The sequence below is a fragment of the Urocitellus parryii genome, unplaced genomic scaffold (genome assembly GCF_045843805.1).
Source record: "Urocitellus parryii isolate mUroPar1 unplaced genomic scaffold, mUroPar1.hap1 Scaffold_88, whole genome shotgun sequence".
Classification (NCBI taxonomy): domain Eukaryota; kingdom Metazoa; phylum Chordata; class Mammalia; order Rodentia; family Sciuridae; genus Urocitellus; species Urocitellus parryii.
The window spans coordinates 1073452-1145310 of record NW_027554213.1 but is presented as its reverse complement, the minus strand read 5'-3'; the positions used below and the strand labels follow the sequence as shown (position 1 = coordinate 1145310).

Below are 71859 nucleotides of genomic sequence, written 5' to 3'. Positions count from 1 at the left end.
CCTAAGGAACGTGGCCAAGTGTAGAGAGAAAGATTAATGACTCTGAGGTAGAATACTTGTGAGACTTTCCTTAATTTAAAAATTTCCCTCTTACAGATTTTGGAGTCAAGTTATAAAAAATATCAGTGTTAGGCCTCTGCAGAAGGCTGATTTAGATACTAAAATAAAATACTGTTCGAAGTATGGCAGCTTAGTGTGCATTTGCAAACCCTCCATAAAATGTCATTATGTTGTAGTAGGATTTAAAATATTGAATCATGCAGTGACCTTTCCTTAGAAGGAAGAGGTTTAACCCTGAAGCAATATTATTGAGAGTTGCCTATATCAATTTAGAGCTCTTTATACTCTAGCAAATGTAGAATTATTTTTCTCAGATTATGTGGTTCCCAAATTAATAACATCAGGGTAATTTAAAATTGCACATTCTGCCTCCATATTATATTGGTTAAGCCTGGATTTCTGCTTCAGTGTCTTCCTTTCCCACAGAGCCATTCAAGGCTCAGTACCCCCAATACAATTCTATGGCTAGGCTTTGAGCTCAGTGAAGCTAGGTACAGAGGACTCAGAACAAATGGACAAGCAAATTAATATTTAAAATACAGTAAGCTCATCTAACTGCAGGCTCCCTGTTGACTTACAAGTTGATCAGCAAGTCCCAGAAATTAGAGGCTAACTGAGCTCATGCAGAAAGGCTGTGCTTCTTTGCTTTTCTAAGCCTGTGCACAGAGCTGAGATTCAGATGTGGCTGGAGTGAAAACAAATTCAAATTTCCAAAAGGAGAAAGAGAATTAAAAACAGAGACAAGAAAAGCTCCTCAAACAATGACATTGGTGGTGACAGTGACTCTCCCTTAGCAGCCTGGAGTGTTTAATATATTAAAATGGTTCATCTTCTTGCAGTGGACTTTTAATAACTCTACAGGTGAGAATCTGTGCTTCATATTTATTCATGTTGTCACTCCCCCTCAATCTATCTACACATCCTGATGTGCTTGTCTGGTAAACTTTATGGCCTGAGTGCACACAGCCCCAAGAGCCTTGTTATTACCTTCATAAATAACCTGGTGCTCCTGCTCCCGCTAATCCCTCATGCCTTCCTGTGCCCTGCCACAGCTAATAAGTGCTTTGCCATGATCACTGATTCATATGCATGGGCACCTGTTCCCTTCATTCAACTTGCCCTGCTAAAGTAACACGACAGAGACAAATGTGATTTTGACTGGATCTTGTCAAGGAATAAGGAAACCGATCTGGAAAATTCCCCTTAGGGGCCAATTTATACAGACAACCAATTTTAACAACTGGGATTAATCTCTTCTTTCTTCCTTCCTTAGCAATAATACTTGGAAATAAATATAAATCATATTGAGTATTATGTTAACACATTATTGCTTTAAAATGGTCTAATATTCATGCAAATATCTACAATGAGTGAGTTGTGAGAAACTGCCAATATTATATATTTCCAAAAGTTTAAAAATACACATTTATCCCCAATACTAACTTTTATAGTCTAAGTTTGATTATGCAATATTAACCTTTTATATTAGGATAATAGATATTTTAATTCTGCAATTATTTTAATGCTAAGATTTCAAATGTAATTACATCATTGGTGTCATTGTGCGCACCAACATATGTACAAGTTGCATGCCTGTCCCAGAACTTAGACCTGAAGGACTGAAAAACTCTGTTGTCCTAGGTACAGGCATTGAGTGAGCCCATTAGAAACCCTTCAGTCCAAATCTTAACACTGAAAGCATGCTATTTTTAAAGGAAATGCCGTAGTGTAATATATTAGCATTTCTTCATAAAATCATTACATGGAACATGCACAAAGTGGGATGTCAGAATCAAACTTAATAACTTAGTGACTGTAGCAGTTTTAGGTTGGGACTGTATTTCAAAATTCATGAAAAACCTCTAGCAATGCTACTTCAGTACCATGGTCCCATTATCCTGAATTTGGGGCTGTTTGTGCCCATGCAATACAGAGATACCTAGGTTCCACCCTGCCACTGGCATTGTGAAAGTTTGCCCACATTCCAATGTTGAACTATTATTTGTAACTGTTGCAATATAAAATAAATTAATCAAAATGCAGGATGTATAATCTAGATATGACAACATTCCTGGTTATAACTTTTAAAATTATGTACTAAATATTTATTATTTCTCCCAACAAATTACAGCCATCTTTGCAGAAGGCATAGAAAGTAATAATTTTCTAAACTAAGTATTTTTTCTATTAGTTTCCTTTTTTGATGGAGTTTTTAGTAGCATATGGCATTTCTGGCTTTAATGAGGATTCAGCATATTTAAAATCAAATTTTATTTTTAACTATTTTACAAAACTCTCTTTACAGATCACATAGTGTTTGAAGTTTCAAGCATATCCAAATATCTATCATATATAATTTAGGCTGTTAGTTGTGTTTATTATACATGAACTCTGTCTCCAGACTTTGCATTAACTGTACCCCCTGCCTCAAATACTTTTTTTTGGTTTCTGAGACTTTCTTATCTCCTCTCCTCAAGAAACTGGGTTAAATATCCTTTATGAGAATTACACTGCTCTGTAACTATATTTCATGCTTGCTTTCTCACTATATCTAGTCTCTTTGAGGACAAGACATTAGTATGTTCATGATTATTATCTTTGCTACTTGGCGTGAAGCTTGGCACATCATAGGTATTAAATAAGTATTTGTGGAAGAAATGGATAAATTACCAGAAAAAAATGTTACTTAGTTTCATATTTCTTCCAAATTTAAAAGCCATTATAAATCCCATATGTAAAAATATCCACTTGTTATCTTGATGAACGCTATACTTCTTTATATAAGTGAAAAGTTTCTATTATTTGGTTATATTTTGAATTTGGGACTAGAAAAATTGGTTCTTTAGTGAGAGATCTCTAGTTTCCCTTGAAGAAAAAAATTGTAGATCATCTATTCAGACAACATGTAATTAGCATCCCATGTTATTCATTAATATAAATTTCTGAAATAGCTGGACTTACTTTTTTTAAAGATTCAGAGTTCTGTGTACACTAGTTGTAGAGCTTTGAATGTGAGTGGGAAGTATGGTCCTGTGCTCCCTGCCCATGTAACTAAACATACAATGAAAAGATTACATTAGTTAAATGTTTCTTCTGTTGTATTGCTATTTACCACCTACCAGAAACTCTGGTTATTTTGGAACCCAATAAGTAGAAGTTCAATAAATTCCTGGGAGAAGCAATACTAGAGTGCAGATCCTTAATCAGCATGTGCCCTGTGAGTGAGTGGTTAAACACATTCACAAACAATTTAATAGATGGAAGTTACTATCTACATGTCATATGCTTTCTGAAAATTAGTAAAAATTTCCTAATGGGGGTTAGTTTACATAATGTGTCAATCTTTCAGTTAAAGTATATGTCTAAGATTAATCCACATACATTCAATAAATTTTTCAAATTTAATCTAGCAAAAGGAATTGAGAAAGATAGTGTTTGTGTGGCCTCTAAGAAGATCTTGATTCTAGAAGACATAAAGTAAAACCTCTAAAGGTCAATAATCATGAGGCTTAGTTCAGAGAATTATATTTTAGGATTTTACAGAAGTTCCTCTTCTACCAGACCCCAGCCCCAAACTGAGAGAACAACCTCTTTTGTTCTCTCCACAGTTCCTTCTTTTAATGCCTCTAGCAAAAACATTTTATACTAACACAAAAATATTTTCCTCCTTTAGCAAGGAGCTAAACCAAGGAACCATGTCATCCACTACTGCCACTAGATTGACAGAGTGTCAGATGGTGAGTGCAGTCTTTACCTGGCAACTGAGCTCCCGGTGGCCTTTGCACACTGGTCCTCCGTGCTGCTCCAATATCCTGAGATCATGTGGTCCACCATCTCTTGGTTGTGTTCAGGTAGCCACTGTCCTTAGGTTCTCCAGTCCCTGCTCCAAGCCACACCTCTTTTCATGGCCCATCTTCCCAGGAATGCTGCTACCACCTTTGCAAACCAATGAAGAACTCAGGATCCAGGATGGTACCAACTTGCCCCTAGGTGCACACTCCCAGCTCCCAGAGTTCTCTGACAACAGGCACTTGTGGCCCCATGTCATATGCTGCCTCTGGGCAGTGACTGCAGCATCTGCCCAAATGGAAGCACTCAGGGCTGGGAAGAGCCACTTCCTATGCCCCTGATTTCCCTGCATGCTCTGGCCATTTCTGTTCACACCTTTACCCCACACTCTGCCCTCTGCCTTTTTTTTCCATTTCTCTATTCTGTGTCCTTTATTTCATATTCCCATTTTCTTGGGCTGCCAACTCCCAAGATGCAAACATAGTTGCAACAAGGTGCCAGGCTGAGTGACGGGGTGCAACAAGGGAAGGGTAATATACACACACCACAAAAGCACACAATCATAGCCTTACTCATTCCCATAAACTTATGCATCACACAAATATAGACTCACAAAAACAGTTCATGCACACAGATAAGCAAACACACAATACCTAGGTATACAGTTGGACATCTCCAAACAGATGCACATTCATTCTCATATATGCATACTCCAGGCACATGTCCTCATGCACACACAACCATATTTGTTTACCCACACTCACAGTCCAGACATGCAAAGTCTCTTTTTAGTCTCCACAAGTATAAACATTCCCAACCTCTACAGGGACCTGGAAGGTGGCTACCTATGAATCCAGAGGCAGGCTAAGCTCCAGTCTGGCCCAAGGGAGAGTGAAAAGGCAGTGGGACAACAGAAACCTGTTATCTTCCTGTCATAGAAAGCAGGGTGTGAGGAGAACCTACATGCCAAAGAAGCAGTCCACACACTCTGACCTGGAACCCTCAGTAAGGGGCCTCCTGGCTCCTAGAGTTGTCCCCCAGGAGTAAGAATGTTGGGGTATGGAAGGAAGTCTTTATGGTCACAACTGAACCTCTCCCCTTTGTTGAAGGCTGGGCTACCTTAGGCATCCCCTTTCCATATCAACAACCCCCCACACTAGACCTATCCACAGGATCTTATCTTTCCTTTAAGATCTCCTCACTGATACCTGTACCTCCACAAAATGGGGTTTCACTCAGACACCTCAAGGTAATGTCCCCCTCTGAAGGATCCTCATGCTGCATCCGCCCCTGCAGAAAGCTTAAAGACACCAAAGGTACCCTTACCTCCAGTCCAAGACCCCCAAACTAACAGGCCACACTTCCTGCATTGCAGATGAAGATGCCCATCCTAGGTGAGCCCACCTCTAATGTGGCAACTCCTGTCGCCAAAGAGTACCTCTCCAGAAGCCGCTATCCTCAAACCCAAGGCGCTTGCACCCTCCCCGTGGGGCTCCCAGCACCTACCTCCTTTGGCTTGGGTCCCATAGATGGCGACTCTCAACTCTGGTGGCAGCAGATCCTGTATCCCAGCTGCAACATCATTGGCTCCTACACTCCAGCAGCTCCGGGGCTCTATCGGCAGTGTTGGTGGCTCCTGAGTTCTGGAGGCCATCACCCCTGTAGCCTTAGATTTCGCGCTCTCGTGGCAGTGTCACTGGCTCCTGTACTCCAGCGGCTCCCACTCTCCCTGGGCGGCAGCTGCGTTGGCTCCTGCACTCCAGAGGCTCCCGTGAACCCGATGATTTCATGCTCTGGTGTGGCGTCAGCGGCGGAAGCAGTGGCTCCTCCTCCCATGATTTGGGGGCGGCTTTGGCTCCTGTGCTTTAGCTAAGTCAAGGGCTCCTGCACTCCAGCCACTCCGGTGGTCCGGCAGGGCCAGGGGCTCCCATGCTCTGGCGGCAGCATTGGCTCCCGCACTGCAGCGGTTCCTACACCTCTAGCTGGCTTCAAAGCTCTAGCTGAAGCAGCGGCTTTGTCTCCTGCGCTTTGGAGGCGCCATTAGTTCTTGCGCTCCGCAGCTTCCTGGCAGAGGCGAGGCGGTGGCAGCTCCACCTCCTCCTCTCAAGTTCTGGAGGTCTCCTGGTCTGGTGGACTTGCTAATGGACAAGTGCAAGTGCTCTGCCCTCACACAGGGGGCTGGTGGCAGGAGCAATTCCTAAATTTGGACCAATAGCGTCTCTACTTTTTCCAAATCCTTAGTAGCATAAATATGAACCAAAGGGGTTGACCCAAGAGGTATATAAACACCTAGCTGAGCGCCCTCCCTTGGAGAGTTATGTGGGCTGCTGAGAGTAGGTTGCATTGTCTGAATTCAGAAGCCCGGAACCCTGTGATAAGTGTCTGTGGTTGGCTGCAACATCGGTGTGCAGAGTCTCCCATCAAGCTACTTGGCCCAGAGGCCTGCCACTTACTAGAAACCCACCCACCAAGACAAGCAGAAAACTCAACTTTCACTACTGGGAGCTCTTAGCGAAGTATGGGTGCTTATCCATATAAATCAATATAAATGAGGATATAGTTTATTTTCGTATAATTTCACATGTTAATTTTTCAAAATAAAAAAAATGGTTTAAAAATTAGACATATTTAACTAATTCAAACAAATTTAAATTAAAAAAATAGACACAGGCAATATATGGGGACACATATCTATAATCCCAGTTATTAGGAGGCTGAGGAAGGAGTATTGCAAGTTCAAGTTCAAGGTCAGGGAATTTTAGGTAGACCCTACTTCAAAAAAAATTTTTTAGAACTTTATTTTGTTATTTATTTTTATGTGGTACTGAGCTAGTGGCTCACATGTGCAAAGCAAGAGCTTTATCTATCTAGCTGAGTCACAACCCCAGGCTGGATATGAAGCTCAGTGGTAGAAGGCTTGCCCAGCATGTGTGAGACCCTGGATTCAATTCCCAGCCCTGGGAAAGTGAGAGGTGTGCAGGCACATGCACACACACGTATGCACAGGAATAGAAATGCAAGAAATAAATGTATGGTATGATCATAGATGTGGAAGAGTTTACGGTTTTATAAATTTGTAACCTTTAATAAGAGTAAAACTAGAAGAAAGTTATGGTCAGCATTAAAAATTGTATGGAATGACAAAACTTTTGAATCAATTCAGAAACATTGGCATTCTTGCCAACATAAAATACCAGTTATATGGCTTTCCACATAGGGTCACACTACCCTGCTTATCTTGACATTGATATATCTCATTTTCTGTGGCTCTCCACCAATAGCCCAGCAACATTGAGAGTTCTAATATGAATATAACACAAGTTCTTATATATTTCATTTGCTTTGTGTTATATGCCAGTATAGAAACCAATTCCCAGCTCTATGTACATTACACAATATATGAGTTGTGCCCTCAGAGAATAACAGAGTCCATGCAGAAACTAGTACCAATGCACCTAATGTCACCAATAGGAACCATGTTTTGTGGCTTTTCACATAGGTCCAAGCAATCCTGTAAATCCTGACATTGTATAATTTCAGTTTCATGTGAATTCCATGTAAACCACAAATATTTTCCCTTATCCTGTAGGAACACTCCATTCTCATCATATAATCACCCTGCTTCAACGACTTGATCAATGCATCCTGACTGGAATGCCTACTATATTCTTCATCCTCCTCAATGCCACAGTTTCCGACAGCTCTTGATTACAGGTATGCTGACTTTAATCCCTGTCACCTATCCTTATTCATCCTCTCCAGAGGCCTTTATGGTTGCTTTTCCCTTTCAGTGGAATGACTTTCCTGACCCTCTTTTCCAAAACTTCTTCCTCATCTATGAAATCTTAATTTGATTGTGATATTTCTGATAAGTTTTTTGACTCTCTTGACATAATTTATACTTATTCTGTAATTGACACTGAGTCTTATTATAAGTATAACTTGACCATTATTTGTGTCTTTTACAATTAACATCTGTTTCCTACATTAGAATAAAACTTCACTAAGGGACTCTTTGTCTAGGCTTTAACTGTGGGTGTCAGACATTAACATCAATTTTAATATGTGGCATCATATCCAAAGCATCTGGCAGTGTCGGCCATGTACTAATAATTCTTCATAGTCATCTGGCCAATTAAATTAATTATTATATGATTTAGGATAATAAAATATGAAGTGTGATATAGTAATTTGGGGTTATTTAAATACTATATTTATGAAGAAACTTATAACATTTAATGTCATAATTAGAATACTATATGATGTTTGAAGTACAGTCAGTCCTGAATACCTGTGTGATATGTAGAAGTAGATTCAATCAATTATGAGTTTTAAGACATCTGGAAATAAATGGAATCTTAACTATACATGTACACACATTTATTCTTGACACTAGTTCCTAAACAATATTGAAAAAATATATTTTGTTGAGATATTATGTGTGAAAATGACTGAAAGTATACAGGAAGATATGCAATAAATAATACAAACATATAACACTACTGTATATAATAGATTTGAAACCCAGCAGATTTTAGTGTGTGTGTGTGTTTGGGGTGGGGCTTAGAATCACTCTCCCATGAATACAGAGGGACAACTGTAAACTACAAGACAAGGAAAGGTGGCTGTTTTTCCATCATAAATACCATTGTTTGCATTAATTGAAAATAGAATAAACAGAATTGTATATCATTTACTTATTTAGGATGCTTATGCTAAAAGAGGGCTTTTTCAACCATGATCCTCAAATATTAATTAAGGTCACGATTTGACCCAGCAACAACTTAATTGAAAAAATGTACCATAAATGTATTCATATCTATAATCTGTTCAATACCCTGATTTTCATAATTTATGTCTTTTTCTACCTCTTTACATTTTTGCTTAAAAGCTTATTTTCTAAAATCCCTATTAGTAAACTTTATTTATATTAATATCCAAAATTTCAACAAAAATGTCTTCTCTTTGTCAATTTTCTCTTTGAATCTAGTTCCAAAATTTTAGAAGTCCACTCTCCTGCCTCTCCTCCCCCTCCTACTCCTCTTCATTTTTTAGAAATTATTGTGCTGTACTCTCTTGGTGAAGATAAATACTTAGTAAAAGATGAGGCTTTAAAAATGTTTTGAACAACTAATAATAATAATAATAATAATAAAATGTAAAAAAATAAAAATAAAATGAAAACATGACTAAAGATTTTTTAAATCATTTCAAGAACACTGAATAGTGGTAGTAGCTCTGAATACATATTTTATGCATTTTCACATATTTTAGGCTTTCACAAATATTCATGAGTTAGGATCACAATCAGAAATCAGATATTGAAGACTAGTACTGTCTTTGAAAGGAATTTGTGCAGAAACATGAATGAAGAAGAAGCTTGTCTTTGCTGGATAACAAAAAAAGCCATACTCTAGCTTTATTCCCATCTCTTGTTATTTAATATAAAGTGATTGTTTAAAAACTTCTAGGTAATATGCTTGAATGATTAGATTTAGATGTAATTCTAATTAGATTGAATTCCTTATGAAAAATAAAGAAAACTGCCATGATTCTAGAGATTGAGTTAAAGGAAAGCACAATTGGAAATTAATTAAATACTTTTTCTAACTTTTATCATTCAGTAAGGGCATTCAAAGGGATAGCTTTCAAACACTATTACAGCTCTGGATCCAATAGTCAACACATCCCTGTTATTGTTTCTCAAAAACCTCGAATTACTCATAATAAATTCATTAGTATAATATGGAGAAAACTATCAGGAACTCCAGGAGGCTTCACATCACATGCTTTTGCTTCTGTGGTGAACTCAGATGGTGTCAGCACTCAGAGCACTGTAACCCTGGCTGCATCTTCAAGAAAACCTGATGCCTTAGCCAGGCTGGAGGGAGAGTGTGAAGCTGCTTTGTCACCATTGAGGACAAGCACTCTAACCTCTAAGTCCTGCTTAACTACAGTGATGAATGTTTTTCTTTCTTTTACCAGGCACTCACAAGAATTACAGTTAAGTGTTAAGTAACTTTTATTATTCCAATTTTGTTTTGCTTTTTAAAAGCATCTTGAAATCCTGATAGAGTTGCCATAATTTTGATCCTATAAATTTGTGATTGTGTTGAATTATTTAACTTGAATCATAATTTCTAAATTCAAGCCTTTAATAAAAAAGAAAGATAACCGATAACACAATATTTAATCAATGATTTAATTATCATATTGGAAATTAAAATTACACACCGTTTAAAATACTACAAAACATAAAATTAAAAAAATGACCAAATAACACTTTATATTACTAGGAAAATATTTCACTTTCAAGGTCAACATTTAAAGTTGCCACATTTTTTTCCATTAAAATATTTTTAAAAATTTAATTAATAAGAAATGCATGATATATTTACTGTAATATATAGTATTTCTGCTCTATATATTGTAAATACATGTAATAAAAAGAAAAATAAGTGCAAAGAAAAATTTACGGGTTTAGAAAATCTAAATGGAAAGTCAAAATATTTTTCTTTAAATGGGCATATTGAAAAATACTGGTTTGCCATTGACAAAATTAGATGCTAAAATTGACATTTATCTTTAAGTAAAAGGAAATAGTGGGGATTTGATTGCTCATTGCATTTTATTAAGCAGAAAGAATTTAAGCTCTATTTCACTTTACTATATATCAAGCACTTTGTAAGAGATTATAATTAGAAATTCATTGTATCAATTAATCTTCAAATAACCTTATATTACTATTACTGCATCAATTTACATCTGAGGAAATTGTCAAATTTGCAAAATAATTTTCAAGAGTCTCATGTTAAGATATACAAATAAAAATTGAAGCAATGTTGCAATTTTAAATTAAATTCAACTACTGATTGTCAGAAGTACATTTTACCCTAATCATTGCAAAGGTGTGAGACATTTCTATAGAATTGTGACATCATTTTAATATTTCTATCATGATGCATTACACACATGAGATATCTCATCATCCATCATTATGTTCATTTAATTTGAATTATATTTTGTTTTACCCACAAATAGCTCTCTGCTCTCTCATGTCAGGGTTAGACTGTTTGGGAGACACGGAGATGGAGTGACAGAAAATAGCACCTGGAGCTTCCCCCAGCAAAGGTGGAAGAAAAGCTTTTCACATGAGACCTTCAGGCCCAGGCCCTGAAAGTAAGGAGAAAAAGCTTCACTTAGAGGTAGCCTTGGGAGGGTTTAGGCAGGAGGGGTGGAAAATACCATCTTAGTGGAAAATAAGATAGTAGGCAGGGTGTGGTCTTGAGCCAGGAAGTAGAGGGGGTGATCTAATAAGGCAGGCCTGCCATGAGGAATAAAAGGGAATGGACAGGGAGAAGGTCAGACTTTGTACAATGAATCTGTCTTTGGGGATTAGTGGAGTGGGCAGGCCAAGATTGTGGGGTTGGATGTCCAATACAAAGGATATGATATCACATAGACAGAATTAGGGGGTCCTGGATGCCCAGTGGAGTGCAGCTGTGTACAGGAGTGATGTGGAGCTGCTAGCAGGAAGTAGCCCAGGGAGTTGAAGACCCTCTTCTTGGCTGTATAGGTCCCACATATGGCAGGGAGTTGGTCAGCATTCACTGAGGTATTGACTGAAGAGCCAGAGAGCACCCCTGGGAATGAGGTAGGCTATATGAATGAGACTAAATCAGCTGTTAACACCCCTGTATCCCAGATCAGCCCAGGTCCATGTATCAGAATGCTGAATGGGACTCACTGTGTGCCAGGCCCAACTGGGCTGACCTGGGAACTCTGGTTTCCATCCACTCAGCAGTTCCCCAAGGCTGCTTAGGAAGGTCTACCAATAGCGCCTGCCTCCTGGCCCCACTACCTGTGTATGGCTACCCTAAGGAGGGTCATCAGGGGCCATGGGAAGCCTCCATCAGAACAAGGCATCAGACTGCCATCAAACAAGGCAGGTCAGTGCCACCATCATTTCAGTCTCTATCCTCCCACACCAGGGCAAGGATATGGACTCCACCCAGAGATAGGGAAGACTATTAGACTTAGCTGGTAAGGCTGGAAGCTATGTGGAAAGGGTAGGCAAGAAGTGGCCCTGAAACAACCTCTGCAGAGATGGCCATCCTTAGAGCTGAGAACTTGCTGGGGTATGCATATGAGAGCGGAGACACATCTCTAGAGTCCAGCTGCCTGCCTGTGGCCAGTATAAGAGGCCAATGCAGGTTTGAATAAATAAATTATAGTGCATTTTCTGGAAGGGATTCCACACACACTAGTAAAGCATGATGAATAAGAATAGTTTCAAATGTGCAAATTTTTAAAATATAGTCACAAAAGAAGAAACTTCAGCACAAAACACACAGTGTAGTGGGACCCAGCCAGACCCACATACTCCAGAGATGGTGTAGAGAGACGCAGAGGTGTGGGACTGTGTGCCCACCCTGCTGGCTGGGCTTCCAGTGCTGGCTCTGTGACTGCCTGTCCTTTAAAGCACTTAACCCAAGGTGAGGATCACTTTCCTTCATTTGTCTGGTTCAGAGTTGGTCTGAAGGCCAGAAATGAATGGAAAAATGAGTAGATGGTGGTGAGTAAATGCAAACATCTAGAATTTGGTCACAAAGAGGATGCTAGTGACCTTTATCAGGGTGTAGGTGCAGCTAGCTACAGGGCAAGGACACTAAAAGGTGCAGAGACTGGCCCCTGAGAGAATTCTCATGGGGCTGGAGAGGAGATACAATGCACAGTTCTTAGGACTTATACCATGGGTGGCTACAAAAGGTTGGGCAGACTTGCTTGAGGGTCAGAGGTCAGGGCCCACCAGGCTAGGTACCTAGAAGCATGAACTTCACTGACCAGGCACAACCAAATAGCTAGGGCCCTCAGTAACCCTATGACAGGGTTGGAGTAGGTATCAATTGCTCATATACTCCCTCCACTACACACACACACACACACACACACACACACACACACACACTCATATTATTTCTCTCTCTCTCTCTCTCAGTGTCTTCCTCCTCCTGACCCTTCTTCCAGATGCACAGACTGAGAACCCCTGAGGAGAAATTCTAGACCACAGGCCCAGGACTGCACAAGGGCTCATTCTGCCTCTCTACTATCCTGGCTTTGCCCGCTGGACCCCTCTTGGTGCTGTAGTGGCTGCCATAGGCATCCATGCCACAAAACCAGAGTTTCAAGCCAGGGCAGGAGCAAGGGGTGGGGGAGATTCTCAGGATTGGGAAGCAGAGGGAGGGTGAGTCCAGGGCCTGAACAGTTTGGGAAGGCTTGGTTCCACAAGCCCTGACCCTCACAGACAGTTTATCACTTGCATCAAACAAGGGCAATAAACTGTGCCCCTCTCTTCTGGGTGGACTCCTGGAATCCCCTCATCCTCTTTGCCCAACTCATCTTCTACCCACACATATTCACAACCCCCATTCCTGATAACAAGTCTGTCCACAGAATTCAGGGCACACCAATGCCATTGGCTTCCCAAACTCTTAAATTCAGAGCCCACTTCAATTCCTTATCCAAGGGTAGGTGTGGGTACAAAAGAGAAATAGGAGCAAGATAAAGAGAAAACTGCTACACAAAAGGTCTGCCAAGAACTTCAGACAGTTGCCAACAATGAGCTCCTAACTCCCAGGGAACCAGTGTGTACAAGGAAATAGGTGCTCATAATTTCTAAGACATTGCTTGAGGGAAATGAGACAGAGCATCTTGTACCACAGTTAGAGGTGGAAAAATGTTTTATCAAGGCTTCAGCACTGAGGGGACTTGGGTTCTGATGTACACATAGGTGACCAATTTGTGGCCCAAGAACATAGTGATTCTTTAAAGTGTGTGGCACAGAAGGTCACCTGCCATCTTCCTTTGGTGACAGGGAAGTCATTATTTATTGGGAGTATTTCATTCAATTGTGGATATTAGCAGTAAAACTAGGTCCTGTATTGAGACTTTCTCTGTGAGGCAGTGACTAGCAGGGTTAGAGATCCAGCCACTCTGTAACCATGAATGAATGGTGAGTCTGTGGCCCAGCCCCACCCTACCGGCTCAGGCAGTCCCTGAGCTCCAGTATCTCTAATCTACCATGGAAGTTAGCAGGGTTGGGGCTCAGGGCCTATGGTCATGCCTGTGTCACCATGGGCAGGGGCTGTGGAGGGGTCTCAATGAGTGCCTCGCTCCTGTGGGAGTTTTCTGTGGCTGCTGAAATAGATGACTGCACTACAGTGGCTCAAAAAAACATGCATTTATTCTGTCACAGGCCTGGAGGTCAGAAGTCCAGAATGCATCCTGGGGATCTAGAACCAAGGTGTTGGGAGGCCAGGCTCCTTTTAGGGACTCAGGAAGAGACCATTGCCTGACCTTTTCCAGCTCCCAGAGGATACCACATCCCTGGACTCCTGATCCATTCCTCTAATTTCAAAGCCAGCTGTGCAGCATCTACAAATCTATTTTTCTGGCTTTCTCTGCCCCACCCCCTCTCTCCTCTTCTCTTTCCCTCTCCCTCTCCCATCTTCTCTTCTTTCTCTTTCCCTACTCTCTCTCTCCCTCATCTCCTTCCATTCTCACATTCCTTCTCTTATACTGACCTCCCACCTCCCTCTTTCCCCTACCTTGGACCATCCAGATAATTTGGGATAATCCTCCATCTCAGGCCCTTAACATCATCCCCTGGGCAAAGTCCCTGTGATTACAAACCATAATACACTCACAGGCTCCAGGATTAGGAAGTACTATTCTTAGGGGCCCTCATTCAGTTGAGCTCAGCTTTGATCCTAATTCCCTAGGGATTAGGGCAGACTTCTCCTCAATTCCTCTCCCTTTCTATTTCTGTCCATCCCCAATCTGGTTATTTCTGGGGCTAGCCCAGGCTTATCCCTGCCCACATCCCTGGTCTTCCACAGTCCCTACTTGGTCTAGGATCACAGGTAAGGAACTATAATTTTAGTCATATCTCTGAGACATTTTGTTCCCAATTCTCCCTGGGTCTACTTCTTGTCACCAAACTGCCCTTGGAGGAAGATCTTATGAGGATCTTCAGTCTATGATGGAGACACCATGGCCCAGAGTCTCTGGGTGATTTGTCTATCAGAATTAGATCACTGGGCTGTCATCTCCCTACTCATACCAGTATCAGCACATCTCCAAGGACTACTGGACTCTGTGCCCTCCCTTCCCCCCTCAAGCCCAGAATCTCTGGTCACGTCCTCTCTCTACACTTCCCATGGCTCTGATGGCCTTCAAGTGGCTTCATCCAAGGATCCTCTCACTTTCCTCCTCTGTTGATCTTGGCCCTGAACACTCCATGCCACTCTCACCATCTTGAAACTCTTCACCCTTCTGGGCCCCTCTCTTTGGTCCTCTATGCTGGTGCTGCCCTGTCACAACTATTGGGAACTGGCTCCTTGTGTACTCTGGGCCTGTTGCTTCTTTGCCTGCTCAATCTCTTAGCCTTGCTGGGGATTTATGGCTGCTGGAAACTGGTAATTTGGCTCTCCTTGTGGCAGCCCTGTGCCAGGATGGGCTTACCATTCTGAATCCCCACTGGAGGCAGGCACCCAGTGACAAGGGCTGTGTCTCCAGCAGCCTGTCCTCAGAGGTTCAGTTGGGTTCTGGACTGGACCTTACTGAGCCCTCCATGTTTGCTGTTTCACTGTAAAGTTGCTCCCAGTTCTGCTGCAGGTATGATCTCACCAGCCATGACCTGTCAACATAGTGACCTTGGCTGAGGGTTACTTTCAGGGAAACTCTGAGCTGGTATCTGACATGTTTTATATCATGTGATCCAGACCACTTGGAGGCAGATGTCATATGTCATGCAGTCAGGGAACAGACTCTGGCCACAGAGATATTTGCTCAGGACTGCAGCAGGCAGGAGAGCTGGGTTTCAAACCCAGGTTTGTGGTTTCAGAGCTTCCAAGGCTCTGCCTGGACCACTATGTGCACTTGAGCACCAGTGCTGCTCTGAGGGGGAAGGTTAGTGTCAGGTTAGGCCTTAGCCCACAGGATGTTCAAAGACTCGCTATCTCCAGGTCACAAGGAAAGGGAACCCATGCCTGTTCCCATTCCCTTCCACTGAGGCAGGTTGCTGTTTGTGCTTTGTGAAGCTGTTGTGGAAGCCAATCTGTTTCCCTGTGACAGCCACGTGTGATTCCTAACTGCCCCTGCTGTGGCCTCTCTACCTTGGCACCCCACTGAGGGCCTCCTACCCTGCCAACCGGCTCTAGGTGTCTCCCCAGTTTCTTCCAGTGCTGTGGCATGGTTTCTTTTTCTCCTTCATCCTGGACAGTGCTAGAACACTGACCCTGCCTTGGTTTATTGTAGCTGCACCTTGTGGGGCCTCCCATGCCCAGTTGTAGGTTGAGAAGGCAGATCACAGAGGCTGAAGTGAGCAGGGCATCTGGGCCTACTATTCCCTGATGTGAGGGCAGGAAGGGATATTGAGAGCAGTTCCCTTTGGTAGTCAGGCCTCCCCCCAGAAGGAACCACTTTATTGTTTATTGCTGGGATCAATCTTTATCTGGAGCCCAGCTCAGCTGCCCAGCATCCTGACCTAGGGTCTCTCCATGGCTTCCATTCTGTGCCCCTTTCCCCCTCCAGGCTCCTGCATGTACCCTGGGCTCCACTGCCTTGGGTGTGAGTCTCTTAGGAATTGAGGAGGAATATCAAGGCCAAGAGGCCAGGCTCAGTGCCCACTCCCTCCCCTTTTGGGGAAGGCTTGGGTGCACAGCCTGTAGTGTATGGAGGGTGTGGTAAGCTGCCAGACCCTCCCAAGACTCCCATCTTCTTGTGCTCTGTCCTTCTGTTGTTGCTTTGGCCTTGTAACACTGGTTGAAGCTCTGCCAGGCCCAGGCCTCAGTGCTGCATGTTGGGAAGGGTAGGTTAAGTGGCAGGGCTCTTTATAGAGGGCACCTTCTTGGCCTTCTGAAACTGGTCTTTATGGCCTCCCCGACTTTGAGGGAGGGCCAGTGCTCCTGGTCCTGCCCTATCCACTGAAGAGGCAAAGGGGGCTAGATCTCTGGAAAGCAAACAGAGTTTGGAGGGGTCTGCAGGCTTTGGGGTGTGCTGCTTTCTGGCTGTTCACCCCTTATCTTGATGGGCTTATGAGCTAAGATCTGAGCACTGGGATTGGCTGGGGTAGGTTTTCCAGCAGGTGGACTTCAACAAACGACCCAGCCGCATGAGCTCCAGGCCCATCAGCTTCTCTGTAGTCCTGAAACTATCGAATGTCAACTTGCAGGAAAAAGCATACCTGGTGAGTTGCCCTCTAAGTCTCTGTAGATGGGCCTAGGGCTGTGCTGCATTGAGGTCACAGCAGGACCTCAGAGAGCATTGAGGTGGATGGGAGGGTCCTGCCATCCTATGATGTTTGGGTGTGGACCTTCCTGGTTCCCTGGGTTGGAGACCAGTGGATTCATAGTTCCAGCCCCCATGAGCCTGAGTGTGGCTGGGAGGTGTGGACACTTCCTTGTGGCCCCCACCCTGGACCTGGAGCAGACTCATCAGCCTGAGTTGGAGGACTCTGAGCATCTGGGCCCCATCCCCTGATGAGCTTGGTCCTTCCCTGCTGCCTCAGGATGGCCTAGTGGAGCAGCTGTATGACCTCATGCTGGAGTACCTGCAGGGCCAGGCCCACAGTATTGCCTTCCCTGAATTGGCACTGCCTGCTGTCTTACAGGTGTGTACCCAATGGTTGGCTCCCTCCCCAAATCCCCGGGGCCTGCTTTATGATGGACTTCGATTATCTTTTAATGGACTCAGTGACCTTTGTACACAGGGACTGAAAGGAGGTGTCTTTGTCCCAGCTTCACAGGGCTAGTAGCAGAGCCTGATCCTTTATGGTCTCCACACAGGCACCGCCTTGTAGCTGGACCCCTTGGACCACAATGTGTGGTACTGGTCTTGGGGGTGTAGGAGATTATCAGTCACTCAGCAGGTTGGGACAGGTCTGGATGGCTCACCAAGGATCCTAGCATCATGTTGGTCCATTGAAAGGCTGTCTAAGCCTTCCAGGGACCAGATCAGCCGCCTGCAGAAGTCTTTACACTGGGGTGGGCTGGTCCCTGACTGATTTCCTATGTGGTCCTGGGGCTGGGGTGGGGGTTTCTCTCTGCTTCTCCCGTGAGAGTATGGCTCTCTGTCTGCTGTTCCCTGTCTCTGGCCTGTACCAGGGAGGGTCACTGCTGCTGCTCACAACTGAGCTGCATCTGAGGCCCATCCATACAGGTTGTGTGTGTGTGTGTGTGTGTGTGTGTGTGTGTGTGTGTGTGTGTGCGTGCGTGCAAGGCTGCAGTCATATAGTAGTGCACACATGCATAGTCACTTGCTGTTCTTTGGCACTTTGCAGTGGCCTGGGTCCCAGATAGGAGTGCCTGGCAGTCAGGAAGCTTCTGCTGCTGGATTCAAAGGTCTCAGGGATAGGGGACTAGAGTAGGGGTAAACAGGTATTTTCAATAAGTGTTCTTGGATTTATGGTTGCATGGTTTCTCAGTCTGGTTACTGGCCTTTGGCCACAGTACAAAAGCAGCCACAGAAAGCTCATTGCATGTGAGGGAATGAGTGCAGCTGTTGCCAGAAGAGGTTTATTTACAGAGATGGGCAGGCTGGAGAGCAGCCTGATTTCATCTGTGGCCCACTGCCCACTTGTGTGCACTTGGGCTCTGGACCTCCCTGGAGTTGCCATGAGGTTTTGATGGGCCCTGGACTTCCTGTCTGCCTGCTGGGTTGATTGCCCCCCACTTCTGCAGTTCAAGTCCTTCCTCCGGGAGTGCAAGGTGGCCAACTACTGCCAGCAGATGCGCCACTTGTTGGAAAAGGTGCAGGAGAATGCAGAGCACATCCACAGTCACCGCCAGAGGGTCTCTTTTGGTGTCTCTGACCAGCTTGCAGTGGTCAGTAGGGAACTGGTATCTGAAGTGGGGGTGGTGCTGCTTGAGGGCACTTGTCAGGGAATGGCTGGGTTTGAGGTTTTCCCATAGTGGGACATGACTCTGAACTGCCCCACCCCTAGGATGCTTGGGAGAAGCAGGCCCGAGAAGAGGGGACCCCACTCACCAGGTACTATAGCCACTGGCGGAAGCTGAGGGACCGCGAGATACAGCTGGAGATCAGTGGCAAAGAGCGGGTACATCTGGGGTGCCAAGGGAGCGGGTGGGTCAGCTAGATTCAGATCTTGCACATTGGCATGACTTTTAGGACCAGGCAGAGATTTGATGGGGTCTTGGTGGTGGTGTGGGTGGGGCATCGGAGGACTATGGCTGTTTGAGGAGGTGGTGATCCTATGGGGTGGTGTCAGGAGTTGTCACAGCCAGGCATCTCCCAAGGGTAGGGGTCTTGGAGGGAATGGAGTGGCTACACATACTTGTCACACAGGCCAGCCTGTGGACCCCAGGAAGGCAGGTAGAAGAGGCAAGAAGGGCTTTAGCTTTTGACCCTGGGCATGGCTGTGGCTATGAGTTGGGGTGACTTGAGAGACTACTACTTGGAGTAGCATGCCACCAAGGTGCTGGCTGTCCTGGGAGGGATGATACGGATGTGGGAGCAGAAAGGTTGTCAAGTAGCAAGTGGCCAAGCAGGGTGCTCCTGAGGGATGCTGGAGGCTTCTGAGGGAAATAGTGTTGGCCTCTCTGAACCCCCTGCCCATGCCTACCTACTCCTCTGGTTCTGATTATTCCAGCTAGAAAATCTGAACTTCCCAGAGATCAAACGGCAGAAGATAGAGGACAGGTAGGATGAGGACAGGAAGGAATTTAAAGACCTCTTTGACCTGGACAGTACTGAGGATGAGGAGACCACAGACTTTTGGGAGAGAGGTGGGGGCTGCCCCTGCTGAAGCATGTGCTCCTGGAGATGGGGAGGGTGTGGATGGATGTGGGACCTCACAGCCAGAGGGGTCCCCACCTCAGTGTTTTCTGTGCTGATTGCTAAGCATGCCTACTTCTAACTATTCTGTTTGGTCTTCCACCTGCAAGTGGAGAGAAGGGTGGTCCTCTAGCTTGTGGCTTACCCTCCTGTGAACCTCTGCTGGTGGTCGCTGGGTGGGGGGGCTCATCATGGACTCTTCTGGGTTCACAGAAACACATGGGTCCCTGAGAACTCGGCAGGGTCTCAGGGCGGAAGAAGATGATAAGGACCACCAGGATGAGGAGGATAGCAGACTCAGAAGGTGAGTGGTTCTTGGGGCAAGGGATCTGGTCCTTAATCCCATCTGGCAACAGAGCCATGGGAGGGCAGCCCCAAGCCTGGCCCACTCCTCCCTGGGGTGCCCAGCCAGCTGCTCTGTTCTCATGGGCTCTAGCAGCCAGCTTATAGTGCAGCAATAAATTAATTAATGCTGTGATTAATTAGTGATGATTAACCTCCAAGACTGGCTTCCTCCCGATAAGCAGAATTTATGTAGCCTTTTCTCTCCCTGCAGATGAAGGCACAGTCACAGAGGCGGAGCTGGACCCTGGTGAGCTGTGGCAGCTGGCCCAGGGGCCCCAGGATGAGCTAGAGGATCTGCAGCTCTCGGAGGAGGACTAAGGGTCTCCTGCAGTACCCCAAAGGCCCTGAGGCCAGTGTCTGTGCAGCAGGAGGGCAGTAGACAGTGGACAGGGCTTTATTGTCACAGCACGACAGACCAGATGAACCAAGAGCTGTGCTGACCTGGGCAGCAAGAGCCAGCCCTATGCAGGAGGCTGGTTCTGCTGCCAGGTCACAGCAGCCTGCTCCACAGAGGTGGCTCCCTGGTTCCTCTACTCCTTTGTCTTTGGTTTGTCTGTGGACCTCTGCATTCACCCCCAGAAAGTTTTTGAAAACTCATTCAGTCCTTTTAAGTCACATTTTTTCCTTTTAAAAATTCTTGGTGTTTCTGCATCCAAAACTGAAAGGGAGAAAGCTGTGGGGGAGGTACCACTGCATCCTGTGCTGGGACTGTGGGCAGCCTGCTGGCCAACTCAACACAGAGACTGGGTGGCATCTGGGGCCCCTGGGAGTATTGCTGCTGTTCCATTCTCTGGCTTGGGTGAGGCTTGGCTAGTGGGTGGGTGGCTCCCCCCATAGGGGGAGTTGGCTGTTGGTGGGGACAGGGGCTGCTCTCTGGAGGTAAGCTCCTATTCAGGAGCCTGCAGGGTTGGCGGCTACAGAGGCAGAGCCACAGGGAAGCTGGCCATGTAGAAAACTCGGCCCAGGCGCTTGGCCACCTATAAAGAAAAGCCTGGATGGGTGCCTGCCAAGGACATTGGGTGATTTCAAAGAGCCTTTATGCCCTCTGCCCACTGTCCATGCTTACCTGGGCCCGGATCTTGAGGGCGGGCCCCAGCTTCAGCCCCATAGTCGTCAGCAGGTGCTCCTCTGTCAGCAGGGGCAAGGTCTCCCCATCAATTTCTTGTTCTCTGAATACCTAGAACAGGGATAGGGTCAGGCCTATCAGTCCCACACAGCAAAGGCCCAGAGAGCAGCCAGGGAGAGTAAGCAGGCTGTGTAGCTTTCAGGGAGTGGTCAAATGAAGGAATCCCCTTTTGCTTTGGGCAGGGGCTAGCATGAGGCAGGAGCAGGTGGGGCTGAGGGGTGTAGGGAAGGGAGAGGAGGGCAAGTGACAGGCCCGCTGCACACCCAGGTCAGCTCTGCCTCACCAGAGCATACTCCCCACAGCCAGACAAGCCCCCAATGAAGCTGCAGACATCATCCACAGTCCACTTGCTGACGTCCTCAGGGGATGTGGCCACCTCCCCATCAGCAAAGAGTCACCCCATGGTGCCTAGGTGTGAGTGGGTGTCACTAGGGCTTTGTTCCTCCCATCCCATACCCCACCGGTCTGCTGACCTTTGCTTGCCTTAGTTGCTTAGAGACATGCAATCCATGACTTAAGATTTTTCGACTGTGGAGGCCTTGCACCCCCTCCCCGTACAAGACCTCCAAGGGTGGCTGGCCTGGGTCTCCACACCCACCTGTGTGGAAGTATGGGCTGACCGAGTAGGGGAAGCCCAGGGACAGAGGACGGGGCAGGGTGGAACCTGAAAGAAGCCCCTTTCCCTCAGTGCTGGTCCCTCCTAGGGCTTGACCTGGGGTGGAGCCCCGGCCCCCTGTGGGTGCTATCTCCAGGTCCTCTCCATCTGAGTCCTTGGGGGCTCTTCTGAGACATCTTGAGCCCAGAGCCCAGATGCTGTTGTCTCCTTGGATTCGCTGGGCCGAACTGAGGCAGAACTAGGGCCCCCCCTTCCGCGGTGCTCTGCCAGCAGGCTCCCGGGGTGAGGTTGGAGGCTCCGGACCAGAGACACCCTGTGAAGGCGAAGCGGCGCGGAGCTATGTTTCAGTACCAGCATGGCCCCACGCCTCTGCAGCTCCTCTGTTCTGTCTGGGGCACGCAGGGCCGCTTCAGGTGCCAGCAGCTGTGGCCGGTGTGTGTTCTCCAGCTCTTTCTGGCGAAGCAGCTCCGCGGACATCTCTAGCCTAGGCCAGGAGTAGTAGGATCAGCTTGAGGGCTAGTGCCACCCACCTCCCCTCCCGGCTTTGGCCGCACCTACCGGGCCAAGTTCTGTTTACGCAGGAGCTCCTGCTGCAGGGGGAGCATCTCCGCCTGGGCGGGGGGCAGGAAGCTGTACCCTGGGGAAAAGGGACAGACCAGGGCCAAGTGGTCAAATGGTGCTGGCCTGATGAATTGGCCCTCTGCACCACCTTGGTCCATCCTCGACATTAATGGGCGACCTTACAGGACCAGTTTCAATGAGCGTGCCCATAGGACATAAAAGACGTGCACACCTGCCTATTCCTTACCTGGAGTCTGACACAGAGCCTATGAAACCCCCAAGAAAGGGGGCCTGAAATGGGAGCCCAGGGCGATGTGGGGGGCATTCTGGGGCGACAACAAAGGGGGCGGCTGCGACAGCTCCCTGTGAAAGGCAGGACTGAGGGGCGTGCGTGGCTTGCCCGGCCCCCTCCACGCCCCAGATTCCCCTAACCGCGTCCAAGCGCATCCTGGTCGCCGCTAATTGCTGGCCCTGCGGGCGGTCGATGTGCCGCTCCTTATGGCTCTAGGTCGAGCGCTGCCCCCGCTCTAGCCCCCTGGCGGCGCCAATTAATCTCGGAGGAGGCGCTAACCCGGAGGGCCGTGGTGACTGCAGCGGTAATTACCGCGCGGCCCTCCTCCCCACCCCCTCCCCGTAGCTGGCCCAGCGCTGCCGGGGGCACAAAGCGTAATTAGCAGCAATCCTGAGGCAGCGGCAGCTGCAGACGCCGAGCTCCGCGGTGGAGGGCAGGGGGTGCGCCAGACTGGAGACGGCCCGCTGCGGGGGGGGGGGGGCATCCCTGAGCGCCTCCCTGCTCTCTACAGGTCGCCCCCTGTCCCCGCCCGCCTGGGAGGCCGTCTCCCCAGACGGCTAGTGTGTCTGAATTGGCGAAGCGGGCTTCGCTCCTCCCCCAGTTCTAGTCCTCTGGCCGACCCCTCCCGACTTACTTTGGGCTGGGTTTCCAGACTTCCAGCCGCTCTGCCTTCTGCTTCCCCAACCTCATCCCCCCCTCACTGTCCCAGGGGCACCTGGATTTTGCTGGATCCCAGTTGCTCAACAAAGAAACAAGAGTGACCCTTCACATTCCTGCCCAGGGTTCTTGGCACCCAGGTACATACTGCCCCGGAAATGTTTTCCTGGGCCTCTACCCAGCTCAGCCAGCTGCAGGAACTTTTTGCCCAACAGACCCTAAACCCAAAGCAGGCAATACCCACATGACTGTGCAGCTGCAATCAGGGAGGAGTAAGTGGGTGGAAGGTGCAGGCTATGGGGCCTGCAGAAGTCAGATACCAAGCCCCAGTACCTCTCTGAGAAGGACCGGGCAACAGCTGGAGCTGGAGCTGGAGCAGTGTTCTCCCGGTGCTGAGCCAGACCCTGCTTCTGGTGCTGACCTGCTGTGGATGAGGGCAGGTGAACTTCCAGGCCACTGGGACTCCTCGAAGCTGCAGCTGCTACCTCCTGCCGGACCCTCAGGAGATCTGGGGGTGGGGGGGTAGGGGATGGGCAACAGCAGCGACCCTGAGGCCCAGCCTTCCCTGGACTTCTCCCCTCATCCTAGTGAGCACAGGACACTGGCCCAGGGGAGCCCAGGAGAAAGGGAACCAGGGGCCCACTTCCACACCATCCCTGCTGTGTGTCAGGCCTGATGTCAGTCACTGGGGCCAGAGGAGCAGCCCCAGGGCAGGGGAGACAGGTTTGCAGGAGGACCTGAAAAGAATGTGAGGTGGGAGGAAAGCCCAGTGTTGGTACGCAAGGCTGTGGAACCTGAGGCTGGAGCCTTGAGGGGAGGGACTGTGCACAGATCCATGAGAGCATAGACCAGTTCCTGGAGGTCACTGTGACAAGTCTAGGAGTGGGTCTCCAGACTCCACCAGGTGACCGTCTCCTAGATGGGAGGCAGGAAACTGAACCTGTACACGTGGCCACACCTCCACACCAGCATACACCAACATCCGTTCACATCGGTCATCCAGCAGTGGTTGCATACAGTCAGCATCCAGCAAGACCACACCAGGCCCATGCATACGCATCCTTGCAGGCACACCAGCCACAATCTCTGGACGCGGCGATGTGCAGTGGTTTGATGCACTGTGTTCCTGCCCAGGGCCGGGCCTTCGAGTCCCCACCACCCCCCTTTGCATACCTTTGCCGCTGAGCCGCCGCCTCTGTTTATAAATTAATTACCCGAAAAGCGGAGGTGGGTCTGCCCTGGGCTGGGTGCCAGCCCGCAGAGCCTAGCCTGCTCAGCTGCCCGCGTCGATCCCAGCGGGGCCTGCACCCCCTCCCTCCAGCCCGGGGTCACAGCTATTTGCAGCCGGCTCCTAGGCTGGACGGTGCGCACCGTGATTGACAGCAGCTCCCTGGCGGCCGCAACCACGCTCCCTCCCCCACATAGGCCTGCAGAGCGGGCCCCAGGCAGAGCAGGCAAAGCAATTAAAAGGGAAGATTTTTAAATTATTAACATTTGGTGAATTATTCAGACTCTTGGTGCCTTGTGCAAGGAGAGGAAATCCTGCCCCTTCACAGTACCCCATCCACCTCCTACCATAAAAGCCAAGTTCACCTAGCAGGAGACTAGCCTGTGAGGCTAGAGTGCAGCTGGACAGGTATCTGACTGCTCCCTGGGCTATGACCACAAGGGACAGAGCAGACCCAGTGAGTGGAGAGGGGCAAGAGCCTCATCCCAGCCTCTAGCTGGGCCTCTCTTGGCATCCAGGAGGCCATGGTGGCCAAACACAGCTGCCTCTTAGTCGTCCTGTCTTTCTGGAAGGCTTGCCCCCCATGCAGGACAAAGATCTGGCACTATTTGAATGTGACCACAGGTCAGCGTCCACTGACTTAAATTTGTGCACCAACTGCTGTGGGAGTCTGGAGAATGGGCACAGACCACAGGGTCTCCTGGATAGGGGGCAGATAGGCTTACTCAAGCCCCTACCCCTTCCTCTCACCTGGGATCACCCCTGAGTAAGCTGTGTGCATGCCTGGAGGGGATCCTGAGAATGTGATGAAAAGTGGGGACTTGGAACAAGACCTGGGGCAGCCAGGCCTCATCGCCTACCCACAAAGGGCTGGGGGTCACTGACAGATCCAATCCTGGTCTTGATGTCAGCAGCCAACACCCTCTTCTGGGGTGGAGAGGCAACTGAGAGTGTACACAGGTATGGGGGCAGGTGGGGAGGTCACATACCATGGCTGGGGAGGCCCAGGTGGTAGAGACGCTGTGGTTCCTCGAAGCTGCCAGCCTCACTGAGAGCGGAAACCAGCCGGTGGTAGTGGTCCTCAGGCGCCATGCTGGGTTGCAGCTCTGGCAGCAGCAGAGTCTCTGCGTTGGGGTAGCACATAGGGAGGGGATTTTCCTTGAAATACTACCCAGGCGGAGAGGCAAGTAGGGAAGGCACACCTCACCCTAAGCCTAAGACCTTCCACCCCTGCTACGAAACCCAAGTCCCCCCTCTGTGCACACCTGCCCCTTTTGGAAGGTCTAACAACACTTCCAAGCACTCAGTTACTGCTTCCTCCTCCAGTGACCTGTCCCTCCTCCCTGGGTTGGGCTCCCACCTTGAGGGTACTCAGACTCACACTCGATTCGCTTCGGGCCTTCTTCTCTGAAGAGCAGTCACTGGTGACGTGCGGGGAGCAGCCCAGTCTCTTGCCTAGCAAGCCACCTGCAGAGGGTGGAGTGAGCCACACCCAGTCTCAGGGACTGGAGGAGGAGGCAGGAAAGACCAGGTGGGGAAGACCCACCCCTGCCCCAGCTCAGTCTAGTGAGCCCCAGTCCCCTCCACTCAGGAGCATCCTGGGTGCTGGTGGGCAAGGCCTTGCCAGCCCTGGGTCCCAGGCTTCCACCTGGTGAGCCCAGCTGGCTGGAGGATATCATGACAGGTATGGAGCAAGGCAAGGAAACAGGGCAGCCCTGACCCTGGGACCCAGGCTGCATTTGAATAGAAGTGATGGGTGTGACACGTGACTGTGACTGTGTCCCCAAGGGCCTCTGGCTGCCCCTAACCAGCCAGTCCATTCCCATGTGTGCTCATGAGCCCACCTCAGCTTCTCCTGGAGAACAGAACTACCTTCCCTTTCTGAGAAGGGCTGGGGTGGGCTGTGCAGGTGCTGGGGAAGAGAGTCAGTCAGGAAGGCACATGTCACTCCCCACACCAGGGGTGTGCTCAGGGGAGCCCTCCTCTCTGCACCAAAAGCCCAAACCCTCCTCTTTCCTGCACTCAGCCTTGGCAAGCACATACCTGCCCAGCCAGGCTCTGCGCTCCAAGGGTCACCCCTGGACAGCTGACCTGCCCTACACAGACCCTAGGTGCCTGGCTCCTGGTCTGCCTATTCCTATACTATCCCCTCTAGAAATCACATCTCCACATCAAAAGCTGCACACAGGGCTGGGGATGTAGCTCAGTTGGTAGAGTGCTTGCCTCACATGTAAGAAGCCCTGGGTTCCATCCCCAGTACCATAAAAATGAAATGAAAATAAAAGCCACACACATCTATAGGTCCCTCTCCAAACCTGTCCCTGCACCCCCAAGCTCTGCTTCCTCCTGAGGACCCTGACATCAGGGGGCCCTGCTGATAGCAGGTCATCATCCTGGCCTCCAGGTCAGACCCTATTGCCTCTGAAGACCCAGGGTGGCAGGGATGAGGATTGCTCCTTGTGTAACTCAAGCCTTTTATGACACCTTGGTACTTGGGGGTCCCCAACCTGTGCCCCCAGGAAGCCCTGCTGTCAGCTCAGGAGCCTAATTCCTTTTCCTTATTCCTTTAATCTGTCATTTTTATCAGGCTAGGGAAGTGCGGTGGCAGCCAGAGCACTGATCAATCTCCACATTACAGCTGACAGAATGATGCTAATAACTTATTGATCTCAGCCACCTCACTGCCACTGGTTTAGCTGGCTGGCCCCAGGCCCTGCCCCAAAGACAGGGGGCAGTCCCCACTGCCTGCATGAGGGGTCAGGTTAGACAGACCCTGTAGGACAGATGGAGGGCACTCAGGTGCACATGGGCATCACGAGCTGCGTGTCAGAGTCCAGCAAGCAGGAGGGCACCCCGAGCGCACCAGGCAGGGAGTGGGTCTTGCAGCCTCTCTCCACACCTGCTGCCCATCTTCTGCTCCCTGTACATGCTCAGGGGTCAGCAAGGGTAACCTCTGCAGTCTGTTCCCTGTTTCAACAGTGGCAACTCCCGCCTCCTTGCTCGGCTTCTCTGCTCCTGGGGAGCTTGAGAGTCACAGCTTGGGGGAGGTGATACTGGGGTTGGAGTGCCCCGCAGTGAGACCCAGCCTTGTAGCTGCCTTGAGGAGACTGCATAAGCTCAGAGTCACACCTGATGTAGGCAGTGACAGGAGGCAGACACACGTACCAGGGGTGGACCTTAAAGTCACAAGACCTGCTCTGAGCTCCTCAGTCCTCTGGGATCCTTCCTGTCCATAGCCCAGGAAGCTGTGGCTCGAAGGACACCCCCTTGGGCCACAGGAAGGAAGTAGACATGGTGACAGGTAAAGACCACTTCAGGGCCCAGAGGAATCCCACGGGGAGCTGCAGACCTGGCAGGTGCACGCGCGCGCGCACACACACACACACACACACACAGCATCCTGGCTGCTATGCACAGCATGTGACCTGCACTCACTGTAGAGTGTGGAGGGCTACCTGGCAGGGTGAGCAAGCCCTGCAGGAGACACACAGGGCACATGCAGGTCTGTGTACCTGAGGAGGTTGTACATAGGCAGGAGAGGGCCTGCTTCCTCAGAACATCTCAATCACTGAGGGGCTCCCTCGGCTCCGCCCGATCGATGGGGCAATTAGATTTTATCAGCCACCTCCAAAGCAGCTCCAGAAGCAACCCCCACCCCCATCCACAAGGGCCTTCTGGGCTCATGGGGGCTCTGTTGGGAGTGTCCAGGGTGGTGGGTGATGCCCACCCTGCTTTCCCAGAGCAGTAGCCATTGTCAGAAACAACCCTGTCCAGGGTCCATGTGACAAGGCCCCTGAGGTCAAGTTGTGCCCACTCTCAGCGGTGGCATCTTGCAACCCCTCATGACCTGCTCCATGGGAGACTGCCTGGGTCCCCAAGCTGCTCTCTCCCTCTGAGTTCCTGTTGCCTCCAGGAACCAGATCTCCTTGGTGGCCCTGGAAGCTCCTGGGCCAGCACCCTCTTGGCCTACCTGAAGCGGTTCAGGCTGCAGGGGATGGGCCCTTTCCCTCCCAGGACCCCTGAGAAGCAGGACCAGGCCGACATGCCCTGTGGGTTTGGTGGGAGGTGGGCATTGGTGGGAGGTGAGCTCTGGAAGGTCTTTGCCTGTGCCTGTCTTGTGAGGAGGGGGTGGTCGGCCTCGAAACTCCAAGCCCACCCCAGCAGCAGCCACGCTGGAGCTGCCCTGGGCCGCCAGTCTGCCTAACTGCCTGGGATTAACACAATTACCATCACATGGAGCCCCAGGGGACAGCCGGCCTCACACCTCCCGCCTCCTCTGCTGGCCTCCCTGGCTGCCCGTCAAGGCTTCCAGAGCTGCTGAACAGACACAGGGAGGGTGGCTGTCCCTAGGCAGAGCTGCTGTGGCCCTGGCAGCCCCATCATCGCCCTCAGGACACAGGGGCCTCCTCACCTGTGGGTCCCAAGCCAACCTCCACACTGCCTCTCTGGAATTCACAGTGGCTCTGGTTCTCAGGCATAATGAGGTGGCAGCTTCAGTGCACACTGGATATGAGTGTGGGAAGGTCACTGTCCTGGCTGCAGCAGAGCAAGACAGAGGATGGAGCCATGAGCCTTGGCAGTGCAACCTGATGAGCATGAGTACAAGGGTGCTTGGGGCTGAGGACAGTGTGCACTGAGCATGGTGATGTGTGCGCTTACCTCTGTGGGCTTGGGATGCCACAACTACGCACACTCAGCAGGCAGGCCAAGAGAAAGCAGAGACGTGGCACCTGGACCCCACTCCAGCACCCAGCTGGTCTGTGCAGAGCCAGAGCAGCCCCTCCCACCTTCCTCTCTCCAGAGAGGCAGTGCTGTGCTCTGCTCCCTGCCTCAGAGGGAGGACAGGATGGCCTTCTGTCTCACAGGACAGACATATAGAGGGCACACTGTCACCCATGTGCTGCCAGCTCTGAAGCAAGCACCTGGCACATGCCACTTTGGTTAAAACTTGCAACACCCTCTTGGGGCCCTCATTTCTCCAAATCAGGAAACTGAGGTTCAGACCAAAGTCCTGTAGATAAAAAGATCTGCCCTGGCAGGCTCAGGACACCTGTGATCCCCAGGGTGCACCCAGGCCTGGCCTTGGAATCACCCTGCATGTGATTCTTTGTCCCTTCTCCCTCCTGCTGAGCCCTCACCCACAGCCCCAGAGAGAAGAGGGAGGAGAAAGTGGGGCACCCTGGGGTTATGTGAGCAACCCCATCATCAACAGAGAAGGATGGGACAGGAAGTCAAGGCCAGCCAGAGCAGGGGCAGGGAAGCCCAGTGCCCCCAGCAGTGCCCTCCCGGCCCACCTGTGGTGGAGCAGCCTCTTCAGCAGCACTGACACTAGCAGAGCCTCCTCACAGTGACCTAGGAACAGACCCTGAACCTTATTAAATAGCCCCCAGCCCCCAGCCTGGGCTGGCAGGAGCCAGGCTAATCCAGGGCCAGGCCCTAAGCAGATCAGTTTCAGCACCAGATACCCCGGGGCGGCCCCAGAGCCCCTAAGAGACCCAGATGTAGGTTCTCCCCCACCCCATGAAGGCGGGAGGCAGGTGGGGAGTAAGTACTTTATGGGATTATTCTCACGAGGCTCATCCCCCATCATCCTCACTGATGTGGGATGTTGGACAGAACTGCTGTCCTCAGCATGGGGAAGGGGCCTGGGCTGGCCGGGTACAGGGCTGCAGCTGCCATGGAGCTGCTCCCCACAGTGCACTGGACACTTCCTGCTTCCAGGGACTGGAGAGGTGAGCACAGTAATTTCCTGTGAGTCCTGGCCTGGACCCCCAGCAGCACCTGCATCTGGGACCAGCCTCAATGACAGCGATCGGCTCAGTATCACTTGGGGATTACCCGGGCTCTCGAGGTGCAGGCCGATGGGGGCCACCCTTGGCTAGACAGGACCTGCCCTTGCATTCCACACCCAAGTCCCTGCCTTGGGGGTTCATTCCTCAGGTCCCAAGATAGGCCAGTCCTGAAAACCTGTTCTGGTCACTTAGTTACTCACTGAACAAATTATGCTGGGTTCATTTAAAAAAAAATGCCAAGAGACTCACACACAGGCTGTAGAGGTGAGAGCTCTGCACCTGTCTTCACAGTGTGGGGCCACTACACACAGGCAAGGCCTCAGCAGGCTGCTGTGGCACGTGGGGAGGAGACTGGGGCAGGGTCAGGAAGGCTGCAGGGAGGGTTGTGAGGAGGCCAGGAGAAGGGTGAGAACCGACTCCCCCCTGAGGGCCTCCCCACCCCAACTCTCTCACATAGCCTTCACCAGCTGGGGGCCCTAGAGGGTCAGGGACCTAGAAGGCCCTTCTTGCCAGCCAGGCTGCAGGGGCATCACAGGGCAGAGGGGCCCTGGGCCTTTGCTTGCAGCCAGCAGCAGGCATCCCCAGCAGGACTGGTCAGAAGGACGAAGAGGACAGACAGATGCAAGAGGCAGACAGACCAGTGAAGAGTGACAGACAATGGGGATGGACAGACAGTCGGGATGGGACAAACACAGTTGGTGACCCAGTGTGAGGCAGCTGGCGGTCCACAGCCCTCCTTGTCCAGACACTGGGGGCTGTTAGCAGACGGGATATGATGGGCTGTTAGTCCTCTGGGGAGTGCTCTTCTCCAGAACTGTAACCTTCCCTTCAATGAAATCCAGAAAGTCATCCTTGCCCCTCTGGATCCTCTGTGGGACCAGGGTCTCCACTAATGCAGGCCTGCTTCTTCCCAGGCACAGCCAGGCTGCAGCAGCCAGTACTGGTAAGAATTCAGCATGGGACTCCTGGGGCCTCCCCGCACCCCAAGGCCAGGTGTACGCCAAGGAGGTGCAGGTCCGGAGGGGAGGCACAGCCATTGGGTTTCCCTGCAGGCCTTGCTGGCAAATTTATCCTGTAGTGTCCAGAGTAAAAGGCTCATAAAATGTCATCAATGTTCATGACGGTTCATAAAAATGATCCGTTGAGCTGGCAACTCCAAAATGAGGTGGAAATAAGTTTAAAGATGTTTTTATTGTAATTCGGCTCCAGGATCCAGACATTCTTGAAGACATAAATAATGACACCTCTGGCAGAGATCTAGGACAAGCTGCCTTCCTGCAGCTGGGCCTGGGAGGCCAGGCACCCACAGCTTGAGTCCCAAGAGGCTTTCCCTGCCCTTGGTGCCCACTGCTCCCCATCAGGCCTTCCTGTGGTGCTCCCCTCGAAGCCCTGAGGAAAAACTTGGCCCCAATAACCAGAAACCAGCCCCTGCCCCTTGGGAGCAGGAACTAGGTCCCTGACACCTGACCTCCTCCTGGCTTCTTTTTTATCCTCTATGTCTTGGATTCACAGGCCCCAGCCTGTTTCCATAACCCAAATCCATGTGAGGAAACCCCAACCTTCCAGGGTCCCCAGAAGGATCTTTCCAAAACACAGACCTGGTCACTCCCTGCTCAGGAACTTTCTGTGGCTGGCTCAGGTTGGAGAACAAAGCCCAACTGGTCCAGCGGCTAAGGTGCAGACCTTTTAGCATCCCACTGAGCCAGACCTGCCATGTTCCCATTCTCCTCCCTTCCATCCCATCCTTCATCCCTCCACAGCTTTGCAGACCACCTTTTCCCAGTGAACTCCTATGCATCCTTAAAGAACCTGCTCACAAATCACCATTCTCCCTCCTGGTGGGTCTCTGGGAGGGTGAGAGGTGAAAATCACAGCCTCATCTTAGAGCTGTTGGGCTCCAATGGACAGTCCAGTGGTGAGGTTCATAGCATGCTTTGTCTCCACGGGTGGGCTGTCTAGGACCCTGCCCATGCTGTTGAGGCCTGGCACAAGTCTGCACTTGGCTGAGATGGGCCTCCTGATCTCAGTTGGGCACCATGCCACCTACCTTCCAGGCCAGGTAAGGACACACATCCAAACCAGCCTGGCAACCGCATGGCCCACACTGGCTCACACTGACTGGGACAGAGGACAAGACAAAAGACCATGGGTAGAGGAGGGAAGCAGGGTGGGTGGGACCCAGGAGAAATGGCAACAGCTGCCCCTGCCCAAGCCAGGCTCCTACCTGCAAGATGTCTCTCGGAAGGAGATGTTCACATCCCAGTGGGTGTGGACTCTACTGGGAGAGAAAAGAGGGTCAGTGGCTCCATTACTGGCACAGAGACAGCAGCGGGGTGTGGGCCTGACTCTTAACATCCCACCAGCCAGAAGCCAGGGCAGTCATGAGGGTGGCACCTCATGCCCAGTTCAACCTGGTGGCAGCTTCCACTGAACAAACCCAGGGCTTGAGATGCTCTGGCCTCCCAGAGATGAGGACGAGGAGCAGGCTGAACAGCCCCGGGCAACACCAGGCACCACAGCCCCCACCATCCTTACTCACAGACACCCCACCCCTAGGTGCTGGCAGGACGAGGCCCATATCAGGAAACAAATTTCTGGGAGGTTGTGGGTGTCAGCCCAGGTGGGTACCGGACCTTGGGTCTCTCTGCTGGCCAACCTCTACCCAGAAGTGACCATGGCATGGCTGAGGCAGAACAAGGTGCCAGGGCACCAGTTCAGGAGAGAGGACAGCCTCTGCCTGCACCCCCGCCCCACAGCAGCATTCCAGAAGACCCCTGGTCTTTGTGCCCCCTTCCATAGGAGCCTGAGCCTCCCCGCCCAGATCTGGAGTAAGTACCTTCTCTTCATGATTCGGACATGCAGATCATCCTCCTGCTTCAAGCCTGGCTGCCGTCCACAGGCTGGGCCACCTCCATCACTGTCACCATCACTGGCAGAAAAGCTGGGGTTCTGTTCCTTTTTCAGGGAGCGTGCAGGGGGCAGGGCCACTGTCCTTTTGTCCGCCAGCCGCCCCCGGTTCTGGGCAGGAGGAGGAGAACGTTAAGGCTGAGCTAGACATCAGCCTCCTGGGCCTGGGCCAAGGCCCAGGGGCCTCATTGCTGTAGGCACAGCCTGTGAGGACAGCAGAGTGTGGGCTGTTCTGCCTTCCCAGCCTGAGTGTGGGTACCCACCCTGTGGCAGGGAGCCCTGGGGATGCCTAAGCTATGACCTTCAGCTCCTTCCCTGTGTCCCCAGAGTCTTCTGGGATTGTGCATACAGCCTGGGGCAGGGATCATGGGGCTGGTCCTGGTGGGTGTGCAGTCAGGGAGCAGGTCCCTCTCAACGTGTCTGGCTGACATCCCATCTCCTCTGTCAGTCCTGAAAACTTACAGCAATATCAACAAGCAAAGTCACTTTTCTTTTTCTTTTGCAGTGCTGGTGAAACTAGGGCCTCACAAAACACCCTGCCACTGAGCGGCAGCCCCAGCCCCTCTTTGCTATTTTGTTAGCACCATGAAGAGCCCAGCTCAGGGGAAGTCTGTCTGAGACTGCTGGTCCCTTGCAATCTGCAGGCCTGGGAGCCACAGGCTGCCCGAGAGCACTGACAGCCCTGACCCTTGGTTCCCCAGCCCTGATGGTTCATTTCTCTCCTCAGTGTCCCCCCTGCACCATGTGTAAGTGTGTGGTGCTGTGTATGCTCAAGCTTGGAGCTCTGCACCCAGCTCACACATTTCTGCACAGAGCGGTGGACATGAGTGTGTGGCCCCAGTCCTGGCATTTCTCTACCCTTCCTGGCTCCAGGTCCTGCTGCCCCAGGGAAAAGAAAAAAAGTCATTGATTATTTTCCAGTGTACAGAGGTTTTTTCTTACTTGGTTAAGAGGCTGCTGGCTCAGAGGCTACATGGGCTTTCAGAGTATCTACTTTCCTCTCCTGTTCAGTCCTCCCATTGCCAGAAAGAGTTGATCCTCACCACACCCATGAGCTTAGTGAGGAAGGGGTCAAGGAGGGTCCCTGCCCCAGGTCATCCAGGATCCTGAGGTGGGCTGCTGCATGGAGTCCTGTCCTTGCAAGGACGCTTCTCTTCAGATTCAGCACCACATCATCTCCGGACGCCTGGCTCTGCCCAGCTCAGTGCTCCCTCCCCTAGCTCTGGGAGCCACAGTATCCCCCAAACCTGCCCTCACACATCTGCTGGGGTCTGCCCAGGATACCCTGATTCCCTCTGTAACATGGTGAGTGAAATAGACCCAGCAATATAAGGGCACATGGCATGGGGCCAATGGGTTTTCAGGGCCAGCCCACAGGATGACAGGGTCCAGTGACAGCAGAGCGCAGGGAGACGGCAGTGGTGAGTGCCCACCTATGTCTCGGCCTCTGTCAATCCATAGGTTTGGTATCATTTTCAACACCCCTTGGCCCATGGCTCTGTCTTGTCCAGCCTGCCAAAGCCCAGTGCCAGGCATCTGGAGATGAGCTCTGCCCTTCTCCTCAGTCACCTTTCAGCCTTAGGTGAAATACTCTCATGAAAAGAAAAGGGGTATTTTCTCAAAGCCACCTGCTTCCCCTCTTTTGTGGCAGAAATACTCCCATCCAAACAGAAAGTAGAACCCAGACTAGGAGTAAACATCTCTCTGCCTCTCATCTGTGGGAAGAGAAGAGGGGGACACAGAGTCTATAAGACTGCTACTTGGAAGGGGGCCAGGACCGGCTGGCTGGGAAGGAGCCCAGGCTATATGCCAGTCTTAGCCACATGAGGCACAGAGCTGGGCACAGGATCTTCCAGTCCCTGGTATGCGCTGAAAGCACCCTGGAAGGTTAGGTCTGGGGTGGCTCTTGGGGGTAACTCTATGGGGGAGCATGCTGAGAACCCAGATGGCCACTCTAACCCTGCCCAAGGATGGGGAACACATGCCCCCCCATACATCAGAGACTTAGCTCCCCACTGCTCAACAGATTTGAGAACCTGGCTCCTAACCAATAATTGACCCCTTCTGAAATGGTGAGAATGGGTTCCAGCATGCACAGTCACATGCACACCATGTTCTACCCCTGGAGTATCTGTGACCATGAAGTGCACACACCTTTGAAACTGGCCACAAGGGTGGGTAGAGACAGCCTCTGTGCACCAATAGGTTGGGGCTAGAAAGGGGATCCATGGAGATACCTCCAAGGAAGCGGCCAGGCACAGAGAGGCCGGCAGGCCCAGGTCTGAAGTGCCCTTCACTCAGGGCAGGAACCAGGGAGCTTCAGAAAGGCAGCAGCTCCATCCCTCTCTGAGCTTCAGATTGCCACTTGAGGTGATGGCAGATGTTGAGCTCAGGTCACCCTCTGCCCCTCTCTTGTGGCAGGCCTCAGGGGTGGCAGGTTGGAAACTGTGGGGCACTCCCATCCAAACAGAAAAGAGAACCCAGACTAGTCTGAGGTGGGCACCCAGAGGATCCCATCCAGTTCCAGCTGCCTGAAGGGGTGCCACGATGGAGAGGGACTTCAATCTTTTGCCCAGTAGGTATGTGACAGCAAGCAAAAGGTGTTTCTGCACACCTGCTTGGGGAGCTCTTGTACAGGTGCCCTGTGCTCCTGTAGACTCAAGTGTGTAGGGCGGGTGGCTTGAGGCTGTGACTGTGACAGACCAGGTGTGGGCTGGGCCTGTGGCTCTCCTTCCCCTGCCAGCATCCATGTGTCCAAGATTTCCCAGCCTGCTCAGTGTGCATCCTGCAGAGCCCACGGGGAAGCCAGGATACCCCACCACCCGGTCAAAGGGAATAAACCCAAGGTGGCAGCCTGGGCCCTCCAGGACCACTGGTACCTCCACCCCTCCTGCTCCTTCCTATAAGAGGGGACTGCTGGGTGGACCTAGGAACAGCAGCCTCCACCCCCCATGTCCCTAGAGGTACCCCACAGGGGGAGCTTCCTCTCTAGAGGCAATTTCCTTTTCAGATCAACCCTCTACTCCTCACTGCCTGGAGTCTCATACCTGCTCCCCAGGCCAGTGGGGAGGCCAGAGATTGTCTATCCTAGGTGGGGTTCTTGCTCTCTGGACACCTACAGGCAAAGACCCTGCCCCAGCCAGGCTCCATGTCATGGACCCTCCGAGGTCCAGACCCTTGCAGGGCAGCACTTCAATATTAGGAGCACCAAGACACACACCACTCAGGCTCAAGCCTGGGGATAACCCAGATGTGCAACCTGGCCAGCTAACACTGTTACACCTCAAAAGAGTCCTGCCCCAGCACCCAGCACCTCTCTCTGCCGAGCCAGATGACTTGGTGATCTCCAGACCTGGGACAGGGAAGTCCCCAGGCCCAATGAATGACAATAACAGTGGGAAGACCCTGGAACCTGGAAGGCTGGAGAAGTAGCTCCAAGACACCCATGAGGGAGGCTGCTCAAGAACAGGCAGGACCCGCCCTTCATCCAAACAGGAGAGGATCCTGTGACCCAGGATTCCCACCCATTCCCAGGGATGGTCTGGAAGAGCACAAAGCAACCCCACCCACCCCATCTGCCCTGGGAGGATTCCCTCCAGCCTGCCCAGAGGGCTGAAGTTAGGACTCCCAATCTTAGAGATCACCAGGCTCTCAGGGGGGTCCAGACACCCCAACCCAGCTTATTCCCAGGTCTCACCACAGGCGAGGATATTCGACAGCCCAGGAAGTCGAAGATTGGAGGATGCACCTGCAGAATTCCCTTGGACATAAGCGTCTTCAGACTTTTTCCTGTGAGGAGAGCCGAGCACAGCTGGTGAGGGGCAGTCAGGGCATAGATGGAGCCTCTGGGGCGCCGTCACCCGCAAAGCCAGTCCCCACTCCCGGAAGGTGTATGCAAGGCACACCAACCTTCCAAACCCACTGTTGTCCAACTTCGGAGCCTGCTGCCCGCCCCACCCTCTCGGAGGAGAAGGGGATCTGCTGGGCTCTGAAACTCAAATCCTGGGCGAGGCCGTCCCCTGGTGGAGGGCGGCTTCCTCTCAGCCCTGGCGCCCCTCCTCCTGCCCCACCCTCTCTTAGCTAGTCTAGCCCGAACTGTGGCCGGGCAGTGGAAGGCTGAGCTGGGGAATTGGTGAGCGGAGGCGCAGTTGCGACCCAGGCCTGCGTCAGTCCCCAACGCAGGAAAGGGCAGCCACTGCGCAGCCTGAACTCCTAAACCAAACGCTACCGGGTCCCAAACTTCCCAAGACCCTCGCCAGAGGGTCACTGCGCTTATCAGGTGCCCCCGATCCGGCCTCCAAAGGTGTATTGTCGCACCTTTGGAGTCAACATCCAAACGGGCTGCTCCAGGTCTCGCTGACACTGTTCCAGCTCCGCGCGCCCACGCCCCGCCCCACTCCCGCGGCCCCACGTACCTGTTCAGCCCCAACCAGTGTGCACTCACACCCCGGCAGCACGTGCTCTGGAGCTGCAGCGCCCTCTCTGGGCCAAAACCAAGTCTCCCCAGTGGCAGAGCGAAGGGCTCGGACCCGCGGGTCCCCAGTAGCGAAGGAGAGGGACAGCGGCTTGCGCCCCCTCGTCGGCTGCACCTGTGTGGCGGATGCTGCGCTTCCAGTCCTTGGCCGTCTGGCCGCCGCTGACGAACTGGAACTCCTTGGGCGTGAGCCACTCGCTGCGGTGGCGGATGGACGGGCCTTTGCTGCCCTGGCAGAGTTTCCGTACGTTGAGCAGAGCACGGTTGGCGCCACACTCCACCTCGATGCAGGGCTCACCGTTGTCCAGCAGCGGCTGGAAGTCCGCGGCCGCTGCGGCCAAGAGGAGCTCAAGGGCCAGTGGGTCTCTGGGCAGGTGGAGGTTCGGCGTGGCCTCGTGCAGGCTAAGGTAGGCGCGCGAGGGCCGGAGTGGTGGAGCCAACAGTTCTTCATAGCCTGCAGCAGAGGCCGGCAGCGAGGCGGGGGGGGGGGGGGGGGCAGAGCTGCTGCTGCGGGCAGCGGGGCCAAGTAGCCCGGCAGCGGAGGCAGAGGCAGCGCGGCCAGGGTCAGGTGGAAGGTGGCCAGGGCCAGGGCCAGGTCCTCGCGGCCCGGGAGCTCCTTTTTGACCGCCGGCATGTCGCGCGGGTGGCCCAGCAGCCGGCTCTCGGTCGCCGGCGCAACTTATTTTGGCCCTGGCTGGAGTTGCGTCTCCGCCGGCCCTGAAGGCGCCTGGCCGCGCTTCCACTCCGCCCGCTACTGCGCCCTGGCACCCAAAGCCGCGGCCGCTGCAGCAGGGCCGCCCCTTCCTGCTACCCGGCCTACTGCAGGGGTCTCGGCGGACCCAGACATGGTGTGGCCGGAGCTGCTACTGATCACAGACCGACGGGTAAGAAGGCTGCAAAAGCCAAAGCCCCACCTCCAAACCCGCGAGGCCCCGCCCGCCCTCCACTAGGCGCCACACCGTCGCTGCTCCAGGTTCCCCCGCGCTGGGCCCTCCGCCGCTGGGCTGAGGCCGGAGCCGCCTCTTCCGCCGCCGGCAGGGGGAGGAGGGTCATAAATAACCCTCGGGCAGCAGTGCAGACGGTGACCTGAGACGTCCTGGGGGAGTGAAGGGACGGCCGTCAGCACTTCTGCCCCCAACCCCACTGCGCCAGACTTGACCCATCCTGGAGTGCCTGCCTCTTAAAGCCCCCTTTTTATCCATTCTTTCATCAGTCAATCAACCATTTATTGAGCGCCAGATGTGGTGTAACCCCAGGAAGAGACTACCCAGAGAAGGGGTTGTGGGAAGAGAGATGCAGAGGAAGAGTGAGAGCACAGGTGTAGAGTCCAAGGAAGTGCGGGTTCCCAGAGTCCTGGCCTGCCTCCCGGCTTCTCTGCCTGAGCTCACCAGCTTCTTCAATGAGGCGGGTGCTGCATGGGAGCGCACCCAGACCCACCAAGAACAGGGGGACATGCAGGGACTGAGCTTATGGGCCACAGGTGTGGCTGACACTGAGCTATGAGGAAGCACACCTGTGTACACAGCTGCCCAGCCACCCACAAATGCATGCATGCTCAAAGACATACAAAGAGCAACCACAGGTGTGTCACACCCATGACTTTCTGTGTGCCAGCACAGTAGTTGCTGAGCCTGAATGAATCGGACAGGTTCATGGAGCACACAAATCCTCAAATACTTCCCACAAGCACCAACACAGACAGGATGTGTGCTAAGAGATACAGATCACAGATATCCCGAGACTGGGACTTGAAACACAGGCACAGATGGACCCAGGTCCACATGTTCACCTGCCAAGGCAGGGTGTCAGGCACAGGTGACACCCAGTTGTTTGCACTATTGGTCTAGAAAGAGTTAACCTGGAAGGTCAGGGGTTAGAGGTTAGCCAGATGAGGCTCCCTCAGACATTCCTGCAAAGTAGCTAGAAACTTCAGGAATGTAGCCTTTTCAGACCTAGGGAGAGCTGCCCTGCTGGGACACCTGGGCAGCTAGCTGTGAGCTGAAAAGAAGCCATGCCTTGTCTCTCAGCATGCAGGAAGGTGTTTTGGGGCTGTCCACTACCTTAGTCTCTGCCACTTAAAGGAACAAAGAGAGAGGGCCTGAGCTCAGCCTCACCCCACTCCTGTGGCCATGCAGTTGGTGTCCAGATGCACACATGCAGGAATTCTAGCAGGCACCCACAGCGCCCTGTACTGCTGGAGTGACGTTACCTGTGCAGTGACAGTCATATGTCATGTTCAAGGGTGTGACACAGGCACAGTGATGCACAGGTGCTCAGCACTCCTGAATTCACCCTCAAGGCATCACAGAGGCCTCTCCTCCTGGCCTGGCAGCATGGGCCTGATCCTCTGTCACCAGTGGATCTGTACACTCGGCCCTTCTGCAGAAGGGACAGAGATGCCTGTTTCTGACCACATGGGGGCAGAAGCAGCCCCCATCTTAGGGCAGTCTTCCTGGTGCTGTGGTCCCACCAAAAGGTAGACTCTGTTGGCGAGGCTGAAGCAGGTGTGCAGAGCCTCAGACCCTCCTGCAGCAGCTGCATGACCCAGTCTTCTCTGCCCTTCTTGGGACCTTACTTTCCCATCTGAAAATGAGAGGTGGTCTCAAAACCCATCTTCTAAAGCCTTCTTTAAAGAGGTGGGCTCAAAACCCACCTTCTAAAGCCACCTTTAGCTTGAAGTAAAACAGTCAGCAGAGCAGCTATGGGAGGTGGGAGCACCAAACCCCTGCACACCCTAGACACTTTCCTCTGTAAATGGATCTGGAGTGCAGAAACTGAGGGGCTCCCATCAACTCTGAGCCAAGCAAAGGGAAAGAAATGAGTTATCTAGTGCCCCCTGAGGCCCCCAAATCTATCTCATCTGTCTCTCACTGAGATAGATGTGAGGGTGGTTTATATTCTCCTCCCTGCAGACAGTATGGCCACACTTGGGCCCAGTCTGGATACTAGAGCATACACAGGGGTGCATGGGAGCAGCTGCTGTCCTGCAGAGTGGATGCGGGGGCAGGGTGCAGTTCTCTCCCTCATGGCTCAAATTATTGTAGAAATGTTGTGCACCCTCAGGGCCACCAGAGCTAAGTAGCACACAGGCCTTAAGTGCAGTCTCACCCACTCCACGTCCCAAGGGTGTGTCAGCAGGGGTGGAGTGAGGGGCCCCATGTGCTCATGTGTGTCAATGCTGCGTGAGGGGTGTTCCTGTGCTTATGTGTGCCTGCCCTGTCCTCATGCCATTCATTTTAGCTGACACTCAGCACAAATACGGTGTGAAGGCCTCAGGGACCCGTGTTCCTTACTCTGGGAATCTGGGCCTTCATTGGTCCAGCCCAGCAGTGCTGGTTATAGTTCACTCTGTGTACAATTCACAGGCCCTGTGAGCCCTAGGGCCAGAGCCCACCAGGAAGTCCTGATAGGGGCACTAGGCTATGCTGTCTGCAGAGCTTTGGGGCAGAGGTCATCCCCAAGTGGGGAGAGGAGTGGGTACAGGTGGGGTCTCTGCCAGACTGCCAGGTGGAAACAAGAGGATATCTGGGCAGTTCCTTCACAAAGAAAACCTTGGGCGGGATGTGCTGAATCATCACGGATGGTGCTGGAGGGAAAAGGAAAGGGCTAGAAGGGGTCAGGTGGTCAGCTGCTGCTCTGACTCACCTGAGAGCCCCCTCAGCTGTTCAGGCTGCAGGGTGGATTCTCAGTGCTGGGGTAGTGGCTTTCCTGACACACCCTGGCACATGGCAGCTACCAGTGTCTTAAGGACTGTCCATGGGGCAACCCAATGTGGCCATGGGTGGATCCAGCTCATACCCTGATCTGGTACCTGCTGGGCTCTGGGCTCTCTGAGCCATTCCTAACTTGACATGGCTACCCTGTCCCTGGGCAGCACCATTGCCTGACTGCTCCCCTCTGCTACCACCTGCCCTGGAATCTCTACATACCTTCCTGTCCCCAGAAGCTTATTAAGAGTTGGACTACAGATCTGGGAGGCTGAGGCAGGAGGATCACAAGTTCCAGGCCAGCCTTAGCAACATAGCCGGCAATGTAAGCAACTTACAAGACCCTCTCTCTAAATAAAAAAAAATTAAAAGGATTGGGGATGTAGCTCATTGGTAAAGTACCTCTGGGTTCAATCCTCATTACTGAAAAAAGAGGGTACTGCCAGAGGTACCCTCTTCATCAGAGAGAGATACCTGAAAGTCTTCTGCTGAAGAAGCCTAGGTAGACATCCTTGGTCTTCAGCAAGCACTGCCCAAGCTGGAAGATAAGGTTAGATCTAAGGGTGCATAAGTGGGATGTGGTGCTGTTCTGAGGACCCTGCCACTGACACAAGGGTGAGGCAGAGTGCCCACGGACACATAGCGACAGGCAGTGGTCACACCATAGAGGGTCTGAGATCCTGCAGACCAAGTGCTGGCTGCCTGAGATCTCCTGATGCTTATCCATGTTTCTCCTGTGATGTGCCTTCTCTGTCCACCAGCGAGGGTTTGTGGGGAATTTTTGCTGTCTGGGGCCCCGCAGGGCAGGATTCAGGCCTAGGAAAAGCAGATATGGAAGCTCAAAATAGAGAAAACTAGTCAGAGTTGCCTGGTAACAGCCTTCGCCTTCTCCTGGGTAGAAGGATACAAGAAAAAGCTAAAGGCCACCTGCTGAGAGCCTGACACTGACGGTCGCCCAGGTGCAGGCCGGTGTACCAGATGCCCTCCAATGTCTCATGTCCTTGACCCAGTGTGGCCTGAGTCAACCTGCACACGGCATTTGGGGTGGAGCAGTGGTAAGTGTTCAGGAACAGAACACAGAACAGCAGCATACACTCAGGTGAGTGACAGGGAGCAGTGGTGCACACACAGGTGTGTACCCGGGGACAATGCGTGGGTGTTCAATGCAGAGTGCCTGATGTGGAGCATGCTCCCTCACACAGCCCGAGGCTGCCCAGTTGTCTGGGGCTGTCCCTTCAGTGTTTCTTCATGCTATAATACTGTCACCTTGTGCTCAGTAGGTCACACCTCTGAACCAGTTGCATCATGAAGAGGGCATGGGGGCTGGGGAGGAGGCTCAAGCGGTCACGCGCTCGCCTGGCATGCGCGGGGCGCTGGGTTTGATCCTCAGCACCACATAAAAATAAAATGAAGAAGTTGTGTCCACTGAAAACTGAAAAATAAATATTAAAAAAAGGAAGAGGGCATGGACACGTGAGGCCCCACCTGGAGGGCCAGCAGCGCCTTCATCAACACCTTGTCATGTCGGGATTGTTGTAGGTAGGAAGCTTGGGTGGACCAGATCACTGTCCTGACTTCCTGATGTATAGACCGAGTCTGACTCCGGTCTCCCATTGCCACCCAGCCCCAGTCCTTGGGAGGTAGGTTGACAATGACATCCTTTGAGGTGCACTGGTGGCTTTGTGCATGGATGTCCGGTGAGGCCCTCTGGATGTGTAAGTTCCTATTCCTGACTAACCAGGCTCCCCTGGGACCATCTCATCTCCTGCACTGTGTGAGGGCAGGTGGGGCAGCCCTGAGTGCTATTCCCTGGGACCAGGACTCTGCTGCTGTTTGGCCATGACCCCAGGTGTGGCCCCAGGTGGGGATGTGTTGAGGCCCTGTGCAGAGCCCAGATGCAGAGGCTCATGACCTGATGACAGCCACCTGGAAGGAATGGTGCACACATCTGCAGCCATACTTCACCCGTCTGCATGAACGGTTAACACAGGGCCTTGGGAACCCAGGCAGGGCTCATCTATGGCTGCTCACTCCAGGGGTGTGTGGGCATTTGCAGGCCAGGTACAGGGGCTGCCCAGTTCCCTAGAACCTAGCCTGTGATGGCAGGAGGGACTCTGGGCCCTGGGCACCATCTAGCCTTCTGAACAGTGCAGTTCCTACTCCCACCCCAGCCCCCACCTGCAGCACTGAGGCCGAGAGTAATAAAACACCCACCTCACAGGAGACAGCTTTATCTTGTTGATGGGAAGTCTGCCAGCCCAATTTATGATGGAACATAAGATCTCCAAATCTGAATTTATGTGCCGGAGTATAACGAGAGGTCAATGAGATTGAAAGTGGGCTCCTGAGAGGAGCTGGCAGGCTCACTCCCAGGTGCTGTAAGGAAACCTCACAGTCTTTGTCCCCAACTCCAGCCTGGCCCAAGAGGGAAAGGACCGCCAAGGAGAGCCCTGCCTGAGAGCCCTGCCGTTTGGTGTAAGGGGGAGAGAGAGGGACTCTGTCGGGCGGGGCCACGGCTGTGGCAGGAGTCTTGGAGAGGGCCAGCCTGGACCATCTGTGCTGAGGATGCAGATCTTGTGCCTGGTCTCAGGCCTGGCCCTCAGCCGTGGGCGAGCCCCTGGCTCAGAACAGTCACAGCAGAGCTCTGGCTCTGGCCCAGGGACCCACCACCAAATGGAGTTGCCATGGGTGACCATGAACCCGTGGCCCCCACCCAAGCCCTCTGGAGCCCTCTGTCCTCATCACCCCCTGGAGTCAGGGGTGGGGTAGGAGGAGGGTTGGCTCTGTCTGGGGTGGGCACCTGGCCAGCAGGAGGCTGGCTTTCTGTGCCCCAGGGCAGACCCTGACTTTAGGATTTATACAAATAAATGAAATGAAAAGTGCTGGCAGCCCTGATCTAATTACAGCCATTCATTCTCTGGTCGTTAATAATTTGTGCAATAAAGGGTTTCGGCTGCTCCAGTGTGGGGGTGGCTGCGGCTCAGCCTTCCCTTGGCGCCGGCTTCGGGAGCTGGAAACATGAATTATTAGTTTCTTATCGCTCGGACCGCCATCGCTCATGCTGCCAGGACCTGGTGGGAGCTAGCGGAGGTCCCCCGCCTCCTCTGCTGGCCCTGAGCTGCTGCTTCTCTTGGAGACTCACGGTGGGGCTCAGCACTACCCCACCCAGCCCTTCTGGGAGTGTGACCCCTGGAGCAGGAGACTGCAACAGGCATGGGAGCTGCAGTGCTGTGCTCTGAGCCTCAGATCCTCTCTGTGAGTGAAGCCAGACCTCACACGCCAGCAAAGCACTGGCCCAGGGAGGGTGGGGTCCTTATCAGGGTGCTCTCCAAGGGGCACAGACTGCCTAGTCCCTGGCCAGAGAGGAGAGGAAGTCCCCTCTGGGAGCCACAGTGCCTTAGGCAGTCAGAGCTCCATCACCTGCAGGACAGCCAGGGGCTTGAGGATACCCTGAGGAAAGGGATGGTGCTGGCTATGGTCTGGGTGGGGGTACTGGTCTCCTGGGCTTTTTGTCTGCACCTCCAAGTATAGCTGCTGAGGTGTGTGGGCTGGGGGCTGAACTCCAAGGCCACAGCCCAGATGGTGACCAGGTGGTTACCTGTCACAGAAGCACGCACCCTCCTGCAAGGCTCCCAGCCAAGCTGGGGAGTGCAAGGCTAAGGCAAAGCTGGGGTGTGGGAGGAATGGGGACCTGGCACCCACCTCTGCCTCTTGCCTGCCAAGCCCCTCCAGGTGCCTCCTGGGCTGCAGCCCCACTTCATCTCTGTGAGGATGTGGAACCTAGAGGGTAGGCCTTGCGCCCAGGGCTGTTTGCTCACCACTTCCTGGCTGTGTGGCCTTGGAGAGACTGTCAGTTCTTCTAACCTCAGTATGTAAAATGGGAATGAGGATAAAAGGAGACAAAATTAGTATGTACTGAGTGTCCGGGGTGTGTGCAGGTGTCATAGGTGGAGTGGGGTGGCCCCTGCAGCCCTGCATGCTGGGCAGTCCCATCCTTCAGGCAGCGTGGCTTCAAAAAGTCTGACCACATTTCATCTGCTTTCTGTTTTCTTAACGTCTGGACAGAGTTGTAGTGAATGTCCCAATGTACTTGTCTCCTCCCAGGTCATCTCTGTCATTTCTGGGTCACCTTCAGTTGACTGGTTTCCTCTTTTCCTGCTGGGCTGTGTTTTCTGCTTCTTTGCACACCTGTGAGGGTGTTTCTCTCTCTCTCTCTCTCTCTCTCTCTCTCTCTCTCTCTCTCTCTTCCCTTCCGTCCCTCCCTCCATGGTTATTTTGTTTATTTATCTTTATGTGGTGCTGAGGATCAAACCCAGGGCCTCATACATGCTACACCTCATCTCTGAGCTAGCCCTCTCACAGTGCCTGGGCTGCACAACATAGCTGACCCCATGCCCTCTGCAACCTGCTGAACACACCCTCAGCCCCAACAGCTGCCAACCCACTTTTTTTTGGTAGTACAGATGGACAGAATGCCTTTATTTTATTTGTTTATTTTTGTCTGGTACAAAGGATGGACCCCAGTGCTCACACATGCTAGGCAAGCGCTCTTCTACTGAGCTATAGCCCTGCCAATCCAATTTTGCTATGGTGTTTTGGTTAGGTCTGGGACTTCCTGAACATTGACCAGGGAGAGATTGAAGGGGCTCTGTGGGCAGGGGCTGGGAGGCTGCAGCCCCTGCAGCAGCCAAGTCTGGCTACTTTCTACCTCTAGGGCATAGACTTTCTTCCACCTGCTGTGGCAGAACAGGAAGCCCCCACCCGGCACTGGCACTGAAGACCACTCATCAGGGCCTGAGACACAGAGCAGCCCTGAGGTCCCTCTTTCTAACCCTGTGCATCCTTGATGCCAGTTTTGAATGCCATTTCTGCCAGGAAGCTTCCTGGATCCTCCAGTCAGAAAGCATCCTGTTCCTGGAGCTTCTGAACACATCCAAACCGTGGTATTCTGACTCCCACAGAAATCCTGTCTTCCTCTAACTGGACGGGAGCCCCAGTGGATGGCACTCTGGCATTCTTGGCTGATGGTTCTTTAACTGAAACCAGAAGAGAAGAGCCAACCAAGGGCACGGTCCTCCTGGCTGGGCTGTGGGCAGGGCTGAGGTCTGTGGGATATCTGAAGGTCCGGAGGCTCCAGGCTTCCCACAGCCCCAGGCTGGGCTCTCAGAGGGCTGTTCCTGCTGGGGTCTGCCCTTCCCCATTTTTCTGGTCCCTCTGCTCCTGTCCCCTGTGGCCTGTCTGGCCACCTCCCTGCTACCACACCACACCCTCTACCTCAGATGGCTTCCTCCCAGCCCCAGCTCACACACACAGAATCCCTTACCCTGGGAGCATTCCAGGCATGCACAGTCCACTGACTTGCCCCTGGCCAGGCTGTGCATTAACACAAAGACAGCTGGCTGGGTTTCCCTCACCCAGGTCTGGCGCTCCTGAATGGGGAGCCCCCACCCCCACTCCATGTGGTCGCCTCTATACTGATTTCATTTATCACTGACCGAGGATGAGTAATTTTATTGTGAAGCACAGTTCAGGGTGATAGATGAGGGAGCAGGGCAGGTGGTCGCCTTGCTGTCTTCCTCTCCAGAGGGAGGTGGGAAGGAGAATCCTGCCTCTCCATAAGTGGAGGCTGGCAGTTGGGGAGGAAAGAGCCCCATCAGGGTGGCTGGCCATGCCAGATGGGAGTGAGGAGGCAGGGAAGGCAGACAAGGTCTCCCTGTCCAGATAGGGCAGGACCAGGACATGGCCATCCCCCACGTCCTGACTAGGGCTGAGGCTGAGGGCCCTACAGGTGGGAGTATGGAGGGGCAGATGTGTAACTCCAGCATCCAAACAGAAAAAGTGGGGATGCTTTCCTCTGAAAATTGCCACAGCAATCAGCTTCTCTTTGAATCCATGTGTTTCTGTTTGGTTTCCTTTTTTTTTTTTTTAAATTTGCAGTACTGTGAACTGAACTCACTGAGCCACACCCCCAGCCCTTGTCATTTTTTAATTTTGAGACAGGATCTTGCTAAGTTGCCCAGGCTGGCCTTGAACTTGAGATCCTCTGTCCTCAACCCTGCTAATCCACTGTTTTTAACAATGCTCATCTCACCAGCTACTGCACACCCACACTTCAAAGTAACACTTGCCGGCTGGGGCTGGAGCTGGGGCTCAGTGGTAGAGCACTTGCTTAGCAGGTATGAGGCAGTAGGTTCCATTCTCAGCACCATATAAAAATAAACAAAATAAAAGGTATTGTGTCCATCTACAACTAAGAAAAATAAACAAAGTAACACTTGCCATTGGTCACTTCCAGGTGTTTGGTGAGGGACCCTGCATTGCTGCCGGTGGGATTTGGGGTTCTGGCCTGCCCACCCACTCCAAGGTCCCCGGCCTGGGTGGGATGTGTGTGGCTGGGTGGGTGGAAGCTGGGAGGCGCAGGTGCCAGGGAGCAAGCTCACCCCGACTGCTTATGGTGGGCAAGGTTCTGGGGTCTGGGAGGGCTGAACAGACCCAGGACTTCCCTCCACTGTGGTCAGCCAGCAGCCTCCCTCTGGCAGGCAGGTTAGCCCCCTGGCTGGACATGGGTCAGACAGTCCTGCAGGACCTCTCAATCTTGGCCGAGAAGCGTGAATGGTGGGCGCCTCGCTGTGTGACAGTCCCTGTCAGTCACGATGGATGTGGGCCCAGAGAGAAGCGGGGACGGCGACGGGAGGGGGCGCTGGCTGGCGGAGCTGTCCCCAGCCGCCGGCTGCGTCCCCGGAGGCTGGTGGCTGCGGCGCCAGGAGCATCCTGGAAGTCTGGGCAGCTGCACCGCCACTGCCCCTGGCCTGCCCCCAGCCTGCCCCAGTGGGCTTAACCCTTAGTCTCTCTGGGCTAACCCTCGTGCCCAGGCCTGGCTTAACCCTTAGGTCTCCACTGGTCTAACTCTTCTGTCTCAGGGACTAGCTGACATCCGCTGTGCCTAAGTTGGCCCCAGTGGGCAGCCCGGGAGCAGCGCCTACTGGAGCTTCAGGCTGGAGAAAGACGCTGGCCCAGGTCACTGAGGACACTGCCCCTCCCTCCTGCCCCCTTTTCCCAGGGTCTGCAGTCAGGCCTGCTGTCTTCCCCTTGTACCACAGGGACGCAGTGAGGGCACACTGGATAATGACAATTTCTACTAAAATTGTTAGTATGCTGGGCTCCCTACCCAGCTCTTTGTGCAAATCATGAAGCTTGTCAAGATGGCCTGCCCAGGAAACTGACGCTCTGAGAGGCCAGGACTTGGCTCAGCCATGGCAGGTGGTAGAGCTGGATCCTGCCTCCTGCACCAGGGCTAAAGGCATTCCCTCCCCTCTCTCCTGGCCCCTGCCCCTTCCTCTTCTCCCTCCCAAGAAGATGGTGCAGGAATTGAAATGGACTTGTGGGGAGGTGGGCCTCTGGATTCTCAGAGTCTCTGAGGAGGGTCTACAGATGATGAATCCCTGGGAGTGGGAGTATCTTTGGATCTCAAGGAGGAAGAGTCAACAGTCATGAAACCCAGAGAAAATGGACTGCAGCAGTTCCAATCAGGTGAGACTCAACCTCTCTTTGACTCTGGATGGGCTAAGGGGTAGACATTGTACCAACCCCTGTTGCCCACTGCAATGCCAGCTTGAGTTCTCACACAAGACTGGCATTTGAACCATAGATAGGAGCCTTAAAAATAACGTAAAGGTCGGCTGCTGTGGCACGTGCCGGTATTAAATCCCCAGCACAAACAAACAAACAAACAACAAAAACTAGAACTTTAAGAGGTTAAGGTGTAGTTTAGTGGTAGAGCACTGCCCAGAATGCTCTACCATGAGGCCTGGGTTCAATACCCAGCACCAGGGAAAACAAAAGAAAATAAGACCTTAAGGAACAGAAATCATTGGTCAGCCAGAGAATGACAGGAAAGGCTTGGGCACACTACTGGAGACAAGGGAGAGAGAGAGAGGTGCTCCAAATTAGGGCTCCTAGGGTTTCCACAGCCTCAGCCTCTCTACTACACGTATTCAGTTCCCCAGGACTCAGCTGAGGTCTGGGTAGCAAGTGTGTGCAAGAGGACGTGGGCCTTCAGCCCCTCCAGTCAAGGAGAGGTTGAGTCTCACCTGATCAGAACTGCTGCAGTCCGTTTTCTCTGGGTTTCTTTGTTGAGGCTTGGGAGGCCTCAGCACAGCTGTGGCCCACAGGTTGGTCAGGGATACCTGGGACCCAGAGTCCTGTAGCACCTGCAGGGCAGTCCCAAATCATCTTCCTGGCTCCTGTGCATTTTAGGTGGGTGGTGGCTGGCTAAATTTCTCAGCATCTCCCCAAGTGTCACCCTCACTTGTGACCTTGGATTCAATACCCAGTCTCATCCTAGGTGGAGACAGCTGGATTTGCTGAACTATGGGAACTCTCTCCATTTTTCTGAGCAGGAAAGAAAAGAGGGTGGGAAACTGGTTTCTGAAAGCCAGGTCACATGCCAGGAGGACCTCTGGCTGCATACAGTCAAATCTTGCAGTAGGAGGACAGTAGAGTGAGCACATGTGGAGGGTCTGGGGTCCAAGAGACTGACCATGAGGGACAACTCTGCACCCAGCCAAGGTCTGCATCTTATGCCACTATCAAAGCCTATGGGTGGGTGAGGATAATTCCATGGGTTATTTTGCACTGCTGCGGTACATCCTTAAAACTGGCAAGAGTGGGTTGGCAAGTGAGGAGGGCCTTGACTCAGAGGATAGTGCTGGATCTGCTCCTGAAGGTGGTGGAGCCCACTGCCCATGCAGGGTGAGATACCTGCAAACTTCTCTTCCTAGACAACTGACCAGGAGGTCTGAGAGAGGCAGAGTGAAGAAAGTCAGGGTCAGGGTGAATTGACCCTTGGCCTAACTGGTGAGAGACTCAACATGTTTAAGGGCCAAGGGGCTGAGGTGGGGGCTGAAGATCCAGGAGAGTTTCCCCCAAAGCAAGGTCAGACTTAGATGGGAGGTGGACCCCCAGCATCAGGCCAAGGGCAGGAATGCCTGATGGGTGGGGGTCTGTTCAAGGTTGGTGAAGGAGAAGGAAGGCAGGGAGGGGGTGATCAGGGCTTCTGCCAATGGCTCGGTGAGGGGCAAAGGTGCAGAGGTTGCTGCTAAGTGACTGAAGCCACAGTGTGGGCAGAGGTGAGCCATCAGGGTCTCCTCTGCAGGTAACAGTGTCAGGAGGTGGAGCTCGTCTGCAGCTGGTGAGGGCAGATCAGGTAGAGAGGAGTTGTGGACACGCAGCAGAAGGGGGCTGCAGGTGGAGAGAGAGTAGGGCTCTTAGCCTCAGCCCAGAGAGTCCTGATCTGGCTGAGGATGGTGGGGCTCGAGTTCTAGGGACAGTGGGTACTAGCACTCAGGCACAGCTAGATGGCTGAGTGCAGGGCATATATGGCCTGCATGGCTTATTTTTTTTTATTTTATTGAGATAGTATTCACATTACAGGGGCTGGGGTTGTGGCTCAGCCGTAGATTGCCCGCTTAGCGTATGTAGGGCCCTGGGTTTGATCCTCAGCACCACAAAAAATAAATAAACAAAATAAAGGTATTGTGGTCAACTACAACTAAAAAAATATTTAAAAATTCACACAACATAAATTTAAGCTCAAAGTGAAAAATTCAGTGGTGCTTTTTGCATTCACAGAAGTAGTAGTCCACAGATTCACATACAGACATATATTGTAGATTAACAGATACCATGCTTTCTTTTAAAGTTCCTAGACATCCTTTGCTAAATCCAATGATAAATTGGGGGCCATAAAAAAGAGTTTAAGTAAGTACAAAACTCATACTCTACAGATGCTAACCAAAATTAACAAAAACATAAATTAATGTGTAAGATTTAACTATAGGCAGACTTAGACAGAAAAACACTCGGTAATTTGGTAATACTCTTGTAGATGACTCTTGAATAAAATAGAACATTAACACCACAGTTAAACAGAAGATGATTTTTGGAACATTTTATATAAAAGCTCATTTTAATAAAAATGTCAATATTAAATGAGAAAAAAGGAAGGAAACAAAATTTGCCAATCAAGAATTTAGAAAACGAACAATGTGAACCTGAAGAAAGAATAAGTGTATTAATTAGATAAAAATTTAGTTAACATATTAAAATTACAATTGATATATAAATAACTCTTCCGGGAAGGGAAAAATTGGGCAATGCACAAAACCAACCACATGAATACTGGTAGGAAAATTTGAGACATATTCACACCAAAATTCCTGCACTTATACTTCCAGTATGTGAATGCATAGTTGTAACAGACATTCTCAGCAATGTAGCAGAGCTTCCTTCACAACCTGAGGGACATTATGACAATAAAGGCCAAATAAAAGTTTCTAACTCTCCTTTACAAAAATAATACATAAAAAAGCAATATTACAGTTTCCTAGTATAGAAGTAGGTTCTCATAGCGAAAGTCCAAGATCCCCTGTAGCTCTGCAGGGAGAGAAAAGAATAACCACCATGAAATACATCACAGACTTCTCCAAAACAAAGGCCATGACTCTGAAGGAAAAGGACTCTGCCAAAGCTACATCCCACCTGTAGGAAGGGTACTTCCCTGACTCTAGTACAATTTAGTCTTCCTGCCTTATCTAAAAAGACAATATCAACAACAATAAAAACCATACAGCCAATAGCTGTCACTAAATCAAGGACACAGATTTAGAAAGCTACAGTATTAATAAGAGTCTGGGGTCAGCTTGACCCCTGGAGAAGCACTGGTGAAAGACACAGAACCAAACAGAGGCCTACTAAAAGACTGAGATTTAACAAGAAAGCTACAGAATGTTCCTTTACCCTTTTTCTTTACTACCACACCAACAGGTTCTAGTGTAATGAAAGAGTACATAAGCTGAAAGAGTGCTACAAGACAGCTATTTTTGTTGAGAAGTAGTACTTGGTGAAATCAAAAGTCAAGAGGGGATGATAAACAAAAAGTCAAAAAGATATTAGTGAATTGTGGAGCCTCTGTTACCTAAACCTAGAGCAAACATGAAATACAGTCTAACTCCTAGTTTGATGAACATGAATCCTTTCCTCAAAAGCCTCATTATTTCAGGTCCAATTATCAAATACAAGGCATCACAAAAATCAAGATGAAAACACAGTTTAAAATGACAAAATAATTTTCAGAACCAAAATGACAATATTTTATATAATTACCAGATATAATATTTAAATAACTATTAATATGCAAAGTAATTTAATAGATAAAAGCAGATAAACACAAGAACAGTTGAGTAATGAAGGTGGAGAGATGAAAATTCTAAGTATCTAAAGGAGCAACCAGAAATTTAAAATGCACACACAGAGTAACAGCAAGGAAACAGACCTCTGGGAGCTCAACATAGACTGAGCACAGCTGGAGAATCACTGTGCTCCAAAACAAGTCAATTGAAACTCCCTAAACTGAATTGTAAAGAAGGAAAATAAATAACAAAAAACTCAACAAAATCCAAGAACCTACAGAGAATTTTCAAAGGAATAATAAACACATCATTGAAATACCATAAAAGAAGAAACTAACATAAAATAAACATTTTTAAAATTAATGACATGCCAAACCCCAGATGAAGGAAACTCAGAGGAAAACAATTACTAAAAATCTGTGTCTAGGCATATCATATTTAAACTGCATAAAAACAGAAAACATAATAAACAGAAAAGCAGAAAACTAAACATACATACATACATATATACACACACAAAAAAATTATCTGTAGAGGGACAACTTACCTACATAGGGAAACAACAAAACTTATCTTTAGAGGGACAAGGAAAGTAATTACATATTCTCAACAGAAATCACAAAATAAAAAAATAATTAGACAAACTACTTGAAGTATTAAAAAACACTCTGAAATATATATATCCATCAAAATAATCCTCTAAAATGTAGAAATATGATTTTTCTCAAACAAAATCTGCAGAAATTCCAGGCCAACAGATCTGCCCTATAAAAATGTTAATTAAAAAAGAAAAAGTTCTCTAGGCAAATAAAAAAAAGGTCAAAATCACACCTATGTAAGGAAATGGAGAGCAAAGAAGAAGGGATGGATCAAGGTTAAAACCAGGTTTATTTTTCTTATTCTTAATTGATTTGAAGGATAACTATTTAAGGCAGCAATTGTACAATATATGGGCCAAATATAGCATATGCCTAAGTGAAATGAATGACATAAAAATCAGAAATGACAAAAATAGAAAGTGACACATTATAAGTTACCTGTGACACATTTGAAGTGATATAGTGCTCTCTGAAGATGGGCTTATGCTAGTTAAAGTGATATATTTTAAGTCTGGGTCAACAATTTAAAAAGTTTAAGAAAAAGAAAACTCTGTTAAGAGATAATTTGGAGTTATATAAAGTATTAAATTGAAACACAGAAGGCAGTAAAAGATAATGAGAGAAAGAAACAAAGAACAAAAACAAACAATAGAAAACAGATATTAATATGGTGAATATTCGTTCAAGTTATAGCAATAATAACTTCAAAATGTCTAAACACACTAAGTAAAAGAAGTTTTCAGGGTGGGCACTTTATGTTGTCTGTAAGAAACACATTTTAAATATGAAGACTCAGATAATTTAAAAGTAAATTTCTGGAGAAAGATCTACTAGGCTAACACTAACCAAAATGAGGCTAAAATAGTTACATTAATATGAGATAAAGCAGACTTTGGAGCAATGACTATGAAAGATAAAAAAAAATAATAAAAGGGCTAATTGTTCAGAAAGACATAAAAATCCTAAATGTGTATGTACCTAATAAGACAGCATCAGAATTCACAATCCAAAGCCTGACAGGGTTGAAAGGAGAACTCAACAAGCCTATATTAAAGTGTGTACAATAGATTCCTGGGGAGGACTGCCGGTCGGTCGGACGTCTCGGCTGTCGCTGGAGGAGCTGTCCCGGCTCTCCGGGAAGGCGGCTGCGGCGGCAAAATGAAGATATTCGTGGGCAACGTCGACGGGGCGGATACAACGCCGGAGGAGCTGGCAGCCCTCTTCGCGCCCTACGGCACGGTCATGAGCTGCGCCGTCATGAAACAGTTTGCCTTCGTGCACATGCGCGAGAACGCAGGCGCGCTGCGCGCCATCGAGGCCTTGCACGGCCACGAGCTGCGGCCGGGGCGCGCGCTCGTGGTGGAAATGTCGCGCCCAAGGCCGCTGAACACTTGGAAGATTTTCGTGGGCAATGTGTCGGCTGCATGCACGAGCCAGGAATTGCGCAGCCTCTTCGAGCGCCGTGGACGCGTCATCTAGTGTGACGTGGTAAAAGGTAACACGGAGGCACGCTCGGGGGCGGGGGCGCGCTCGGGGCACTCTGCCTGTTAGCCACGCCCTTTACCCGGGGGTCGGTCACTGAGCGGTTGGGCAGGGTGGGGAAGTGCGCTGGGGCGAGGCCAGAGGTGTTGGGGGTGCGTTGGGCAGAGCCACCCTCCCCCCCTGCGGTCCAGGCACCGTTCACCAAGTGGGAGGAAGCGGCTCTGGGAGGGTGCGGCGGCCACTGAGAGCCGAGCCACGGGGCCGGGGACGCGCCAGAGACTTGCGAGTGTACCGGGGGCGCGTCTTCTGGTCTCCTGGGCCTGGCACCGAGCGGAAATTGGGAAGTGACGGGCACAAGCCGGATCATGGAGCGGGGAAGATTTCGCCACTTCCCCACTTCCTCTCCAGACGTCGGTCAGAGCAAGGGAAGAGGGAAAAGGTGGGGGCTGACGCCCCAAGGCCGCCCTCGTGTTCCCTCCCGATGAATGCTCCCAAGCGGAAGGTAACGGGGCCCTTGGACGTTTCTTGGGCTGGGATCTCTTAGTATTGTTTGGCATGGGTCTCCTCATGGGTACAGGAAGGGCCCCTTCCGAGCTACTTTGGTATTTTCAGTATTTGATGGGTTAGATGTGGCAGCTCTGTGGTCCAACTCCCTTAAACCTGTTTTCCCTCTTTTCCCAACCTTTGGGCTCGATTTTAGATCTGTTAGCTGGAAACCCTGACCTTTTTGCTTGTGGAAGGAGATTTGTTTTATGAGGGCCCCTTTTGTACAGCTTTACTTGCCAAACTGATGCCCCAGGGCAGTGTCATTCTTTCATAAGCTTGAAGACTTGCAAGGGGGCATACTTTGGCTGAGGGGATTATGGGGAGAGATGTGAGAGGTCTTCCTTAAACATTGTCTGGAAACGATTTACTTGAGAGTTGTCATTGCTTGAATTAATTCTCAGAGCAGATCCCTAGTTTGCCTTTTCTTTGAGAAAAATGTGTCACCATAATTTAGGCTTGATTTCCTTTTTGGAGCCCAGTCGACTTTTTCTTTTTTTCTTTTTTTTTTAATATTCCGGGTTCTTATACCCTAAGTTCTTTCTCTTTGGGGGAAGATTTGATGGGTCAGCCCTTGTATATATGTGGCCTGTCTTTGTTCCACTTGGGAACAGATCTGAATTAACTTTGCCCTGTTATTTTCAAGGATGCACCTGGGAGTATTGATGCCCTCCTGGTATTGGATTCATGCCTGCTCATACCCTGTGTGAGACGTTTTGAGGATGAGAAATAAATAGGTGCAGTTGCTTGTTCATGGTCACCAAAGATATTTCATTTGTTGTCCGGTAAAGGCACATCTTTGGCCATTCCTTGTCCTTTCCACAAGCTGGGGAAATGTCATTGTGTCCCTTGCTAGGAACAAATTCTTATTCTGCATTAATACTCCATTCTGTTTTCCTCAACTTAGGTTATGCAAGTCCACGAGACTATCCGGAATCGGGCTTTCCTGCTGGGTGCTCTGAGGCAGGATGTATGGTGCATGGATATTTGATTTTGTTTAGAATGAAAGGGTGGGAGGGTGTCAGATTGGGTACTTGGCCAGCAAGGGGTATGAGAGTTTTGTGTTTAATTAATCTGTTAGGTTTCTTCTGTAGTTGTTAGGCAGGGTGACTGGTAGATTGAAAGTCTAGAATCAGTACTTGGGGCAATCTCTATGGAACTCATGATCAAGAAGCTTGTTCTCAAGTGATAGAGAAAGCCAAAAATGTTCTTGAATTTGTTTGGGATCAACACTAAGTGACCGGGGGAATGGTGGTGGTGATTGTGGTGGTGGTAAAGTGCATGATAACTTCACATGAGTTTTAGAATTTCTGGCTGATTCCCTGTGAGAGTTAGAGAGAAAAGTTTGTGCATTTTGTTCCTTTGTAAACATTTGTTAGCAGAAATGCTTGGACTTCCTCAGGGAGGTGTCTTCCATTGTTGTTAGGCTTATATGCAATAGCACCTGATGCACTGATATCCTTCACTGATATCTTTATAGTTCTTAGGGGTGAAAAAACTTAGGATTTAAAGTTGGGAATTTGTAGAAGAGACTGGCTCAATAAATAGCTTACTTATTTCTTGACTGTGAATGAGCGTTTGATTTGCTGTCAGGTCTTCTGGTTTGCAGTTCTAGGGTTCAAACTCAGGGCCTACATGCTGTGCTAGCGACTCTACCATTGAGCCACACCCTCAGCCCTGTCAAGTCTTTGAAAAGCACAGGACAGCTAGCTCTGTTTTATTTCACAGGAGAAAAACATGGTTGCTTGGTTACTCTAGGAGCTTAGATATGATTTGTAGACCAAAAATCTCCATAGCAACAGTGGTAACCACTCTCTGCAGCTGTGTCCTATTGGTTATTCAAAGATGAACAGCTTCAAGAACCACTTGCAGACTTTGGCCATTGCATACTTCAGGGGAGGTCTGAGTCAGAAGAGGAAAATTATCCCTTCTCTTTTGTGGGTAGCCATCCTTTAAATACCGAGCTCTATAATTTCAAAGTTTTTAAAAAATCATCTTAGGATAGGAAAAGTTGTTTTTCTGGATTCTCTTAACTTTGGTACTAGAGGGATTGTGATGTCATCAGACCATTAGGAGGTATCTGCAGAACTACTTGTTAGGTTTAATGCTAGTCTTAACGGAGAGATTACTTTGAGCTAACTATCCAGGCAAAAGAGTCCCTGGAGTTCTTCGGATCTCTGCTACTCTGATGGCTGGGAAGGAGTTGGGATTCTGGGCATCGTTGATGGGGTTAGGCTTGAATTTGGCTACTCAGTGTGATGGGACACAGTTAACCCTGATGTGATTCAGTCATTTGGACAACCTAGTTATAATTCCTTTCAGATATCAGGCTTAGAAACTTAGATATAATTTGGCTATAATTATATCTTCCCCCACCAACAGTTACATAGTTCATCTGGGCTGTCAGTTGAACTGAACATGTGAAATCAAACCAACCCCGCTTTTTCTTTTTGCAGTGCAGGGAATTGAACCTAGGGTCTCACACATATTAAGCATGAGCTCACTTTACTGAGCTACATCTCCAGACCTGAAATCTCAGTTTTTAAATTTTACTCCTTGATCTCTTAATAAAACCCAGCTATGTAGGAAGTAGACAATGGATGTTTGGGGGAATTCCAAATAATCAGGAATGTGGTGTGTTTCCTTAATCCCTCACAGTGCCTGGAGATTGTCCCCTTTCATCCCCCCTCCCCCAGTCTGCCTACAGGCTCTAGCAGATCTTCCTGTTTTCTCTTTACCTTGAGTGAGCCTTTCTGCTTGTCATTGCATTCTCTAGGTGGTTTTGCCATTCCTGAGGGTCAGCACAGTTTCTGCTTTTAGAGACGTTAGACCACCTGCTACTGTTTTTAGCTAGCTACCCAGAATGAAGATGAGAGATCAGAGGATAATTCTAGTACTGTGTGGCCAAGTGAAATGGAATGCTTAGCTTTTCATAATTGGTAAATAAGGAATCAGGCTTTGTCTGTGGGAGTGTTGAAGACTTGAGAGTTGTGATAGTTCGTTTTGTTCTTTTATCATCTTTAGAAGGTTCCAAGTTTGTGTGTACAGATGACATTGTGTTTTATTATAGATGAAAGATAATATTCTTTAGGAGAAATAGATCTTTGGGTATGCAAGTGAGGGTATCTCCATTATTTTTAAAAATGAAAATTTCTAAAAATAAGGACACTTGTTTGAAGGTCATAGAAAGGATATCTTTGAAAATGGTGTGTTGGGAACTTCTTCGAGGTATCTTTTTATTTTTTAAACTGATGTGACAGAGATTGGATCCCAGCATTTGGATTTTTTTCTTAAAATAACCATAGGGCCTTTAACTGCAGGGCTTTATTTCTCAGGGACAAGCTCCTCTCATTGTTCAGGTCCTGTTTGCACCATTGCAATTTCTACAATTTCTAGTATGGACACAACCCCGAGAATTTTTTTTTCCTTTCTAAAGTTTTCTTCTGTGGTAGGTGAATAGTTCAGTTTTGAGATTTATAGCCTGTCTTAGTCCCTCTTCCTCACACAATTCATTCAGGTCTTGAATGAAAGCCTCAGGGGTGACCTTCTAGCTTGCAGTGATTGCAGCTTCTTGCCTCACAGCTGAGAAACCAGGTCTTTCCTGTGTGCAGTCTGGCCTATGAACAGAACTCCAAAGGATAAGGTATACCTCTCTGTCCTTTAAAGAGGAAGTGGTGGAGGATGTAATATGCCTGAGGGGGAGGGGTCTTAGTTTCCATTTACCTTACCTTGTAGATGTACATAGGGTCTAGAATCTCTCTTTCTAAGCTTACATTTTTTTTTCATACTGCACAGTTATACCTTACACCAATCTGTCCCAGGGACAGATGGGTGTAGCAAAGGGGCATGGGGCATAGAAGAGCTAAAACTGGTCCTGACATTGATATACTTTGATTTGGGCAAAGTAAAAATTCTTGAACATGTTTGCCCAACAGTAAAGTGGAGATGATGATCCTTTGTTGTGCCACCTTACAGGATTGTTATAAGGCCCAAGTGAGGTTGTGTGCATGAAAGTACTTTGAAAGTTGGAAAGTAATGTGAAAAGAGGGGAGATTACATTGGAGGAATTTTGTGAACTGCTTGCTCTTTGTAGGCTCTTGCCTGAATTGAATCTCTTTCACCTTAATTGATCTAGGCTGAGAAATGGCTAGTGCTTGAGAGCTAAGCGTCAAAGGTGAGCAGTGGTGTTTGGTGAGCATGGGATGAGAACACTGAATAATTGAGTGATCCAGAAACCCTTTCTTTGTTTTGTCTGCTGGTTTAGTCTTAAAGTAGCTGTGAAGATTTTTATCCTGTGTTGCAGTTCATCTTTACTCTTTCTTTTCTCACCAGGGAGTTGGGTGAAGTGGCAGGGGGAAAGGGGAGAATGGGAAAAAGCCCTAGTCAAAGGTGACTCTTTGGGACAGTCAGAAGCTTTGTTATGTGGGAGCCAATATTTTATGACATACTCCTGGGGAGGAGGGTTTGGTGGCCTGGAGGTAACTGGCAACAGCTGGGTGCTGTTGTATCCAATTTGGGACCCATCGGGTAGCATGCCCTGCCCCCCTAATTGCTAACCCTCTGTCTGCTGCTTTATCAGACTACGCATTTGTTCACATGGAGAAGGAAGCAGATGCCAAAGCCGCCATTGCGCAGCTCAACGGCAAAGAAGTGAAGGGCAAGCGCATCAACGTGGAACTCTCAACCAAGGGTCAGAAGAAGGGGCCTGGCCTGGCTATCCAGTCTGGGGACAAGACCAAGAAACCAGGGGCTGGGGATACGGCATTCCCTGGAACTGGTGGCTTCTCTGCCACCTTCGACTACCAACAGGCTTTTGGCAACAGCACTGGTGGCTTTGATGGGCAAGCCTGTCAGCCCACGCCACCCTTCTTTGGTCGCGACTGAAGCCCCCTGCGCCGTTCACCTCCCCGAGCCTCTTATGTGGCTCCTCTGACGGCCCAGCCAGCCACCTACCGGGCCCAGCCCTCAGTGTCGCTGGGAGCTGCCTACAGGGCCCAGCCTTCTGCCTCTTTGGGTGTCGGCTATCGGACTCAGCCCATGACAGCCCAGGCAGCCTCTTACCGCGCTCAGCCCTCTGTCTCCCTTGGGGCCCCATACAGGGGCCAGCTGGCTAGCCCTAGCTCCCAGTCTGCTGCAGCTTCTTCTCTCGGCCCATATGGTGGAGCCCAACCCTCAGCCTCAGCCCTCTCCTCCTATGGGGGTCAGGCAGCGGCAGCTTCTTCGCTCAACTCCTACGGGGCTCAGGGCTCCTCCCTTGCCTCCTATGGTAACCAGCCATCCTCTTATGGCGCCCAGGCTGCCTCTTCCTATGGGGTTCGTGCAGCTGCTTCCTCCTACAACACCCAGGGAGCAGCTTCCTCCCTAGGCTCCTACGGGGCTCAGGCTGCCTCCTATGGGGCCCAGTCTGCAGCCTCCTCGCTAGCTTATGGAGCCCAGGCAGCTTCTTACAATGCCCAGCCCTCGGCTTCTTACAATGCCCAGTCTGCCCCATATGCTGCACAGCAGGCTGCTTCCTACTCTTCCCAGCCTGCTGCTTATGTGGCACAGCCAGCCACAGCTGCTGCCTATGCCAGCCAGCCAGCCGCCTATGCTGCACAAGCCACTAACCCAATGGCTGGCTCTTATGGGGCCCAGCCAGTTGTCTAGACCCAACTGAATAGTTATGGGGCCCAAGCATCGATGGGCCTGTCAGGCTCCTATGGGGCTCAGTCGGCTGCTGCGGCCACTGGCTCCTATGGTGCCGCAGCTGCCTACGGGGCCCAGCCTTCTGCCACCCTGGCAGCTCCTTACCGCACTCAGTCATCAGCCTCATTGGCTGCTTCCTATGCTGCCCAGCAGCATCCCCAGGCTGCTGCCTCCTACCGTGGCCAGCCGGGCAATGCCTACAATGGGGCAGGTCAGCCGTCTGCAGCCTACCTGTCCATGTCCCAGGGGGCCGTTGCCAACGCCAACAGCACCCCGCCGCCCTATGAGCGTACCCACCTCTCCCCACCCCGGGCCAGCTACGACGATCCCTACAAAAAGGCTGTCGCCATGTAGAAAAGGTACTGTATGCCCCCCCGCCTCTGCCCCCAGCTGGGGCTTAGGGCAAGGGGCTGAGGTTGGCATGGGAGGGGAATTTTAGGCCCCTCCCTCGGTCTTTTCTCCTTTACTCCTGTGGGGTGTGCAGAGGCCGAGGGGGTCGGTGTCTGTGAACTTTTCTGGTCACCAGGGTTCAGGTGGAGCACAGAGCTCAGCCTGGGGTGGTACCAGTCAGGCTGGGAAAATGTCACCATTCTAGACTAGCCCAGGTGCCTTAGGAGCCACTGCCTGCAGGATTATAGCTCATACCCTTTCCCTATGTCTCAGGGATTCTTAAGCCTGTTACCTTGTTGTCCTGGTATTGGTGGGGGTGGGTGTGAAAGAGTAGTCCTTTTGGCACTTAATGGCTGAAGGCAAGTTTATGAGATGCGTCCACACTCTGGGAAGTTGGGGACCTTGCTTTCATCTGCCGTTCTGTTGATAAACAACCAAAGTCTTTGTGTAGGACCCATGGATGGGGATATTTTGTTTGTGGTTTGGGACTATAGACCAAAATTCACCTTGGCCACTTCGGAAAGGAGGGCTTCAGTGGAGGGCTTGGTTTCCTAATGAGTTGAACCCAGGCTTGATTTCTTGGCCTGGATAGGGTGAAGAACCTTCTGACACAAGGAAACCAAACTGTTGGAGACCAATCTGATCACACCCTCCCTGTCCCTATTGGCATCTCCCCCATGCCCATCTGGAGCCCTCCCCTCAATTGTCTCATTCACCAACTGTCTTCTTCTCTCGACTAGGTATGGTTCCGACCGGCGTTTAGCCGAGCTCTCTGATTACCGCCGTTTATCAGAGTCGCAGCTTTCGTTCCGCCGCTCGCCGACAAAGTCCTCGCTGGATTACCGTCGCCTGCCCGATGCCCATTCCGATTACGCACGCTATTCGGGCTCCTATAATGATTACCTGCGGGCAGCTCAGATGCACTCTGACTACCAGCGCCGCATGTAGGGCCATCCTGGGGATGGGGCACCACGGGGAGGGAGGGAGAGGTAGGTAGGGTGCAGACCCAGGTTATAACCACTCTGGCCCATACCTCTCCCATTGCGGATTTTCATCCCCTCCCTCTACCATGTGGGCCTTCCCCAGGAGACCATCCTTTTGAGTGTTTGGCAGTAACTTACTTTGTTCCTTCGCCTCAGCATCACATCTTGTTACTGGCTCTAGATCTGCGGTTTCCCCTCTACCCTGCCTCCCATCTCTCCAGAATGGGAATTACTTTTGTTTTTATTTTTTTCCTGGCTCCCTTTTATTTTTGTGCGCGATATTTAAGGTCGTGTGGATGGGGAAGCAACCTGCAGCTGAGGTCGGCGGCGCCTTTTTCTTTTAGATGTGAGGGAGGCCAGGAAAGGGTTAGCTTAACCATTTCCTGTGCGCCAAGCTGTGCCAGCAGTCCAGGGGGCCCTGATTGTTCCTCTGTAGACTGTTGAGACTGAGATCCTATTGGGACAGTCAGTTGGTATGTGTCCAAATCCCTGCTTACCACTGATGTTCTAGCGATGGTGAGCAGCACAGTCCCAATTCCCCATCTCCCCAAGTAGGTGGTGTTAGAAAACCTTAATTTCCCCCCCTTTTGTATGGACTACAAATAAAACTTGGGGCGATTTGCAGTTTGGAAAAAAAAATAAAGTGTGTACAATAACCCTCTATCAGTAGTTGATCAATCAAAGAGCTAGACAACAAGTACAAATATTCATGAACCAAAGAGTTCTACCTATTAGCTTGATGAAATTGACATGTACAGAATATTCCATCCAACAATGGCAGAATTTACATTCACATTTACATTAATATGAAAACTTGACAAAGATATAACATTTTCTGGGTCATAAAACATACTTAAAATTTATTTAAAAAATCATGACTGGATTTGTGGCTCAGGAGTAGAGCACTTACCTCACAGGTGTGAGGCACTGGGTTTGATCCTCAGCAACACAAAAAACTAAATAAAGAAAATGAAGATATTTTGTCTATTGCCAACTAAAATTAAAAAAAAAATCAAAATTATGGGCTGGGGATGTGGCTCAAGTGGTAGCACACTCGCCTGGAATGCGCAGTGTTGGATTTGATCCTTAGCACCACATACAAATAAAGATGTTGTGTCCACTGAAAACTAAAAATAAATATTAAAAATTCTCTCTCTCTCTGAGTGTCTCTCTCTCTTTCACTCTCTCTCTAAAAAATCAAAATCATACAAAAAGTTTTCCTCTTATCATAATAAAATTTAGAGGATTCTTTGAAAAATACCTCAATATTATAAAATAAGTGACACAGTTCTGCAACAACCCACTACTCAAATTATCAAGAGAAGTTTAGAAATATTTTGAAGTAAATGAAAATGAAAATACAGATTACAAAAATTTGTGCAATACAGCTGAGCAATGCTTAGATGGAGTAATTTATAGCATTAAATTCTTTTTTTAAAAAAAATATTTTTTTAAAGATAGAGTGAGAGAGGAGAGAGAGAGAGAGAATTTTTTTTAATATTTATTTTCTAGTTCTCTGCGGACACAACATCTTTGTATGTGGTGCTGAGGATCGAACCCGGGTCACACGCATGCCAGGCGAGTGCGCTACCACTTGAGCCACAACCCCAGCCCCAGCATTAAATTCTTATGTTGGAAAAGGAGTTCTAAAATCAATAACCCACGTTTCAGTAGAAGTATAGCAAGTGAAGTTCTAAAGCAAACAAGAAATAAGAAAGGGGAGGGGGAGGATCATCAAATTTGAAGCAGAAATAAAAAAATTGAAAAGCAGGAAATAATAAAGAAAATCAACAAAACCACAGTTGGTATTTTGACAATATAAATTAATAACAATTCTAGCCAGGCTAACAAGATAACGAAGAGAACACATAATAAGCCAACATTATAAAGGAAAGAGAGACTATCATTACTAATCATGAATCTTAAAGATGACAAAAGAGAGCTATAAACAACCAGCCCTATCTATAGCCACAAAACTGGTAGCCTAGATGAAGTGGACCAACTACTTAAAAAACACGAACTAAGAAAATTCACAAAAGAAATATAAAGTCTGTATAGCATTGTATATTTACTAAGAAATCCAATCAATAATTAATAACCTTTCAAATAGGAAAGTATCAGTCTCCAGTGTTTCATTGGTGAGTTCTACCCTAAATTTATAGTTTTCTAAATTCTCCACAATCTCTCCCCAAACATAGAATCAGAGGGCACACTAACACATTCTATAAGACCAGCAGCACCCTAACCAGATAAAGACATTGCAAAATAGGAAAAGTATAGAAATCTCTCTCTCGGTAACACAAACACAAAACCCCTCAACAAAATATTAGCAAATAAAATGTGTAAAAATGTACATACTGACAAAGTGGAATTTATTCTAGGTATACAAGGTTTAACATGATCTACTACATTACCATGCTAAAAGAAGAAAATACATGAGTTCAAGTAAAAAAATTACTTAGCAAAATCCAATTTCTATTCATAATAAAAATAAAAAGTCCTTGTCTTATACAGAATATACACAAAACCCTAACGAAAACATCATACCTAATGTGAGCAATTTGATGATTTTTCCAAGAGAAAAGCAAGGGTACCCATTTTCACTATTTCTATTCAACATCATATGGGAAGCCCTCACCAGTTCAAGAATAAAGAAAAAAAAATATACATTCAAAGGAAGAAACAAGGTGTTTTTATTTTTAGATGACATTGTAATCTATGTAGAAAATTCAAAAGAACAAAACCAAAAACTATTGGAAATAAGTGCATATCGCAAGGTCACAGTATACAAGATCAATACTTGAAAGTACATTTTGGCCTCATAAAATGTGTTTGGAAGTATGTCCTCTGCTTGTATTGTTTGGAAGAGCTCAAGAGCTAGGTAACAAGAGTGGTGATAGAAGGGGAAGTGGACACCGGAAAATGTAGGCAAGAAGATACCAAGTGGCAATGTACAAGATAAGCAAGTTTAGAGATGTACTGTACAATGTGAGGACTGGGGTGATGAAATTGTACTATGTATGGTTTGAATTAAATGAGTATATTTTAGCTATTCTTGCTATGTAAACAAAAATGGGCAATGTAAGATGTGGGATGATGATATGCTAATTTTCTCCAATGTAATAACATTTTTATTCTGAATATCTTACAAATGTATTCTCAAGTTTGTATGAAGACGACAAAAATTTAGATAGACATAATTTGGAGAAACTGAACTACTCAAAATTAATAACCTACAACTTCAGTTAAAAAAATAGGGTCTCATAAAAAGTATGTAATCACTTTGCATAGACACACTGACTCAACATAGAGACTTATAATTTTGCTTCCACCAATTAGATGCACTTGCAGGACAGTTGATTGAGGACATTAGATATGCAAGGGAAGAAGCAGAACATAGAATATCCATGCCTGTGTGAATCGTGGCAAAGACAATGACTTCCTATTACAGTAGGTAGAGACACTCATTTTGCTACTAAGTTCACTGGATGGAGTTGAGTTTCAAACCACTGAATGAAGTCACTAAGAGGGCATATGGTAATGTAACTAATGGCCTCATCTCAGTATATGGTATGAAAATGAATTCTAATTTGTTGTCATTAGTAAGAGGGTCCTAAGGGAACCCCCCTGTCCTCACAGGGTGAGAGGCTGCCTGGGAACATGTTCTCCAGTTACCTTTTAACTTCCACCTCCATGTCTCAGCAAGTGGACAGTATATGAAAACAGAACTTGATGCATTATAATCTCATGCAGGAATATACTTTTTTCCTGGAAAATTTATCCCAGGACACCTTAAAATCTCGACCCTTAGCCACACATTTTCCTGACTTTGATTGTTTTACATAGATCCAATGCAAAGCAAAATAAAAAGGCATGTAGATCTTTCACCATCCAAGATTTCCCTACTCAAAGGAAAGGTCCCTTTGGGACTGGAATTGAGACTTGGCGGGCACAGTCGCCAGCCTCAGAAGATGGCTCCGCAGGTGTCTGTAATGTCGACGAGGATGGAACTCACAATCAGGAGCAAATACACAATGGCAGCTTGAGGACTTAGATTAAAACATATAAGGGACTTTCAGAGTGAGTTTGAAATCTGCCTTGTCTCACACTGTGCTTATTTTAAAAAATCAAATAGTTCTACAAGGCTTCAGACTAAAAAGGGGCCGTTCCTTCCCTGGTTTCCCACGCCACCCCTCACTCTTCTTCCTCCACAAAGCCACTGCCACTTCCAAACATCATCTTTCCTTTTGGTACACATTTGCCTTTCTTGAAATAGCACCGCAGGCCGCCTTCTGTGGACATGATTATCCCTGACCAGCTCCATTTTCCTGGGGACTCCTTCCACCCCTCTCTGTCTCTGAGCCCACCTCCTGCTCATTCTTGGCAGCTCCCACGTAGGATGAGCACCAGGTGCCATGTGGTGAGCAGGCCCCAGGCAAACCTCAGAAGTGGGCCTTTTTCCCCTTGACTTCTCTGATAAAAATATAGATGACTGGCAACTTTATTTCTCGCCATTTTGATGCTGTGAGGCAGCTTCTGATGGCGTTTTTAATGTGCCTGCAGGAATCAAATAATTTGTTGTGGCGCACAGTGTGGAGGGATCCTAAGCCTTCCCACATCATCTAGGATGACTATATGATTTATCATCCCTACCAGAATACTTGAGCGAGTCAAAGGGAGATGTGAGCCATCAGCCAGGACACAGTCCGGGAGCCCGGCTGTCCCAGGCACCCTGCAATGAGTAGTTGCTCTAATATTAGCTTATTTACTCTGTGGTTAGCCTGTGGTATGCCAAGAACGGCTGTGAAACTTCACAGCCGGCACAATGGAGCAAATGACCAAACGCCCCCAAAATGACATGATTTGGTGGAGAGGCCACAGCCAAAGATTCACAATGTTCTGTGGCACTTACTGTAGAGACAAGGACGACAACACGTTTTCTGAATGGGTTGATGTTCCTAAGCAGAGAAAACCAACCAACTGTTGCTTTTGATCTTCCACTTCATTTCAGATACTTTGAAACATGTAAATTCTTTGGATGAATGTAAATCATTAAGGACATGTTGGATTGAATAGCCTATTAGGGTAAAAAGGCCATGGGCTTCTTAGATAATAAAGAGATGTCACATCTCCTTGGACAATAAACAAATTATCTAAGAGGCTCCAGTGTTCATGGCTCTGAGATGTCAACATTTTTGTAGTAGAATAATGGAGTTGGAGTGGCCTTTGATGAGGCTGTCTGAGCAGAAAGTACTGCTTCTCAGCCGTACCTCTCCTCCACTGTGGCCCGTCCCAGTGATATTGGTGGTCCAGGAGCTTGGCTTTGTTAGCTGAGCTATGGAGCTGCTACCATGCCTGATGCTCCCAGCCAGGGGCAAGGCCAGGGAGCCCACAGATCCAGTGGAAAGACATTTCCACCAGCAGGAATCTCATGAGCAAAAGCCCCTGGGGCAGGCAGTTAAGGGGTTTGGGGAAAATGAAAAGCAGAACTGTTGAGGGCAAAGAGCATCTGAACTAGCTCACAGATGGGACCATGAAGGATCCTGAAAGCCAGTGTGCAGAGCTGGGACTTGGTTTCATGGGCTTCTTTTTCTCCAAGGATGACAGTAATCTTAAAATGGGAGGGTTAGGAGAAGCATCCCTTGGGAGGCGTCGGCAGGAGTCCAAGGCCAGGGAGGGCCAGGGACTGCAGCTGCCTTCTCCAGGCCTCCGGAAGCCACCTTTCATTTTGCCAGATGGGAGTCACAGAAAACTGGGAAGGGAGAAAAGCTCATCATTTCCCAAAGAGCAGGAGAAGCTGGGTTTTGGAACACACAGATGATACGTTGGATATTAATATTGGTTCTGAGCAAAGATTTCAGCAGATCTTTGAAGAGCTAGCGTGTCGACACTTGGCAGGAAAGGTAGTTCCTCAGAGCCAAGCCAACTAAGTTCCTCTCTTCATAGTGTTACCAGATTGGGTTTCCAGGGCCGTGGCGGAAATTCTTCTCCAATCTCCTCAACGAAACGGAGGAAGGTGGGCAGGGTGGGCAAACAGCTTGGCAAGAGCCCAGATATAAGCAAATGCATGATTAGAGGTGCAGGCAGATGTCCCCAGTGCTGCCGGAGGGCTCTGTCCACATCCTACCCTGATGATGTGCTCATCAATGACAAGGGTGAGGAGACCTTAACGGGTCTGTTATGGCATATTCTCTGCTGTCACAGAGCTGATGTGTTACATGTCAGACTTAAGAGTTTAAGAGATTTTGGTTGTAAAAGGATGCATGGAAACCAATAAGATGACATTTAACAGGGATAAAGATAAATCCTGTCTTTGGATAGAAAAAATTAACTAGCTCAGTATAGGATGGAGAAGACCCAAGAGCGGTTCATCTCAAACAGACTGATGGTCTATAATTGACCGGAAGTTCAATGTGAAACAATAGCCCACATCCTGGCTGCTCAAAAAAAAAATCAATATAAACTTTGTGTGCATCAATAGACTCATAATATTGAAGGTATTAAAGGGAAGTGCTTCCAGGTCAGAGCATTCTGGGGTTGTCGTGTGTAGTTCTGGGTACCAGGATCAGGGGACAGGACTTGGGGAGGAGGGGCACATGCATCTAGGCAGATGAGGGTCTAGAAGCTGTCACATGATGGACAGGGAGGAAATGGGGACGTTACTCTGAGATACGAGGGCTGTCTTCCAAGCATTTGAAAGTCTGTCGAGTGTAACAGGTGGCCAATTTTGTCTGGAGGGTTCATTCATTTATTCAGTAGCTTTTTTCTCACTGCCAACTACATTCCACATTGTGTCAAGCATGATGGGTGTTAGAGGCATGTGATCTCCCAGGAGAGTGGACACAGGGTCCCACGGGCTGAGGTGGATTGACATTAGGGATACATAAGGGAAGCACAAGGGGTAGACTTGCTTGTGCCTACAGAGGCCCATTCATGCCTACCTGACCAGGAAGTCAGGGTGCTGGTGGGCCAGGAAGGCGGGCACTTGGGACTGGGGAATGGTGCTGACTGAGGTCCAGAGTATTCAAACACATGGCCGTGAGAGCCGTGAGCTAGAGTTTGCGGATGGCATGGTGTGACAGGGGTGTTGGATGCCAAAGATGGCCTTCGAAGCAGGACAAAGTGTATGCCAAGATGTTTGCACTTAATAGTAGGCAACAGAGAATGAAATGACATCAAGTACCTTGTCTCTTTGTGCAAATTAACCCTCCAGTAATGAAGCTGACCTGGGGGCTTAAGCCCCTGACTACCATTGCAACATTTCAGAATAGAGGAAAACTTGAACCAGGGCAGGAGGAGATCGAATTGACCAGACAAAAGCAGGACCTGCAAAGGATGCTTTGGCAAGGGCAATTTGGGCTAAAAATAAGCAACAGTCTATTTAATCATTGAGGTTCTTCAACTTGTGAAAGGAGCTGAGTGACCACTTGTCAGGGATGCCGTAGAAACCACAGCTGCATTGGCAGGCAGGTGGGACCTCACAGGGCTTAATGTCCCTTATCAGTGCTAAGAATTGGTGATTATCTCTCACAGTGTGGAGTGATGATTTCATCATGAGAAAGCATGTTTCATATTTTAATATCAGTAATGAAAGGTGGCATTGCTGGTTCTTGGTTTTGAGATTCTATGCTAACGGTATGGTCTTGCTAGAACTCCCGGAGCAAGAGACCACAGACTAGGCAGTTGAACAACAGGCACTTGCTGTCTTTCTGGAAGCTGGAAGTCCAAGATCAAGGTGTGGGCAAGGTTAGTTTCTCAGAGGTACAACGGAAGGACCAGGTCCAGGCCCCCCTCCTTGTCTGTAGATACAATTTTCTACCTGGCCACCATCTTTCTTCCTTGAGAAATTGTGTTCACATTTCCCCTTCTTATGACACTTGTCACATTGGATTATGCCCCAGTATAATTACCTCATTTTTACCTGATTGCCCCTGTAAAGACCCCATCTCTGAATAGGTCACATTCTGAGGTCCTAGGGGTTAGGACTTCAGCACAGGAATTTGGAGGGGGCATAATTCAGCCTATAACAGTAACTGAAGGTCAACTCTGGACTTAGAGAGAAACCACAGCCCCTAACAGGATCTCTGAGCCCTCCTGTGAGCAGGCCCCCTCTGCCACAGTGAAGTCCTAGGCTCCTCGGTGCCTTCATCTGCCAGAAGTGGACTCCCCAGCTCAGTGCTCCCCTCTGGTCCCTCAATTTCCTCCTCAGGCCAATTTGGATCCTCCAGAACTACTGGAATCCTTCCATTTTGTTTCATAGCACTTATTATTTGTAATTATGAATTATTTTACCATCAGCGTGCCTCTGCATATTCCTGGGGGAACATGCTTTAAATATCAACTAGGCCCAGGTAGCTGCATTTAAAGGAAAGACTCACAATCCAAGTAAAAATATGTGTTCTTACTATGTTCAGTACCCGGGGCAACTCTCTAGTCCATTTCATAATTTTAAATTGTGGTAACAGAGAACATAAAATTGACCATTACATTCATTTTTAAGGGTACAGCTCTGAGGCATTGGCAGAGTCACATCATTGGGCCACCATTGCCACCATCCCTCTCCAGAACTTCTTCATCATCCCAAACTGAAACTCTGTCCCCATTCCATCTCCCCAACGCCCCCGGCACCCACCATACTATTTTCCAAGTCTATGAATTTGCCTACTCTTAGAGCTTGATATTAGTGGAGTCCTGTAGCATTTGTCCTTTGGGGACCAACTTACTTCACTCTGCACTATGTCCTCAAGGTTCATCTATGCCATAGCATGTGTCTGAATGCCCTCTCTTTTAAAAATGGAATGTTCCCTGGTCTGGCTCTCCCGCCTTGTGCTTCTCCCATCGTCCATTGGAGTGTACTTGGTTTACTCCTACTTTGGGCTACTGTGCACTATGCTGTCGTGAACACGGGTGTACAAATACCTATGAAGTCTCTGCTTTCAGTTCTTGTGAGAACATACCCAGAAGTGGAATTTTCTATTTCATTTTTAAGGTGCTGATTACAACCCTATAACCTGAGTTCATGGCCACCTGCAGTTGGAAAGACTCTATGTTTTCTGTGCTGCACCTTCGGCCCCAAGCCTGGTGTCTGGCACTGTGTAAATTTTTTGGAAGCCTGTTTCATTAAACAATAGATGTCCAAGGCTTCATGTTTCTAAGTAATTTTTTTTATTGCTCTCTATGAATAAATGGTACAGAGCTCCTACTTTCTTTTCTCTTTTTTCACACATTATACAAATGCTGTTATTAATTCCACTGAACACTATGGTTACATTGTCCTACAGAGTGTACATCATTTATTACAATGACAACATTTTCTGGGCTTAGGCCACAAATTACCTCAAAATGATGTGGAATCACAGTCTGTTAAAATAATTGGGAAAAACATCACACATTATTAATTAAATCTTCAGAGATTTTTCTTGAACTTTCTCCATGAATTCTTTTTTTAGTGTCATGTAGATTAAACCTAATTGACTTAATGTTAATATGCTTGAAATGATTCTATATATTTTTTTAAGCCTAAGGTTTTATCATTGTGGGAAAAACACAGCTGTTGGATACCCTAGGTTGAGTGTAATG

At 49.6% G+C, this 71859-nt stretch overlaps 2 pseudogenes; one reads left to right on the top strand and one right to left on the bottom strand.

The window, feature by feature from the left end:
* Positions 1–20392: 20392 nt before the first annotated feature.
* LOC144253059 (sterile alpha motif domain-containing protein 11-like) lies at positions 20393–38336 on the bottom strand (annotated as a pseudogene).
* A 15993-nt stretch (positions 38337–54329) lies between these two features.
* On the top strand, positions 54330–61321 carry LOC144253057 (RNA-binding protein 14-like; annotated as a pseudogene).
* The last annotated feature ends 10538 nt before the right edge of the window (positions 61322–71859 follow it).